The 72,089-nt window shown below is 39.4% G+C and overlaps 1 pseudogene; it reads right to left on the bottom strand.

Annotated features, from left to right (window-relative positions):
- Positions 1-12,892: 12,892 nt before the first annotated feature.
- On the bottom strand, positions 12,893-14,821 carry LOC148010442 (uncharacterized; annotated as a pseudogene).
- Positions 14,822-72,089: the final 57,268 nt, after the last annotated feature.

A 72,089-nucleotide genomic window follows, 5' to 3' on the forward strand; every position in this document is an offset into this window, starting at 1 on the left:
AATAAAGGGCCCACAAGGGCATGGTGAGTGCTTGTAGGTCACTATGGACCTGTGGAGCTCCGTGGCCCTTGTGATGCCCGTCAACCATGGTTGGGGGGCTGCATAGCACCCTACCTCGCTAGGTTGCTATGATAGGGGTAGGGCACCCTCCCCCCCTCCAATGAAATCCCCCAAATCCATGGGTAGAACTTGGGGTGGGGGTTGTAAAAATTCCCTTCATCTTTCTTTTCATCCCCTTGCTTGGGAGAGAATGAGAGGTGGGGATGGAGTGAAGGAAGCTTCACTTCATCTTCTTTTTCTTACTTTTCCTCTTCACATGTCTTACAAATTCCATGAAGAAAGGGACTGCAAGGTACAAAAAGTTCAAGGGTTGTTGAGCACAAGTAAAGGCCCTCATTTAGTTCAACGACTCTCCCACATGAGTATAATGGAGATCTATTTTTTATTTTGCTTTAGTATATATCTTGAATGTATTTCTCATATAAGTCATTGTTTAGGCTTCCTTCAATGTCATACAGTGAACCATCCATATTAAGTTACTAATAACAAGTACAATGCTATGTATTTTCATGAGCATTTGAATGGTGCTATTAGCAAGGGTTATGCCTCATGTGAGGAGAGAAACTAGCATTACATGTCATTATTGTAAGAATGTGGTGTATTGTATTGAAACTTGTGATTGCAAAGCATACTACATACTACACAAGTATATTTTCATGGAGCATTTGATATTATATGTGGGTACTCATAGTCACATTGTGTAATCCAATACTTCAATGACTGCCATAGACAAGGTTTAAAGTCTTGTTAAATTCATGTTGGATGTGAATCACCATAGTAGGCCAAGGAAGATTCAAATGATTGTAGCCAAACAATTGAGACATCATGGAGATCAATAGCTAAATAATTTTTTGGACTGATTGATACCATTGGCCTACGATCAACATTATATCTTAAAATAAATTTTGCAAATCTATTTACTTGATGTTATCAACCATCATTTCTTATGTGTGATTCCAATGTATGTTCAATAGAATTCTTACAACTGAGAAGAAAAAGGATGTTTTCACTATAGGAGAAGGCTTTGATAACATTATGGATTTAAAAATAAAGTACATGTTCCCCTTTTTCCAGGGAAGTCGATTCCTTGGGCAAGGTCACAGAAAAATGTTTCATCTTTAAAATGTCCACCAAGGGTCGTGGTTCAAGGGTTGATTTAGTAAATCAAATTCACCACTATGAAGGAAGGGATCTTTCCAAAGCTTGGGTCCACTTTGACTTTACATAGAGGATTGAAGGATGGGCTACAATTTTGTGCTTCATGTTTGACCCAAGGTATTCCAATTTGGAGTTCATGAATTATATTCCAATGCCCTATTTCCTTATGATGATTTTGGTGTCATTTCAACTTGAAGGGCTTGATGGTTATCGCTATTTGTGATATAAAGGAGGAATATTCCGATACCCAAATCCTTTTTTGGGAGTTCTTGAATAATTTTATAAAGAAATGGTGGCATTCTCATAAAATACCAATTAAGAATATCAAAGCTTTGGAGCAATGGTTGAAGTGGTTGGAGAGTAAAGCACACACATGTGCATTTTTGCTTTGATTTTCCATAAAATATATAATATTTTTTTTCTTGGCTTCTAAAATCTCGGTGGCAATGGTGGTAGCACATCTAACCTCCTAGGAGCATGCTCAAATCTCGATGACTTATTTTTACCGAGAGCGTACATGCAGATCGAGAGGATGGATTTAGAAATGAACTTTGTGTAATGGCTATGTGACAGACCTAATCAACTCATACATTCAATGTTCTCATCAATTAGTGTTGAGGCTCAAGTTAGACTTTAAACCTTGGTATGCATGCACGTGCTTAAATTATCATATATGAAATAACCATTGAGTTTCATGTGAAGGGTGGCTATTCTTATGTAACTTCTTGATTGCATCTTTTCAAATATATCTTTCTTCAATGGAAATCCTTTAGGATGGTGCCCTATTGGGTTTTTTCATGCCTGAATCTCAACTTCTATTTATGGTTACTAAAAAATAGATGTTGTTCTCTATTGTCTTTTGTATTCAAGAAATACGAAGTCTGTGATGTTTAAGGTTGTGTGTTTCTTATATTGATTATAATGTAGGCTGAATGTTTATGTGGTATCCTTGAAAATTATATGCTTTCTATTATGGTTCTCTAATTTAAGAAGTCATGGGTTGCATTAAGGATATTCTAGATATATTCTTGTTCTTTATGAATATGAAGGGCCATTACACGTTGGCAAAGGGATTCCTTGATTATATGACTACTCATCTTCTCAGTCTCAAGCTCTTCCTTAGGTGTATCTTAGATAGCAACCGAGCAAGCCCTCATAGAACATAGAGATGTGGCAGAGTGCTTGACCGAGTGGGATATTAAACTGAAATTATTCGCACGTGTCTATGTATATGCAGACATGGGCACATTCCCTAGGGAGCAGCTTGTGGAATATTTACCTTATCCGCTATCGTGGGAAGAGCAAGAATATCTTGACGGACATTATGACAAGCTCTTACATGAACACATGCGACTCATCTCTGACGAGGAGGCTGCCGAACTATGCTTAACCGTGACATTTAATGAAATGCTCTGCCAGCCAAATCTCTTAGAGATAGAGCAACTAAAGCAACAATCAGAGGGTAGAATCCAGTTTGAAAAATGTTGATTTGAAAACCGCGCTACAATGGCCGAACTTGGAGCCCAAATCATGACAGTCTCAAAGGAGCGACTGGCCAAATGGTAGTCCCAAAGAGACCCGACCTATGTGGCACCAACTTCATTTCGAGTTCTAGCTATAGTTCGAGGTATGGACCTAGCCGGAACTAGCCTAGAGAGCTCTTTGATTGATAAAGTTCTCACTGAGGAGGAGCTACATGTTTCCAGTAGACTCGGACAAGGCACCATGCTACTCAATGTTGCCAAATATTTATTATTGCTAAGTAGGCTACCACAAAAGCTAGATATGTGTGCCACACTTGAGTACACACCTGAGTTCTACAATTGGTTTTTATCCTCACGGAGTGACATGGTTTCATGAACATGTACATAAATAAACAACGTGTTTTGTGACTGTGTAAATAATACCAAAAGAAGGAAAGGCCAACACACCCCATGAGCAATGATGACCAAGTGCAGGTGATACGCATCAAGTCAAAACTAAGGGATTCAGGTTGGTGATGTCTTGTTTAGCTGGACATTTTCATTATGGTTGAAGCATGTGACTTGCATGTACTCTCACGCCTTTCCAAGTGAATGTAGAATGACACATGCCAATGCCTAGAAGCATTTAATATCCAAGTCACCACAAGACCACCAACCCCACAAAGAACCATTATGGAGGAAGTGACAGGAATACCAAGAAACAAAAGCCATGACGGAAGTGCCACTGGATGAGAACCCAATGACACCTCTGCAGAAAGCACATATTGCAACTGAGCATGGCCAAAGCATAATCATCAATTACCTCCTCCTTCTTGGCCAAACTCTATGTTTGGGCAGGAGCCATGCTCTCAATAAGGGCGAAGTCTCTTCATCATCCAGGATTCAATTCGCAAGATGCTCTGCCCTTGTCCATGCATAGCTCACTCCAAGTGCTACCTCAATTGTTCGATATCTCACATGTTACAAAGAGGTTTGCAAACTCTCAAGTGTATCTCTTCATCTCAACAACAGTTCCTCTAACATCAAGGCTGGTGACACAATCATCTCTGTAATATCCATTCTTCATAGCCTTTGGATCCCAACATTTCTCAATCCAAATGAAAGGCTAACAGCCTCAATGTATGGCATTGATTGTATTCATTTTTTCCATCGAAAAAAAAAAAGAAAGAAAGAAAAAAAAAAGAAAAAAAAAGCACACACGATCTCAGCACCGCACCTAGGGGTCCTCAAATTAGGTATGTCCAGTGACCTTAGTTGGTTGGCTCCGTCCCTAATCTCTTAGCCCTTTGTACATCCCCTACAATTGTTCAGGGCACATCAAGGGCAGGACATACCTATGGAGCTCGCCTCGCCTATGGTTAGACCTGTCACCCTGAACCACTTGCACAATTCTTTTGCACTCCATCTCAATGCCATTACAATCAACAGTGGTAAGCAAGGCATGAAAGACAATGGAAAAGTACACTATACTTTTCAAGCACTACAAGTAGCCACTAGCTACCAAAAGCTAAGACATCAAGGAGCTCAATTATGCTACATTGCCTTGACAAGACCATAATGATGTCTCAAGCAATCTTCAAGTGTACTCCCTGCCTTCATCGACAAATTTTTCCATCAACTTAGCCCCTTGCTTCACTGACCCATTGCTATACAAGGAATCAGGCCGATAGTCTTCTAACTAAGTAATACCTAAATACACATGTGTACTCACTTAATATTCACACTATAACCTATACACGGTTTGGGTCCTCAAGTGCAGGACAATACTCCAGGCTTGCTTAGAGTTCGACCTGTCTCCCAAACTAATTAAACTATGTCTTGTGCACGATAAAGAAGACTAGCACTACCCCTTAGGGAGAGACCACCTATGAGAGGTTTTCAATTGCAGGTATTGAAAACTCCAATGAAAGTGTCATTCGCTCTTCATCGACACCCAACTCTGAACTCTTATCCTTTATCATCCTGCAAGCCCGCCAAGAATCGTCATGTGCAGAATCCCCAGCAAACCAACACTTGTGGTGGCCATCAATGCAATCCCCAACAGCCCTACCACCAACTCCAACAACCCTACAACCAGCCACCTAGGCTACCAACATGCCCCCAACGAACTTTCTCCCCACCACTACCAACACTCTGCCATGGCAACCACAGACGTCCTTGCCACCCATGTCTTCGGTGCATGCTAATGCCTGCTACCTACAATGGTGAGTGGCATGGAATTGGCACTCGTCTAGGAGGAGGGTAATGTTAACCCCAACACGAAGAAAGCAAAATGAAATAAAAAAGACGCAGGGCAAAGGCGGAAAAAATGTGGCCCGACTGAAGAAAGAAGAGGAGAAAATGCCAAAAGCGCAAGGGCAACCTTAAAAAATCCAAGGCAAATGCAAAAGGGGAAAGGTGCATTTTAAAATACAAAGGTGCACCCTGAAATCTTGTAAAAGAGTGCCAGGCGGTGGAAAATCCGAAAAGCTATTATAGAAGACAAAGATAAAGGCCAAGGCAAAGAGAAACGGAAGACAAAGTCACACAAGGAAAAGCGCAAGTTAAAACTTTTGTAAAAGAGCCCAAGCGCATCATGGTTTAATTCAAGGAGCATCGGGCTCTCACCCGTGCAATTTGTAAATATAGACGGGCGGTGGAAAGGAAGCTAGGAAGATAGAAGGACAATGGGAAAAAGGGCCTAGGCTACTGCCGGCCATGTAAAAAAGGGGAAAAGGGGATGACTGCCCAAAAGGGATTTAGGGTTTTGTATATAAAGTTGAAAAGTGAATGATAAGCTCATTCTTGTGTGTGGCAAAAAGTAGCTCTCCTCCTCTTCTTCTTCTTCTTCTTGTTCTTTCTCGCTTGAGCTTGTGCTTGAGAGAGGGAGTGTGAGAGTGTGAGGGTGAGGGACCGTGGGGTGGAGAAGCTCTCCATGTTCTCCTCTCTTCTTCTCTTCTCTTCTCTTCTCTTGCTCGTAGTGATGGAGCTTGGAGCGCGGAGCTTGAGGATGGAGCTTGTTTGAAGCTTGCACTTGGATCCTGGAGCTACTGGAGTGTGCGGAAGAGAAGGTAACTCGAATGGCATGGAGGTAAGCTCACTACACCTGTAGATATGGATGGTGCGTCGGCTATGTGAGAGGTAGCCATTAATGCTCGCCTTGGAACGCTTGAAACAATAAGCGGTCCGTGGGTCTTGGCGGTTGAGCGAAAGCTCCCACATCTCCAAACCGTGTTTAGGCTTCAATTAAGTCCATGATCCTTCAAAATGGCCCAAAATTGACCACGTACCACCAAAATGACCATGAATCCGCCATTGTTTCTTCAAAAATTCTTCAAGACCATCAAATTTAGTCATGATTTACGGGAGAGACCTTAACTAGTCACGATTTTAACTGAATCAAATCCTGTGACTAATTCTTGTCCTCCAGTTACTCTGTGCCTAAACTATAACCAGATTCACCATGAAAATGACTCTTCCCATGGATCAAAGTCCATGCTCTAATATCAATGTAAAGAAGCTAATTCCCACAGCAGGCCATTAACTAAAAAATACAAGAAATAGACATAAAATGCCAAGAAACCATAGCCAAGGTGGCTAGGCATGAAATGATATTACCAATGTTGGCTGAGAATCAAATGATGAGTGGCTGCAGCAAGGCATGCACCCCAAGTTATGGTGGCCAAGAGTATTCACCCTCTTAGATGGTGGGAGGTTGAGACCTCAAACATGTAATGTTTGTAAAATGGCAAAAGATGATTCACATGTTACATCTCCACCTTTTATACTTAACCCTAGCCTACTCTAGACTAAGGCATTTATGCTTTATTACACAGTCGCTCCTCTCAGCCTCTCAGCATCGCCCCTTGGCCTCCTATCAAGCCACCTCTGTCATGTCATCCTTGTCATATTGCGCTTGCATTAGTTAGTGAAATCAAATAAGAATATATTACAATTAACATGAAAATAAACTACAAACAAAACAATGGTACTCACAAGTGGATCTTGCCTGTCAATAAGTGTCCCCTACAAAGCCCGGTAGTTGTAGTATGTGGCATACTCCATCTCCTGCACCATAGGTGCACGACCATAGTCTTTGGTCTGCATCAAGATAGAACCAAATACTTATTGATTCCACTTGAAAGTTAAAATTTGAATGGCCTATACTCACAAATGTGGCCACAAATCCATCCCATCCCATCCATCCCAGTCTAAATGTGTGACCAGCTATCACTCTCTTTCGTGATGCCTTCTATGTAAATTTGATTAAACAAAATAACATAGATTAGAGAATAGTTAGAGTCAATCCAACCTAGTCTAGATGTATAACTAGCTTGTACTCTCTTTCGTGCTGCCTCCTATGTAAATTTGATTAAACAAAATAACATATATTAGAGAATAGTTAGAATCGATCTAGCAAAGTCCATATTAATTCTAATATATGTTAGCAAAGGCACACACCTTCTATTGAGGAAAAATGATGCATAGGCATCTCTCCTTGCATAAGTATTGCCATGTCTCCATGCACATATCAACCCTCCTCTTGTTTGTCTCCACCATACAATAGCATATGTTTATTTTTCATATTACAATAAGCATTAGAATATACCAAAGAACTCATTAGATTTCAACGTTTTGTTACTGTTATTGATTTTTTAACTTTGATCATTTGATAAATGTCTCATGTTTTTATGGTACTTGAAAATTAGATTTGGACCGATCAAAGGGTACACCGCCACCTCCTACTGGTGGTGGTTGGGGTGCATAGAGTTCCAATACTACACATGAGCCCGTTTACAATGATTTCTACTATGATGAGTCTATTATATGCGGGTGCACTCATTGTCATGGCACATATCGGAGGCCAAAACAGAAGTGCTTTTCACATTAGATGAGTCATGCTACTTTTGAGCAAGCACCACCAATTGAGGAGCGACATCGATCTATGGTACATGACTATTCTCCCTTAGTTTTATTATTGGTTATTTTATAAATCAAAGGCTCATATATAATGCAACCATATTATATATGTAGGTATATTCACTTGATGATAAGGATGACTTCACTATTAGTGGTGCACATGTCCCTCGCACATGACATGGATAGGTCATTTGTCAGTTGTAGCTCAAGGTTTCTCGACATCCTCTACCTCCTACTTTGGAGGCTGAGATGGGTGGAGATCATTTGTTGCCTAATTGTTTTCATTATCTAGTATAGACATATGATTGAAGACGATATAGAGGATGGTAGAGAGGATCACTTGTTTTAAATGGAGTGGTTTTTAGCTTTTGGGGCAATTATACATAATTGCTCCATCTACCATCAATGGAGCAGGACGAGGCCTCTTTATTGCATAGGATTTGCATGTTCCCCCTCATTCAGAGATCACCCTTATGTCTTTTGTGGACCTATATATAGATGGGATCCATGGCATCAGCTTACTCACTACATTCAGAGCATGAGTACTTATGGGTTATGTCTCAAAGAAGCCTCTCTTTCTGATAGAGGGATTACACATGCAAAAGAACAAAGACTCTATGTTGACAGAAGATCTTACTCTCAAGGAAACATAGCAAGTTTAATCAATAGTAGTTGAGGGATGAGTGTGAGAACTGATTGCACATTTGTGGAGTGTGAGAATAGTCATGAACTAGGACATATGAGTAGGGATGTACAAAGATACATAGTTGTCAATGCTATTAGATGATTACATGATGTGATGAATTGCTAGTCAATTATGGATGGCATAGACCTCCACGAGCACCCTTAATAGATGAGGGTTGGGAGCTTCATTGTATACAATTCCTAATGTTATTTTGGCTTCTTGTACCCTAATTCTACACTTTAATTTGCACCACATTCTCTACTATCTCTAATTTAATTTGATAATCATATTTTATTGTCTCTAAATGTTTTATATATGTGATAATTATTCAATTCCATGCATATCTGTCTTTCCTTTTATATAGAAGCATGCTATTGATACAATCTTCTTTGCCTTCAAATATGTAGATTCCGGATTATGACATCGATAATGTCACAAATCAACGTTCACATGACGTATCTCACAAGTCAATAGAGTGCATGAGGATCCTATGCAAGAGTGATCCTAATGCGTATGCAAGACTAAATAAACAATATTCTAAGGACTTTAATGGGCGTGATGATATCTTTGATAACGACAATGGCATGTCTGATTTTATTGACGATTAGTAGCAAATGATAGTGCGAGGGATATTCCTAACAATGAGAAGTATCTTCGAGAAGCTCTAAAGCGTATCTATGGAAGAAGCCAACTAACACGACTAAGTGCAAGCTTACTTATTCTTAATCTTCAAAACCATTTTGGATGGAGCAATCTATCCATTTCAGCACTTTTGAAGTATGTAATAATCTAACATATTTTTTGTCACATTCTAAACATGTTTGCTTGTTATTGATCATATTTTGAATGAACTTGCAAGCTACTCTCTCAGAAGTTCTTGCCAACAAGCAATTCCCTTCCTGCATCACATGATGAGGTGAAGAAGATGATAAGTAGTCTTGGACTTGACTATTCTTCTATACATGAATGTCCCAATGATTGTATTTTATATAGAGGTCAGTATGATGACAGTGTGACGTGTCCAAAATGTCAAATGCCTCGTTATAAAAAGAGGAGAAAGGTAAGGTCCCTAGAGAGGTATTGAGACATTTTCCCCTGGCTCTGCATATAAAACATATGTTCCAAAGTCCTGAATCAGCTAAGCTTATGACATGGGGAGAGGAGCACAAGAGCAAAGATGGAGTAATACAAATTTTGTCAGATAATCGTGCATTTGAGCATATTGATTTGTGATGGCCAGATTTTGCAAAAGAACCACACAATTTAAAGATGGGCGTAGCATTAGATGGTGTGGATCCATTTTCAACGGACATGCCAGTGGTAGTTATTAACTATAATCTACCCCCATATCTCAGCATTAAGAAAGAGCATTTAATGCTCTCACTCTTAATTCCCAAAAAATGACAAGTTAAAAACCTGAATGTTTATTTGGCCCCTCTCATCGATGATCTTCAAGATTTGTGGAGAGGGATTGATGTCATGGATATGTTAGCAGTTCATTGTTCGTGGAATTTTAGCATGGACTATCCACGACTTTCTAGGATATGGTTTTTGCTCAAGTAAATGGTTTAAATATATATATTGTCTCATACATTTGTACGATGTTCATTGTGCTAATCACCTTTGTTATGTTTTCCATGAAGGGATATGTACCAAGGGTTATAAAGCTTATTTGTGGTGATTGGTTGAGATCGACTTATAGCAAGAAGCTCAACAAAGATATATATCTTCACTAAAGTATTGGTATCTAAAGTGGACTATTGGACCCGCTATTGATTTAGAGTCAGAGATCATAAGCAGCAATGATGAGGACACTGTGAAGAAGCAAGTGAGAGGAAAACGTGCTCTACCTCAATATGGTGTTTTTGGAATATTGGAAGAATTTGAAGATATGCCAACTTCTTGATCCTATGCATATATTCAAGAACATTTGTCATTCGTTATGGCACGACCTCATTGGCTTGAAAGACACAGTGGCAGTAAGAAATGACCTAAAGGATCAAAACTCAAAGCCTAATCTATGGTCACTTTATGATGAAACTCAACGCGAGACAACCTATGAGCCTGCCCCATGGGTGCTCACGATAGAAGAGCTGGAGACTATCAACAAGAAGATTCAGTCGATTCGTACACCTACAAGATATGGAGCATCTTGTCAAAACATGTTCACTCTAGATGACAAGAGCTTGTCTGGTTTAAAAAAACATGATTGACACAATTTTATGAAGGTAGATCTATCTAGATCTTTGTAAGCATTTATTTTCTTGCATGTTTTGTTGATTGGATTAATCATGTATGTAGCTTTTTCTACCCCTCGTTATTGATGGATGTACTACAAGAGGAGTCTAAGATGTAATATATCACCTTGGATCGCTTGCAAAGTATTTATCGCTCATTAATTTTTAGTATAAAATTTTATTTGATATCTTCTTAATTCAAAAATGTCTCTAATATCTTCTTTCTTTTACTGATAGATGGATTACATCTAAAGATATTGCCAAAGGGCCAATTCTACAAAAGAAGCGTGAATGTATAGAGCTTCTTTGTTTAATGGAAAATGAACTTCCAACCTCCTTTTTTGATATCCAGGTTCATATTCTAATCCATCTAGTGGACGAGATAGAGCTCTCTGGTGTTGTGAGCACTCGATGGATGTTTTGGGCCGAGAGATTTATGGGAATATTGCAAGGTCATGTTGTATGTCAAAAAGCAAGACCAGAGGGTTCTATGGCGGAGGGATGGATGCTTGAAGAATGCATGTATTAAATTTGTGAATACCTTGAGAAAACTGATTTCGAAGCTCCACACGTATGGACAAATGAGTCGTCTTCTATCATGTCAAATGAGGTAGTTTCCTATAAGGGAGTCCCTTCTTGACTTAAGGTCCAAGATAAATTGGATATTTCTACTTTCATTGTCTATAATAGTGAATGCATGCAACAATTTGTTGATGAGTATGAGGAGGAACTTGCAAGCAAATGCATTGGTAGACATAAAAAGAGGAGATCCAAACATCAAACCAATGTAAATAATGACGGGGACATACCTACTTTCATGGATTGGTTATACACTCGTATGCAACAGGCGGTTAGTGATCATGAGCCAATCTCACTAGAATAGAGAGAGTTTATGATCGCATGTGAAAGACAGGTAACTTGTTGGGTTTTGAAAACTGTAAACTAAACAAGTGAATTTCCTTTTTTAAAAAATAATTTATTTATTGGTCTAGGCTCAATGTATACCAACATGTTAGCTTATGGACAACATCTTCGGATAAAAGCTATTGATGACTTATGTCTAACTCAAGATTATTTTGTTGTTGCCTCTTTCAAGCAATTATCACCTACAAGTTTAAGAGACACAAATCTTGTCGACAGCGAACTTGGTTATGCAGAAACCATAGTTGGAATTTATGAAGTATCGTATCGTACCTTCAAGCAGGTAAATGAAATCTCTCTTTATGCAACAATGACATGTAGATTTCTTGAAGCTATACATAATTCTAAAGTTTTGATTCGTGTATTTTGACAGGTGGTTTTGAAGGTGGATTGGTTTCGTGCTGAGTATAAAGGCAATAATGCCACAATGAAAAGAGAATTCTCCCGTCGACTCCTCAAAGTTATTGCATGCAACAAAAGAGCTTTACATTCTGCCAACTCATGTTGAATAAGAGTTCTTTTACAAGAATACAAATGCTCATCCATGGTGGCAAGTTGTGCATGTCCAACCTAGAGGTCAACATTTGTTTGATAGCATTGACCCTAAGGAAGCAGATCATGATGAATTGATTACATCCTTGAACCTAGACACATCAACATTAGAGAGGTGTAGAATTCTTCTTTCCAATCATGATGACATTGTAGATTATGACAATGATAACGGTCCAGACTCTGACACTATACACACTGAAGCGGAAGAAATAATGGATGTCGAGCCTATGGAGGAAATAAGTGTCAACAAAAATTTAACGATGAAGGAGTTCAAAGAAGTCAACAAGGATAATGAAGATGAAATTTTATTGACGGTTAATCTCAGAGACGACAATGAGGACTATTAGTCTTACGTGTCAACTCAGGGATCAACCTATGTTGTTGGTAAGATTTAATCTCAAAATAATTCATTGTGAAGTCATGATTTTAATTCTTTTGAAAACTTACTAACAAGGGTGGGTGGTGGGGAGTCTCATGGTGATAGCCTCATATGGTTAGTGTTGGGACTCGATTCCCCTCAGACTCATTTTTCTTTCTCTAGTTGTGTATAGGGTAATCTTAGCTTCAAGTTTACTGAAAGAAAGTTTGTATCAGGGTTTGATTTCCCTCCTCTACCAAGGTTTCTATCTCGTGTTTTAACCCCAGTATCAACATCTCAACCTTCAGTACCCACAATCAAGCATTGTTTCTTGGATCAACTTGGCCTAGCAGTAGACCATCGAAGCTAGTAGTCTTCTATCGTTTCCAGGCAGTAGTTCCAGCAGCACCCTCAGTGAGTACCCGCAATACCCTTAGCTGCAGTACCCCCCCCCCCCCCCCCCCCCACAGTGCCCATTTGCTGCTCTAATCTTGTTCTCTCTCTCTCTCTCTCTCTCTCTCTCTCTATGACACTATGGTCACCCCAGCTTTGATGTATGTGGCAGCAGTATGGCCCCATGCTTGTCAACCACCTTATGGACGTAGATTGAGAGACCATAGATATGTATGATCTTATGCTTGTTCCTACAGCAAACCATCAGTACTGCTATTCTACCTGACATTGGTATCAGACCTCTCTGGTCGTAACTTTTTGGTCTCATAGATCATTTTGGCCTTTGAATATGTAAATATAGCATTTCATTTTGTTTCATTTCTCTCTCTCTAGTTATTGTGCATTGTCACGCAATGACTCATGAGTTTGCACATTTGCTTGAACAACCACTTCCAACTCCATCCTGTCCCAAACTCTGTCTCCAGTGTGTTGATGACATATTTCTTATCATCCTCAAGCTGATCCCTGCATTGCAAAATAAATTCAATTAGTAATTCAAATAAAAATTTATAATTTATATTCTCAATGTTAAATAATACTTATTCCCATGGTACATGAACTCGTTGTAGATAAGACATGTAGAGGTCTCTCATTCGACATCTGAAGGCGATGCCATCTCTCAACCGGTTACCCCGTCACGCATGATGTCACATGTGACACCCAAAGTGCCAGTGCATGTGCGCATCGGTACTAGTGGGGACACCGGTGGTGTCTCGCCAATCAATCGGGCTGGTGGTGTGCTACTCTGACACTGACGCCTACATGCAATACAAACATACGATACATTGAGATGTGAGTTCTTAAAAACTACTTGATATTTAATCCGTAATCACCATAAAAGATATACCTACGAACTGTGGGCCACTAGCCTGTGAATCATGTGTCACCTAACTAGGAGGTACATTAGGACTAAGCCACCGACTCTCGTGATGTGATGTATCTAGGATAGGAGTCCTAAGAAAACAAAGACATCAAAATGATATATATATTAGGAATTCTATATGTAAAAAAAAGGATGACATTAATATTTTATCAATTGAGAAGCTTACCGATGTGATGTAGTGTGTGCATGAGAAAAAGTCTCCACTCATGCATGTGATTGGGAGGATGCACCCTCTCTAGGACGTACGGGCATACTAAATCTCCCAAGAATCTCAATGGCATTGTCTAAACCAGCACCATCCATCTCCACATAATCTACCATGGCCTTTGACAATGTATCTCCAAAAATTCCAATTCCTTGTAGCAAAGTCTTGATGATCGCCAACTTCACTTTACAAGTGTGGTCACTATATGTCAAACTAGAGATACATTGTTAGAGGAGAGCTCCATCTATCTAATTAGAAACATTGACTAAATAATTCCAAGCAAGATGCGTCCACATCTCCCAACTGCTTTTAGCAAACATAAAGCTTTGTGCTTCGTCTGAGTTTTCCATAACAATTCCATTGCTTGCAACGTGAAGGTAGAGATGGCCACTTTAGTCTAGGATATCAATGGAAAATAAAACTGTATGTAGGCCATAACAATGGATTGGACAATTCTCAATCTAAGACATGTGGACAGTTTCCAATAGCACATTTTAGATCGAAGCTTATCCATGACCCAGTGATTTTTTTCCCTCATGGACACATGCCAATAGATCAGGTATCCCAAATGTCTAACAACCTCATCTGGCATCACAATTTGCCCCAGTCATAAAAGAGAATGCCAATCACAAGTTTTCAGAGGCAGTAATTTAGATTTAGCAAAGGCAACATGTAACCCAGGTGCTTGTCCAAACTAAGAGAGTATCCATTAATGTATGAAGAACCATGAGATCATTTTCAGGCATAAAGAAAGAGTCATCAGCATATGCCTGCGCCAAGAAGGAATGAGAACCTGGAATTTTCAGCCCGTGTAAGGTTCCATCATGCAAACTTTATCCAAGTATAGCAATAACGGATGGGTCTCAAGAGCATAAAATAATGCACTCAAAGGGAAACCTTGGCAAAAAGAACATCCCAAAGTCCATGCCGATGTAATCTCACTATCAAGAAGACATCGTCTCTATCATCTCACATACTCTCTGTCTCTATTGTCTCGCGGGCTCTTCGTCCATGCTTTTTGAAATGCTCTTATACAAACAAGGCAATGATTTCCCACGGTTGGGGAGATAAATTTGTAGCGTTGCTTAAGCGACACAAAGCAGTGTATAAACGTCGCTCTTTGTGTTGTTTTCAAAATTCGCTTAAGTGACGACGAACGTCGCTCTCTTTGAGTCGTTTTCAAAATTTTCTTAAGCAACACCATCGCATAAGTGACGTTTGCCGTCGCTTATGTGATGGCAAGTTTTTTTTAAAAAAATTATAGCACTTATACGACGACAAAGTCACCTATGCGATGGCCCCATCATCGTATAAGCAACGCTTGAATATTTTAACCCCCTCGCATAGTCCCCCCAATGGCTAGTAGTGCCATGCCTCTTATTTATAGCTAAATTAGAGAAGAAGGGTTGTGACTAAGAAGAAGAGCTCTTTACGGAGGGCATCTTGGCGAAATCAGCTAATCTAAAGCTTCCAAGATGCAATCTGCTGCTCAAATAGCAAAATTGATGGTTCTGTTGGCTCCAAAATGGGGTAAAACCCCAAGGCACTTGATTAGAAATCTTCCAGATCACTCCTTCTTCTTCTCCCCATTCGGAGTACTGTTTGATGCGCGTGATTTTGCCAATCCTTCTTTTTGCATTAAAACTCCAAAATTGGCTGAAAAAACCACTTGTTTTTTTTACATGACACCGTGTTCTAGAATTTTCCATAGCTTTTTAGGATATTTACAATAAATAATATCCAAAATATAAAAAATATGCTAGTTTTGTTTTAAAAACTAGTGTTTTTGGACCATCCACACTATAGACACTGACACTAATGACTAATATGGCTCATAACTCTCGTTCATGTGGTAACTTCTGTGACGAGTGGCTATAGTCCTTGTCAATCCAGAAAAAATATCAGGTTATGATCCTCGGGTTTTTTTTCCTTGAGATCTTCTCTATTTTATGATTTTAGAGTTCTTCAAGTCCATTTTGCAAGAATTTGAGAAGATTTTAAATCAAAGTCGGGATATCACATCCTCTCCCCCTTAGAGGAATCAAGATGTCCTCATCTCAATTGAAACTGGGAATATTGGTTACATAGTGACTCATGGTCAATCCAAGTTGCATTCTCTTCAAGGCAGTCTTTCCACTAGATGAGATATTCTCTAAGGGTTCTACTCCTCAATTTTCTCTCCCTTACAGATTCAATTACTCTATCAGGTTGTAGCGGTTAGGTATTATAACTTATTGATCGTCAAGGATATGATTAGGGTTAGCTAAGTATGCTTTCAATAAGCTAACATGAAATACATTATGGATTTTTATATTCTCAGGGAGTTGTATCTTGTAAGGGCTTGGTCCTAAGCACTTGAGAACCTTGTAGGTCCACAATATCTTGGACTTAGCTTCTTAAATTCTCCTAAAGATAAAAAACTCTTCTTTGGATGGACACAGAAAAAGACCATGTCTCCTTTGAAGATTCATTCTTGCCTTTTAAGATTAGCATACGCCTTTTGTCAGTCCTTGTTGGCTGCTTGAATATTTTGTCTCATAATCTTGATTTGATCATCCATTTCTTCTAATATTTTTCTCGAAGCTTCTACCCTTAGAGTAGGATCGCAAAATTAAGTGGCATACGGCAACCTTGTCCATATAATGCCTGAAATGGAGTCATCTAAATACTTCGATGATAGGAGGCATTATAAGCAAATTCCACTAAGGGTAGATAGTGAATCCACTTTTAGGTTCCTTGCTCTGCAATATGTGCACAGAATATCCTTAATCACTTGATTAACTTTTTCTGTCTGCCCATCAGTTTGTGGATGATAAGCAGTGCTGAAACAAAGTTGGGTCCTAAAGGCTTCAAATAAAATCTTCCAAAAATGTGATGTGAAAAGAGAATCATGATCACTGATGGTCCTTTTAGGTAACCCATGTAACCTAAAAATCTCTTTTACAAAAATTCTTGCAATATCTAAAGCTTTGTAATTGGTTTTTGTTGGAATAAGATGAGCAACCTTTGTTAGCATGTCTACTATTACCATTATTGAGTTATATCCTCCTTGCACAGAAGGTAACCTAACTACAAAGTCTATGCTAATAAACTCCCATTTCATCTGGGGAATGTCAAGTGGCTAGAGTTTTCCTGGTAACTTGACACATTCAGATTTTACCCTTTGGCAATTTAAACATTCAATGACATACTTAAGTACATCACCCTTGAGTCTTTGCTAGTAACAGCTTTTCCTGACAGCATTAAGAGTTTTTGCATATCCCGGGTGTTCTGAAAAAGGAGAGTCATGTGCTTCCCAAAGTATCCTTCTCTTGAGAGTCTAACTTGAAGGAATGCATAGTCTCATTATGAAATAAACAAATCCTTCGTCTTCATCTATAGAGAATTATTGATACTTAGTCTTGAATTTGGGATCTTGTTCCTTATTCTGAACTTCCCAAAAAAATTGTTAATAGTCTTGGTCCTTATTTGCTTTATCCTTAGTCAACTCGATGATAGGATTAGTTGTCATTGATACCATTATAGCCAAAGTTTCTGGCCTAGATAGTTCTTTAGCGATAAGAGCATTAAGGAAGGCTTTACGACTAAGGGCATATGCTAGTACATTTTCTTTACCAGGTCTGAACTTAATTTCAAAGTCATACTCTAGCAGAATTTTGATCCACCATTGTTGCCTCATATTAAGATTTGGCTGAGTAAAAATCCACTTAAGATTTTTATGATCTGTGACTAAGGAAAACTTATTTTCAGGCAAGAAATGTCTCCATAATTTGAGAGCATGAATCACAGCTAACAACTCCTGTTCGTGAGTAGCATATCTCTTTTCATGGGCTTTCAATTTTCTTGAAGAGTAAGCTACAAGATAACCTTCCTACATTAGTACACATCCCAATGCAAGAGAGCTGGCATCTATGACAACTTCAAATTCCTTGCTTAAGTCAGGTAGCTTTAAGATAGGAGCAATTATCAAACTATGATTTAGTTGCTCAAAGCTAGATTGTTCAATTGGCATCTAGATAATGGCAACTTACTTTTTGAGTAGGTCTGTAAGAGGTGTTGCAGTTTGGGTATAATTTCTGATGAATATCCTATATCATCATGTTAGACCTAGAAAACTTCTCACCTCCTTGATAGTGGTTGGGGGTGGCCAATCTTGAACATCTTTGACCTTGGCATGAACTACTAATATACCTTCAGTAGACACTATGAATCCCAAGTACTCAATCTTCCTTTTGAAGAAGGCACACTTCTTCTTCTTGGCATACAATTTGTGTGTTCTCATCCTCTCCAAGACAATGCAAAGATGTGGTTCATGTTCTTATTCCTCCTTAGAATGAGTTAGGATATCATCAAAGAATACAAGAACAAAATCATCGAGATGAGGCCTAAAAATGTCTTGCATTAACCTGTTAAAGGTACCTAGGTCATTTGTCAACCCAAATGACATCACGATGAATTCTAAATGATCGTATCTTGTGTTGAAGGCAGTTTTAGAAATATCTTCATCCTTGATTCTAATATGATAATATCGTGACCAAAGATCGATCTTAGAAAAGATCCTTGCTCCTTGTAAATGATCAAGAAGCTTGTCTATCCTCGGGATTGGGTACTTATTCTTCACAGTTACTTGGTTTAGCCCTCGGTAGTCGATGCAAAGATGAAGAGTTCTATCTTTCTTCTTTTGGAATAATACCCTTGTTCTAGTAAGTGTTTGAGTTTCTCTTTTAATTCGATGGCTTCAGGAATAGACATTTTGTAAGGTTTTTTTGCCACCACTAGAGTGGCTCCTGGCAAGTGTGATCTCATGATCAACTTCTCTTTCCGAAGGTAACTCAGTTAGCTCTTTAAGAAATACGTCGATGTATTCTTTTAACTAGGATTTTTCTTCTTCTATCTGACCACCTTGATTTACCTTGTTAAGCTTGATCAAGTAAACTGGTAATCCTTTCTTTAGGCCTTTCACAATTCGAGAAGCTTTTGCTAATTGAACTTTAGGTTTCCCTATTTCACCTTGTGTAGTTGCTATTTCACCGTTCAAATCCTGAAATGTGACTTGACCTTTTCGACAATGGATATGAGCATCATTGGGAATCAACCAATCCATTCCTAGTAAACATTCATAAGCTCCTAGTTCATTACTCTGAATCTCATACTTGAAAGGTTTCCTCCTAGGTTAAACTCTACCTTGGTAGTTTGCTATGTAGAAAGTACTTCCTTTCTATTTGCTAATTCCACAAGTAGTTTATGCATTTACTATATCTATTCCTAACTTCTTAGCACACTTGGGAGAAATAAATGAATATGTACTTCCAAAGTCAATCAAAACTTTAAATGATTTACCTCATGACTAGCTAGTGTCTTATTATCGAATATTGACAATTTGGACTCTTCTTGTGGAATGTAGCATGAATAGTTGTTTTTTCAATATCTTCTTCCATAGTAGAGTCCTCCTTCTTATTAATCTATTTAAGAGTAACATTTGACGTTCTTCCTCTTGCCATTATAATATCTCAGATACACTCTCGACTTTCTTATATACTTAAAATATATATAGTGAATATTATGCCGACGCTGAGAGAGAACATATGAGAGAAATGAAAGATGTAGAGGTAGACAGAGAGAGAGAGAAATTAACGACACACTAGGGACTAGAAGATGGGCTAGTCCCCCCCCCCCCTTGTGGAGTTATATTATCGACAAGGAGCAAGGTCCTCCGTTACACATAAAGCAGTTCTTACTTGTAGAACTTGGAGACAAGATCACGGTTCCTTGCACGGTATACAACTGGCTAACACTTGCGCAACTTGGAAGTTGGCACCTTTTTATCCTTCTTGAGTCTCTAGAGCTTCCGCAGCACTTGCATCTTCTCTTCTCCTAGTAGAGCTTCCGTAGCACTTGCACCTTCTCTTCTCCTCTTGGAACTTGATTTCAATGGAACTTCTGCAACACTTGATTTCACCAGATCTTCCACATCACTTGATTTCAGCAGAGCTTCCGCAGCACTTGCACCTTCTCTTGTCCTCTTGGATGCATGCAAAGTGAAGCTTCCTTCACCTCTCTCACACCCAAAGAGAGCCTCCTCTTTTATAGGCTTTCAAGTCCTTCTCTTCTTGAGTTGATCTTCATGCAAGATGTGGTTGTTCCAGGACCTACTCTGTAGCACCAATTTCAAGATATCTCTCTATGTGTTGCTCGGATGAAAAAACGTCAAACACAAAAGTTGTAGATCTCGTTGTTTACAATAACCCACGTGGTCCATTTTTAAAGATCATCTTTCTATTGCAAGATATTTTAAAAATTAATTCACCATGTCTTTTTTTAAAAAACAACTTCTCAAACTTGTACTCTTAACTTGTGGTCCATGCAACCACCTTAATGAGAATTCATTAAATTGCCTTGGGCCTCTACCTTAAGATTGACTTCCACACAAAAGCTTGTGTCATTTTAGACCTTAGAAAGACAAAATCACTTCTGTCCTTACTTTCAAAGGATCATGTCTCTCGTCTTTCTTAGTGAGAGAATTACCGCTCTCATCTTTCTTAATGAAAGAAAAGACCTTAAAACTTGACTTGTAAGGGAGAGGATGACCCCAAATGAATGCAATGCTCATTACACACAAGTAAACATTCCCAGGCGTCCCTGGATGGACATATAAATACATATACACAATGATAATGCACTTCCTCTTCTTAGAACTTAATCCATCTTCATTTATGTGTAACTCCTTGGTTCTTGTGTACACTCTTACACTTGGCAGACACTTTTTTCTCCTTCATAACTTGTACTGCCTGTACTAGATATCCCCGTCACAGTGCTCTGGTCACCCCATTAAGTGATGCACTAGGAATACTGGTCTCTAAATGGTCTCATGGCCATGCTAGATCATCATCAACACTTAAAGAAAAGCGAGTCATTAATTTATTGGCATAGATTTATTAAATAGACTATGCGTAACAAGCAATCAATTTAGTGACATCCCTCTGGCTTCTAAACAGTTGACCTCAACTGTAGAGGGGATATATAGTCCTTAAGAAGATCTAGAAAGTCTTGTAGTTCTCTCTTAGTCAACTAAGCGTCCAATGGGGGATAATTCTTAAACTTAACTAGATACTTCCGTAATACCTTACCTGACCTTAGAGTATTGTCCTGATGGTGTAAAATTCTTTCAAGCACAAGGAACTCTTCAGTTTCTTTAATGTCAGGTAAATCTTCCTTGATTGGTTCCATTGGAGGTTCTTCAATATAGGGATGTAGCAAACTTATATGGAAAGCATTATGAATGTTCCAATGACTTGGTAGATCCAAACAAAAAGTCACATCATTTATCTTATCTGTGATCTTGAAAGGGCCATAATACCGATTAGAAAGCTTAACCACTTTACCCTTTTGACCTTTCTACTTCTTCAAGCGAGCCTTCTCAAACTTAAGAAGAACATATTGTCCCAACTTGAGATCTAACTTACAACGATGCTTATCAGCTTCACGTTTATGCTTCTCTTATGTCCTTTGGATAGCAGCTTTTACTTGAGTGAAAGTTGTATCAATGTCTCTAACAAACTCATCTGCTACAAAGATCTTATCCTTAATAAGAAGAATGGGTGGTAAATGAGGCTTACCATAGATGATCTCAAAGGGTGCCTTACCAGTACTAGAGTGCATCGTATTATTGTATGCAAACTCTACTAAAGACAAATACTTTTCCCATTCTCTTTGATTATCAGAGACATAGAATTTTAAAAGGTCCAAAATAGTAGAATTAGCACTTTTGCTCTACCCATCCGTTTGAGGATAATAAGATGATGAAAATTTTAACTTTGTCCCGAGGTTCTCGAAGAGAGCTTGCCAAAAGAGGCCAGTCATGCAGGGATCTCGATCACTTATAATGGACTTAGGCATGCCATGATGCTTGAAAATATGAGCAATGAATAGCTTAGCCATATAATCGGCTTTGATTGTCTTTCGCACAGGTGTAAAGTGAGCTTGCTTACTGAATCTATCAATGATAGTCCAGATTGCATTGTTGCTTGTTTGTGTGTGAAGAAGCTCCATGATAAAGTCCATGGCTATACTTTCCCAAGGCTTATTGGGAATAGGTAATGGCTTCAATAGACTAGGTGGTTTATGCCTTTCATACTTTACTTTTTGGCATATCTTGCACTCGCGGACATATCTTTCAATGTCAGCTCTAAGAGTGGGCCAAAAGAAATATCTTTCCAATGCTTGAGTAGTGGGTAGAATACCCTATGTCCAGCATATGGGGATGCATGTGCTTCATCCATTACCTTGTGTCGCATTGGTAATGCTACACAAATTTCTTGATAATGATACAAATAACCATCTTGAATTGAGTAAGGTGTAATCGACTGACCTGAGTTAAGTTGATCTCATATGGTTGAGAAGTCAGAATTAGTTGCATACATTTTTTATAAATACATGAACTCGTTATGGTAAACAGTTGTGATTGCATTCACTCGAGGACGCCCTGATAGAGCATTTGCTACCACATTCTTAGTTCTAGATGTATGAAGGATTTGAAAATGAAACATAGATAAGAAATTTTCCCAACGCATCTGTTTCTCTAAGAGCTTCTTATGAGTGAGGAAGTATCTTAGACTTTAGTGATCTATTTTAATATCAAAATCTGCACCAAGTAAATATTTTTTCCATACTTGAAGAGCATGTACCACTTCCATAAGCTCTTTCTCATATACTGGAGCATGTAGCTCATGATCCTTGAGGTGTCCACTCTCAAATGCTACTGCATGATGCTCTTGGTTAAGCACAGCTCCAATGCAATCCCCACAAGCATCACAATGAACTTCAAAATTTTTTTGAAGATCTGGAACTATGAGAACTAGTTTTTGAGTCACAAAACTCAATTCTTTCAAAGGCTTGTAGTTGCCTTGATCCCCAGCGAAAAGGCATTCGCTTCTTAGTAAGGTCATGTAGAGGAGATGCAACATATGCAAAACCCCATATGAACCTCCTATAGTATGAACATAGGCCCAAGAAACTTCTAACTTCATGTACAGAAGTATGTGTAGGCCAATCAACAATGGCTCGAATCTTCTCAAGATCCATTCTCACCAAATTGTGAGAAAAAATATGGCCCAAGTAATGAATTTCCAAAAGGAAGAATTCACTCTTCTTAGCATTGACATGTAGCCTATGCTTGCGAAGCTCTTGAAAAACAATAGATAGATGTTTTCTATGCTATTCCTCAGACCGTGAAAATATTAGAATGTCATCAAAGAAGACACCTATGAAATTTAAGTGAGGTCTGAAAATTCTCTCCATCATTCGGTTGAATGTGGCAGGTGCATTAGTCAAACCAAATGGCATGACTAAAAACTCGTATAGTCCAAATGTTATACGAAAAGCTATCTTATGAACATCTTCAGGTGTTATCCATATCTGGTGATAGCCGCTCTTGAGATGACTAAAGATACTAGCCCCTTGCAACTTATCCAAGATATCATCTATCCTTGGAATTGGAAAACAATTCTTGATTGTGATCTTGTTCAAAGATCTGTAGTCTATGCACATACAGAAAGAACCATCTTTCTTTTGAACAAGTAAGATTGGAGAGCAGTATGGAGAAGAGCTAGGTTGAACTAACCCTGTTTCCAACAATTCCTTTACTTGTTTTAGGATCTCCTCTTGTTGACTAGCAATTACTCGGCAAGGTGGTTGGGGTTAGGTGGTGAGCTGCCTAGGATAAGATAAGTTGTGTGATCTTCCGGGTGCTTAGGAGGTAACTCTGTTGGGAGTGAATCACTAAAACAATCTTCATATTGTTTAAAAAAATCATGTTTGGCTTGATCAATTGAAAAGAGGAGTTCTTTTAAAGTCTGAGACTTAGAAGCATTAGTTGGTATTGTGTGTTCATTAGAGACATCAAGTTCCCTTGAGTCATTAGCTTCTTTTAGCTCTCTCGCAAAAATCATGTACGCAGAAATAGCTTTCTTCATTTCTTTAGAAATGCTAACATGACTAACCATTGGCATAGCATGCCAATCTCCAGCATCAACAATGCATACTATGTTTCGACCCTTGAATTGAAATGTAAGGGTCTTCTTAACCAAATCAGGAAGAGGTCTAATCTTGTAATGCTAGGGCATGCCTAAGATAACATCATAGTTACCAATGGGTGCAAGTAGAAAAGATTATTGGTCACGGTAATCCCCAATTCTAAGATTCAACTTCCCCTGGACATGAGTAGAATTGGTTGTAAGTCCTTCAAATGCCGAACCTAATCCAATTGGTATTCCCAATTGATCCGGTGGAATTTGTAGTCTTTCAGCAGTATCTACTGATACAAAATTTATATGTGGACCCTGGATCAAAAAGTATCAAAACTCATTGATTGTTGAGTGTCTCCCAACCCTTTAAGAGTTGTCTTTTCTTCTCATTTGAATGAGTGTTAGCTTGCACATCTGGAATAGAATTTGAGGATGGCAGAGGAGGAACTTTAACCACATTTGATTCCTTTCTTTTGTGAGGACAATCAAGCTTCATATGCCCTAACTCACCACCAAAAAAGCATCTTCCTTCCTCTTTGTACTTTGGTATCTCAGAGGGTGAGAGATACTTGCGCTTCTTCTTGTTACCCTCTGGCTTTGAATATTGGTCATGGGTAAAGATAGGTCTTCTTGATTAGTCCTGTCTCTTGGTTGATCATAGAGCTGCTCATGTCTAGCTCTATAAGAACTCATCTCCAACTTTCGAGATGTACGAAGTGTATGCAAACTTTCAACTATGATGGCAGACTCCATCATGCGAGATAAGGTTTCATGTGGATACACCTTCATGGTTTTGTGTAAATGAGTGAGTAGGCCAGCTTCAAACTTCCTTTTCTTCTCTTCATTGATGATCTCCATGAAAGGAGTAACCTTGAGAAGAGTAGACCAAAATTTGTCCACATAACTAGTGACCTTCTCATGCTCTTTCTAGCCTAGCCAATCCCACTCCTTATTGACATCATTCTCAAAATCAGGAGGCAAGAACTGAGCATAAAACTTCTTCTTGAACTTTTCCCAAGTCATAGATTTCCTTCCCTCCAAAATGAGAGTCAACCACCAATTGCTAGTGGTGTCTTTCAAGTGCATGCCTACATGCCTGAGCTTGGACTTTTCTGAGAAATTACCATTAAAAAAAGCAACTTCAAATTGCTTGACAAAGGCTAACGCCTTAGTAGGATCTCTCTTACTGAAGTAAGAGTCAAACTTTATGTCCTTATCCCCAGACTTAGTCTTAGTCTTCTTAAGCTTGCTCTTCTTATGGTCCCTCTTTGTCCGTTTGGGGATTGCACGAGACTTAGAACTAAGAGAGTAGAAACTAGAAGACGATGAGGAGGAGGAGGAGCTTAAGTAATCAGGGGAGTAGCTAGTTGCTGAGGGAGATGACTCCCTCCTTATCCGCCTCACTTGAGGTGAGATCTTTTTACTCTTCTTGACCCAAGAGTCCTTCTTTCTTCCAGGAAGCTTCTCTGCAATTGGATGCTTTGCACCTTCACCATCAATTGGTACAATTGTGTTTTCTCCAATATCACCATCTTTTGGAGGATTCGGTCCTTCATAAGCAGCTTCTTCCCTTGCCCTTAAGCTGTCAATCAATAATTGATGTACTTCGGGAATTTCCAACAAGCTACGGTACTCTATCAATTGAGCATGTAATTGCTCACTTGTAGGTGCTTCATCAGTTGCCATCTTTACCTTCTTCTTGCAAGGATCGCCTTTACTTTGAGAAAAGCAAAGAAACCTACTCTGATACCACTGTTATAATATTCGAGATACACGCTCAACTTTCTTATATACTTAAAATATATATGGTGAATATTATGTTGGCGCAGAGAGAGAATAGATGAGAGAAACGAAAGATGTAGAGAGAGAGAGAGAGAGAGAGAGATTGACAACACACTAGGGACTGGAAGATGGGCCAGTCCCCCCCTTGTGGAGTTATATTATTAACAAGGAGCAAGCTCCTCCGTTACACATAATTCAGTTCTTACTTGTAGATCTTGGAGACAAGATCATGGTCCCTTGCACAGTATACAACCGGCCAACACTTGCACAACTTGGAATTTGGCACCTTTTGATCCTTCTTGAGTCTCCTTCTCTCCTACACAATATGTGTAGGGCTCTCCTCTTAGCACTTGATTTTAGCAAAGCTTCTGCAACACTTGCACCTTCTCTTCTCCTCTTGGAACTTGATTTCAGCAGAGCTTCTGCAGCACTTGCACCTTCTCTTCTCCTCTTGGAACTTGATTTTAGCGGAGCTTCCGCAACACTTGATTTCACTAGAGCTTCCACAACACTTGATTTCAACAGAGCTTCTGCAACACTTGCACCTTCTCTTCTCCCCTTAGAACTTGATTTCAGCAAAGCTTCTACAACACTTGCACCTTCTCTTCTCCTCTTGGAACTTGATTTCAACGGAGCTTCTGCAACACTTGATTTCACTAGAGCTTCCACAACACTTGATTTGAGCAGAGCTTCTGCAACACTTGCACCTTCTCTTCTCCTCTTGGATGCATGCAAAGTGATGCTTCCTTCACCTCTCTCACACCCAAAGAGAGCCTCCTCTTTTATAGGCTTTCAAGACCTTCTCTGCTTGGAGAGAGACTTGTGTTGATCTTCATGCAAGATGTGGTTGTTGTAGGACCTACTCTACAACACCAATTTCAACATATATTTCTATGTGTTGCTTGGATGAAAGAACATCCAACACAAAAGTTGTAGATCTCGTTGTTTCCGATAATCCTCCCGGGCCATTTTTAGAGATCGTCTTTCTATCATGAGATATTTTAAAAATGAATTCACCATGTCTTTTAAAAAAAAATAGCTTCACAAACTTGTACTCTTAACTTGTGGTCCATGCAACCACCTTAAGGAGAGTTCATTAAATTGGCTTGGGTCTCAACCTTAAGATTGGCCTCCACACAAAAGCTTGTGTCATTTTAGACCTTAGAAAGAGAAAATAACTTCTCTCCTCACTTTCGGAGGATCATGTCTCTTGTCTTTCTTAGTGAGAAAATTACCGCTCTCATCTTTCTTAATGAAAGAAAAGACCTTAAACCTTGACTTATAAGGGAGAGGATGACCCCAAATGAATGCAATGCTCATTACACACAAGTAAACGTTCCCAAGTGTCCTCGGATGCACACATAAGTACATATACACAATGCTTATGCACTTCCTCTTCTTAGAACTTAATCCATCTTCATTTATGTGTAACTCCTTGGTTCTTGTGTACACTCTTACACTTGGTAGACACTTCTTTCCCCCTTTTCATAACTTGCACTTTCTGTACCAGATATCCCCGTCACAGTGCTCTGATCACCTCATTAAGTGATGCACTAGGAATATTGGTCTCTAAATGGTCTCATGGCCATGCTAGATCATCATCAACACTTAAAGAAAAGTGAGTCATTAATTTATTGGCATAAATTTATTAAATAGATAATGCTTAATAAGCAATCAATTTAGTGACACTTGCCATAGCCACTTGACCACGGCCTGGGCAGCTCTGCCTTGACCTTGAAATTGGCCTTGGCGATGGTTTCCACCAAGCTTTGGACAATCTCTCCTAAAATGTCATGGCTCATAGCACCTAAGACCATCCTTGTTTCCATGGGTAGGAATAAAATTTACAACTGCATTGGATTTTGCCTTTTTCTTCTGACCTTGGTGAAATTGGCCTTTGGTTCTTTTTGCATGACATTTGAATCCTCCTTTGTTCCAGTTATTGTAGCTCTAGAACTTATTATTTTTAGCTTTGATTGTACTTTCCACACAATAGGAGCAGCTCTAATCAAAGCATCTTGGAGGTCTATTGGGCACATTGATTCCAAACAAGTGTTTAGAGGAGATTTTAGCCTATTGTAGAACTTGGACACTTGTTGAGTAGTATCTATGGAGGGTGCATATTTAAGAAGTGAAACAAACTTGGAATAAAAGGCCTTCAGGGTCAATCCCATTTGCTTAAAATTGAAGAACTCATTCATCTTCTGGGTGCGATAAGCTAGAGGTAAATATCTTTCTATTACAGCTTCTTTCAGCAAATCCCAAGTAATGGTATTTTCACAGACACGTTGATCTCGGCACCACTGCTTCCACCAGAGTCGAGCTTTGCCAATTAAATTTAGCTTAATTGTCATGGCTTGGTTGGCTAGGACAGTTCCAACAATAGTAAAATAATATTCTATGGATTCAATCCAAATTTCTGCATTGGCTTCCATATTCTTGCCTTTCCTGGGAGGTTTGACTTGCTTCAACAGATTCCTTTTTTCTTAGGCTTTGTTAGAAATTATTGTGGTGCAAAATTCTAAACCACACCTTTTTAGGATATTTACAACAAATGATATCCAAAATATCAAAAATATGCTAGTTTTGTCCAAAAATCTAGTATTTTTAGACCATCCATACTATAGGCACTGAGACTAATGACTAATATATCTCATAACTCTCGTTCATGTGGTAACTTTTGTGACGCATGGCTACAGTCCTTGTCAATCCAAAAAAATGCCGGGTTACGATCCTCGGGTTTTTTTTTACTTGAGATCTTCTCCATTTAATGATTTAAAACAAGTTCATTTTGCAAGAAGTCGAGAAGATTTTAAATCAAAGTCGGGATATCACAACTACTATACCAAACACACACCATACATATAAAAGGAAGCTCACTCAAGAACATGAGAAGGGAGATGGAGGCCAAAACATTTTCTTGCTATTTTTTTCTACTTCTTCCACACATACAATACAATGTACACAAAGTATAGATAATATACAACATAAAGGAAAGTGGCCTACTAAGTCAAACAGTGCATAACTTACTATACTAATTTATTGTTGCTATAACTATGCTAGTTGTAGGTTGATGCAACAAACTAAATATAATAAGTTATAAGTCAATGGCTATGTGAAGATCACAATGACCACTGACAGGCTAAGTGTAGACATGTGGATCGATCTAGCTAGGTGTTCCATCATCAATGTCCGCATGTGTTGAGATTGCTATCTCAACACTTCCCCTTAAGCTCAACTATATATTTGCAACTCCACTTTCAAAGCTTCTCTCTGCACCCAATGCCTTTATGAATATGTCAGCTATTTGATCCTATGTGCTGACATATACTAAGTCAATCTCTCCTACAAGTATCTTCTCTCTCACAAAGTAATAGTGCATGTCAATGTATTTTGTCTTAGCATGGAACATTGGGTTCCTAACTAGCTATATATTGCTCATGTCATCACACTGAATGACAACTAGACCATCTCCTCGCACATCCAAATCACCCAGTAACTTATATAGCCATACCACCTTACATGCTACCATAGCAACGCCTCTATACTTGATAAAGCAACTTTAGGTTGCTTTTTACTACTCTATGTAATTGTTGCCCTACCAAGGGAAAACATGAATACACTGGTAGATCTTCTGCCTAGCATACTACCATCCTAATCTGCATCTGTGTATCCAAATACATGTACATTCTTACATGCCTCATAAAAAATTCCATAATGTAAAGTGACCTTCACATACCTCAATATGCATCTAACTACATCCAAATGAGGCTTTTTAGGCATCTGCATAAACTGATTGATAATGCCAACAACATAGCTCAAGTCTAGCCTTGTGATAGTCATGTAAATAAGACTCCCTACTATCCTCCTAAACATAGTAGGGTCTCCTATCTCATCCCCAACATCAACACTCAACTTCAAATTTTCTCCAATGGTATTGAAAGAGGCTTACATGCTATCATACCATACTTGGATAACATATCCAAGCCATACTATCCTTGGGATAGCCATATATCATCATTGTTAGAATATCAAACTCCCATTACTCTTCAGTCAGTCTATATTTATATGAGTGACTGACATTAGCTGGATACAATGCTACATATGCGTGACATTCAATAAGTTAGTGTAGTTAGTGACTTAACCGTAGTTAGTCTTGGTTAGTCATACTTATGTGTGTAAGTCTCTTTCAGTAAGTATGATAGAAAAATGATGGAAGAAGAACAACAATGAGTTGAGGCTCATCTTCCGCTCCACTCTGTCTCTCTCCCTCTCCTCCAACATGGTATCAGAGCTCGAATGCCTAAAGCTTGAAGGCTTGGTAGTGGCCATTTGACATCAAGACATCAAATCTGAAGAAAACGTCATCAAAGGAGACTATGTCTGCAGCTCGTTTTTTTTGTAGAAGCTACATATTGCTACAAAAATGGTTTTTGGAGAAGTGCCCTCTATTTCATGACCTTTTCAACGTGGTCTACAACTTTGCAGAAGAAAGATTTTTCAAATTCCTCAGATTTTGAGATATTCGACACAAACCTGTGCAGACTGGCTGTTTACTGTAATAAACAGCAAGTGATTCCAGGGCATTGGTGGCTTTCATCCTAACAATGTATATGCCCTTATTATCATGCATTTGAGCATGATATTGGAGTGTTAAATGCTCAATTTTGGAACTTATTTGTAGGCTGGAAACAGTGAATTGGTTGCTATCCTGAATTTGAAAACAATATACCTACATGGTTGAAGTATATGTGATGCTTATTTGCTAGTGACAAATGCTTGGATCATACCACTTGAGTGGTAGATGATTTTTGGGATATTGTGAGTGCTGAAAGTCCAAAGTTTAGACTAATTTTTTGCTGGTTATACCAGGGTATTGATTGGTTATTGTCTGCAGGAAGGATACCTATCATCTTCACTTGACATACATGTAATATATTGTGAGTGTTGAAAGTCCAAAGTTTGGACTAATTTGTTGCTGGTTATACCAGGGTATTGACTGGTTATTGTCTGCAGGAAGGATACCTATCATCTTCACTTGACATACATGTAATATAATGTGAGTGCTGAAAGTCCAAAGTTTGGACTAATTTGTTGCTGGTTATACCAGGGTATTGATTGGTTATTGTATGCAGGAAGGATACCTGTCATCTTCACTTGACATACATGTAATATATTTTGACTGGTTGGACATGTATCAACTTCTGGCAACTAAATGAGATGTTTTGGGGATCTTTTGAGGTCTAAATACTCTTTTTTTAACAGAGAAAATACTATTGGTTATAGCAATGGGGGGTTGGTTGTATTTGGTACTGCTACTTGCATACAATACAAACATTGATACTTGTATGGACATAGCTTGTTGCTGGGATGTTTTGCCACTACCATAGAATTTTTTGAATTGATTTGAGCTTGGTTTATGCTCAGTTGACTGTGTTTTTTTACTATTGGAATATAGTTTACAGCAAGCAAGTTGTCAGGAAAAGTGTCCTGAATTGCAAAAAACTGTCCTAAATAGCAGGAAACTGGTCCTGAATTGTGGGAAAAGGAGTCAGATACTTACAGGCCGTATACATCACTGAATACCTAAGCTACAACTATGGCAAATGCTCAAGGCACAGACAATGTCACTCAAATTTTGGGAGAAAAGCTCGACAACAAAAATTTTGCTTTATGAAAGTTCCATATGAAGAATTTTTGGGTTGGTAGAGGTTATTGGGACTTATGTACAGGTGATGAGGTTGAACCTGAAATGCATGAAAGGAATCCGAAAAATGATTAAAAAAAGGGCTCATAAGCTATGGAATGAGAGAGCATGTAAGGTGTTACATTGGTTTTCCTTATGTATATCAGATACTATGGTTATATAAATTATTGGATGCAGTTCTCCAAAGGTTGCATGGGACATACTCATGAAGAATTATGGAAATGTAACACATGCAAGTAAGATTCAGCTAAAGCAACAGTTCAATAACATGTCTAGAAATGGCAGAAGCATTCAGGCCTACACTACAGAGATCAAGAACATAGCGTATCAACTTGCCACCATTGGATCTTTAGTGTTTGAGGATGATATGATTGTAGTGACATTGAATGGACTTGGCAAAGATTTTAAAGCATTTGATACGTCTATTTCTGTGAGAGCTGAATCCCCTAATTGGGATGAGCTAATTGCTTTGCTGCTGCATGAGGAAGTCAAGCTTGGGCTGAATACAGGTTCTAGTATGTCTCAAAGCAGATACATTGTTCTTTACTCTAGCCAGTGTGGCGGTAGAGGTGACAGCTCTTTTCGAGGTCGAGAAGACACTCGAAACACTTATGGATAGCATCAATAGAATGCCTGGCACCATGGCACAAATACACAGGGCCAACATGGATCTGGCGGCTTTAGAGGTAGGGGGAGATCACCCCATAGTAGAGATGGTGGATCTGGTTCAGTCAAACAGAGACAAGGACTATCATTATTGTGATTGATATGGGCATATAGCCAAAGATTGTCATAAGAAGTAGGCTGACATGAAAGCCAAGGGTAGATAGGATGTAAATTATGCTTCATCTAGCGGAGTTCCTGGTGATCAGGATGACAGGTTGTTTGCCATGCAGCATATGTCTAAGAATGCATCTAGCCAGAATAGAGATGAGAGATGGTACATTGATTCGGGGGCTTCAAATCATATGACACCCCATGGAGAATGGTTTGATGAGATGGTTGCATGTTCACATGGTTATGTGTGTACTGGGGATGGCACCCAACATTACATTCAGCACATAGTAATTATTATGTTGTTGATTCCCGATGGCAAGAATAAGAGCATGCATGATGTACTACATGTACCTATAATAACCAAGAATCTTTTGTCAGTTGGACAGATGGCAAAAAAAAAATGCAAGTGCAATTTAATAGAGATGGATGCTTTGTTGAAAAATATGATAATGGCTGCAAATTGATTGCTAGAGGCTAAAGAGATAGCAGAATGTTTACTCTTGATGCATCAATTCCAGAATTGAAAGCAGCCATGTTTGCACATGATGATGGTGCTATACGGGATGTTGAGATGTGGCATAAGCGGATTGGCCATGTGAATGTACAAAAGCTGAAATCTATGCAGCAAAAGGATATTGTGCTTGGACTACCTAAGTTCAAGTATCATGACTTTGAACATGCATGTGATGCATGTCAATTTGGAAAGCAAGCACAGTTTCCATTTATGAGACATGTACAAAATAGCTCATGACCCTTGCAGTTGGTACATTTAGATGTATGGGGTCCGTCTCATATTGCTTCGTTTGGTGGTGCTCGTTAGTATGTATCTTTCATTGATGATTTCAGCAGGTACACTTGGCTTTACATACTGAAACATAAGGATGATGTGTTTGATGCATCCAAGGACTTCAAGAAGCATGCTGAAAATGAGTTGAGCTGTAAAATTTCATGTCTTAGATTAGATGGAGGTGGAGAATATGTCTCTAATTACTTTGGCAAGTACCTTGCTAAACATGGGATCAGAAGACAATTAACTTGCAGCTATACATCGCAACAAAATGGTGTAGTAGAAAGGAAAAATAGGGTAGTACTGATGGAATCAACAAGAGCTATGTTGAATGAGAAGAGTTTGCCAAATGGTTATTGGGTTGAAGTAGTAGTGATTGATGTCTATGTGCTGAATAGAACCCCTATAGTAGGGATTCATGATGTAACTCCTTATGAGAGGTTGTATGGTCATAAACCTGACATTTCACACTTGAAGGTATTTTGTAGCATTGCACATGTGCATGTTCCTGATGAAAAGAGAAAGAATTTGGATCCTAAAGCTATCAAGAGTGTGTTCCTTGGTTATGCACAAGACTGGAAAGCTTACAAGTGTTATGTACCATCTATACATGAGACATTGATTAGCAGAGATGTTGTTTTTTATGAGTTGGCATCGTGGTATGGTAATCTGGTTGCAGTGGCTACTAATGAATCAGTCAGCACTTGTAATGCTAAAAATACACCTACAGTGAGTACATCTATGAGTGGTCCTATAGGTGATGGGTCACCTACAGTAAGTCCTTTGTCAGGGCGCTTGCGGAGTCATACTTCTACGTCCACTGACACGGGTATGTCAGTGAGGGGGAGATTGGATAAGCGAAAAGAAAAGATGCTTGAGGATGTGATAGGTCCACTTACAGCAGGTTATGAGTCATCCAACAATGACAATTTGGATAGTGAGTTGGGCATTCCATCTATTATGACACCTAAAGCAAGGTAGAGTCGTTATCTACAGCCTCATGAGAGGCAAGCTCAGAGTGAGCCACAATTACGAAGATCTGAGAGAGTCAAAAAACCAATTGACAGGCTTACATACATTGGTTATTCAGCCCGTCACTATGCATATATGGCTAGCGTGACAGGTTACAAAGAACCTACAAAGTTTGATGATGCAGTTACAAATGATGCAGCCCGTCACTATGCATATATGGCTAGCATGATAGGTTACAAAGAACCTACAAAGTTTGATGATGCAGTACAGATGATAACTGGTGTGCTGCCATGGATGAGGAGTATGCAGCCCTGGATGAAAATGAGACATGGAAATTGGTGCTGAAGGCAAAGTCCCCATTGACTGCAAATGGGTTTACAAGGTTAAATGCAAGTCAAATGGTTCGTTAGAATGCTATAAGGCCAGACTGATTGCAAAAGGGTATGCACAGCAATATGGCCTTGAATATGAGGAGACTTTCAGTCCGGTAGCTAAAATGGAAACAGTCAAAACTGTCATTGCTTTGGCCGCATGCAAGACTAGAAATTATGGCAAATGGATGTCAAGAAGGCTTTCTTGAATGGTGATTTGGTTGAGGAAGTATATATGGAGCAGCCTGAAGGCTATGTTCACCCGGACTTTCCTACACATGTATGTAAGCTGAAAAAGGCTTTATATGGATTGAAACAGGTACCTAGAGCATGGAATGCTCAGATCAATAGTTATTTACAGCAACATGGTTTTAGATTGGGTGATGCAGATCATAGTCTGTTCACGAAGAAGAGAGATCATGGATATGTGTTTCTAGTGGTTTATGTATATGATCTTATCATCATTAGAGATGATGAAGAGAGCATTGTTGAAATTAAATCATGTTTACAGGTTGAATTCAAAGTCAAAGACGTTGGCGAACTAAAGTATTTTCTTAGGCTACACCTCAAGGTATATGGTTGCTACTAAAGCAATATGCTCATGACATGTTACAAAAGTATGGTATGGCCAAATGCAAGCCTATGGAGACACCTCTTGATCAGAATGTCAAGTTGCATATTGATGTTGGGAATGACATAGAGAATGTGACCATGTATCGACAGATGGTGGGTAGCTTGATATACTTGACTATTACCCATCGTGACTTATGTTATGCAGTGGGGCTGATTAGTCAGTTCATGCAGAAGCCTCACAAACCACATTTAGATGCAGTCACGAGGATCATGAGATATGTAAAGGGTACTACAGATTATGGGTTGTTTTATGCATATGGAAAATCCCTTGACTTGATAGGGTTTATTGATGTTAATTGGGCTGGTTGTGCGTATAACAAGAGGTCAACCAATGGTTATGCATTTGGATTGGACAATAGTATGATTAGTTGGCAGAGTAAGAAACAACCTACTGTTGCATTGTCTAGTACAAAAGTTGAGTACAGAGGAGCTGCTTAGCAGCTTGTAAAGCAGTTTGGTTGATGAAAATACTGAAAGACTTGGAAATACAGCTGGAAAGCAAAGTGAGATTGCATTGTGATAACCTTAGCAGTGTTATCTTGGCTAGCAAACCTGTCTACCATGCTAGGTCCAAACATATTGAGGTTCACTAACATTTCATTAGAGAAATGGTTCTTACATGGCAAATTGACTTGATTCATGTGAAGACTGAAGACCAGGTTAGCACACATATTTACCAAGTCTCTTGGTAAAGAAAAGTTCATATATTTCAGACAGCTACTTGGAGTTTATCAGATGGTTTGAGCTTGAGGGGGAGTGTTAGAATATCAAGCTCCTGTTACTCTTCAATCAGTCTATCTTTATATGTGTGACCAACATTAGCTGGATACAGCTCTACACGTGTGTGACATTCAATAAGTTGATATAGTTAGTGACTTAACCACAGTTAGTCTTGGTTAGTCATACCTATGTGTGTAAGTCTCTTTCAGTTAGTATGATGGAAAAATAATGGAAGAAGAACAACAATGAGCCGAGGCTCATCTTCCACTCCACTCTATCTCTCTCCCTCTCTTCCAACAATCATCACATCTAATCACCTCAATACCAAGAAAGTATCTTAGCTCACCCAAATCCTTCATCTCAAACTTCTTCAAAAAATCCTTAATTTCAGCGATCCCATTGTCACTGTCACCTATAACAATCAAGTCATCCACATAGATAACTACAATGGCCAAACCTACATCTCCCCTTCTCACATAAAGTGAGTGATCAACATCGAAAATATAAAAGCCAATATTGACCAAAATCCTCTTCGATCTTGTCAAACCATGCTCTAGGTGCTTGCTTTAGCCCATAGAGCACCTTCTATAACTTATATATATATATATATATATATATATATATATATATATATATATGGATGCTCTAACTCCTCATAACCTACCAATTGCTCCATATACACCTCTTCTTCCAATTCACCATGCAAGAAGGAATTCCTAACATCCTTTTTTTGCAAACTCCAACCTTTGCCTGCTACCAAGGCAATCATGCATTTAACAATTTCCATCCTAGCAACTAGACTTAATGTCTCTTCATAATCTATGGCATATATTTGAGCATAGCCTTTTGCAAAAACCCTAGCCTTATATCTACTAACCAAACCATCTGTATTATACATGATTTCGTAAATCCACTTACAATCAATATCTTTCTTGCCCTTAGGCAAGGGTACCAAATCCCAAGTCTTATTGGCTTCTAATGCTGCCATCTCCTCATCCGTTGTTGTCGTATCCTAATGAGAATGACCCACAACATCCTCAAAAAAAGTGGGTGAACATCCTCAACTACCTTCACCATATAAGTATAATGGTGAGTTGCATAACTTTTAAAATAAAATCTTTTAAAAACGTACCCGATCCTACTAGACCTACGTACCACTTGATCACTTAGTGCAGCCTTCACATTACTATGTGCTCTTTGTATACACTTGGTGTCCTGACTGAAGGAATACCAAGATCATCATCCAAACTCTTTGAACCACTAGAATCTCCATCAAATCCCAAATGACTAGTAGATGCATCATTACAATCCAACACTTTCTTCTTTCCTTTATCCTTACCTGTAACACTTATAGATCCACTTGAAGATGTAGGGCTACTCCTTAGTCTCCTAGACCAAGGGTTAACTGTACGTGTAGTACTAGATTATGTTTCTAGTCCACCAAAACTCCATGATTCTTGCTTTTCTTTCTACACGTAGCTATTATGGTCATTATTATCATCTACGATATCACCAATAGATGCATAACAACTCCTCATCTCATAAAAAATAGCATCCCTACTCACTCTGAACTCACCTATGAGATGAGGTTATAACAACGATACCCTTTCTACTCTAAAGAGTATCCAATAAAAATACATTTTTCAACCTTTAGATCAAGCTTCTTTCTCATCTCATCTGGCACATGAACATATTCAATACAACCAAACATTTTCAACTATGACACATCGGGCTTCTTGCTTGTAAATCATTCTTCGAGGATCATCCCATAAACTGCAACAGTTGTGGGACTTATATTCATAATATAGATAGCAATATGAATAGATTTAGGCCAAAAATATTTTGGCATATTCTTTCCATCCATCAATGCCCATGCAACTTCTACAATATGCCTATTTTTTCTTTCTACAACCCCATTTTGCTATAGGATATACCTGCAAGCAAACTGTCTATTTTTTCCATGAGACCTCAAAAAGCTACTAAACTCATTAGAGAGGTACTCTCCCTCTCCATATGATCTCAAGCACTTAACTTTCAAGCCCGTTTTTGTTTCAACAATTGCCTTGAAAGATTTGAAGTGCCCAAATACATCACTCTTTTTCTTCATGAAGGATACCCATAGATTCCTTGAACAATCATCAATATACGTAACAAAGTATTTTCTACCACCAAGAGATACATTCTGTGTAGGCCCCCAAACTGTCAAGATTGTGGGAGAGAAGGAAGGAGTCTCACTTGTAGCTTTCTTGCTTGCACAATGGGGGAATACACACAAGGGTGGAGGCTGAAAACAGTTTTCCTCTTCTTAGTTTGTGTAAGCCAAAAAGAACTCACATACAAAGAAATAGAAGAACCCTATATATGGGTCTCAAACCAAACTCAACTAACTAAGGTGGCATACTAACTGAGCCACGAACTAGAGTAGATAAGGATAGATGTCATCTAGCTATTATTCATGGGCGGTGTACTAACCGCATCTACAACTGACAAGTCGGTGACATGAATGCACAACGGTCACCCTGGCATATCACGAGTGGAGCTCGATATCTCAACACTCCCCCTCAAGCTCAATCCCAATTCCTGCACACCAAGCAGGTCTCTGAACTTGCGCAGCTTCTCTGCGCCCAATGCCTTCGTAAATATGTCAGCTACCTGATCCTTTGTGCTGACATAAACTAGATCACTAAGACCTAGTAAAACCCTCTCTCGCACATAGTGATAATGCACCTCAATGTGCTTTGTTCTAGCATGATAGACTGGGTTATTTGCCAAGTGTATACTACTCATGTTGTCACAATAAATGACAACTGGCCCATCTGTAGGCTGATGCATATCATAAAGTAGCTTATGCAACCAAGCTACCTCACATGCAGCCATTGCTGCGCCCCTGTACTCAGCCTCTGTGCTGGATAAGGCAACTGTAGGCTGTTTCTTGCTGCTCCAAGTGACTGCAGCACTCCCAAAAGAGAACACATATCCACTGGTAGATCGTCTATCAAAAATGCTACCAGCCCAATCAGCATCAGTGTATCCATGCAACTATATCTGAACCCCAGTCTCATAAAATAGTTCATACTGCAATGTGGACTTCACATACCTGAGTATGCGTCTAGCCGCATCCAAATGCGGTTTCCTTGGAGCCTGCATAAACTGACTTACCAATCCAACAGCATAGCTCAAATCTGGCCTGGTAATAGTCATATAAATCAAGCTTCCTACTATGTGTCTGTACATAGTAGGGTCTTCCAGAAGCTCACCTGCATCTGCGCTTAGCTTCACATTCTGCTCCAAAGGAACTGAAATAGGCTTACATCCTGTCATCCCATATTTGGACAGCATGTCCAATCCATACTGCCTCTGTAAGAGCTGTATCCCACTTGGTGATCTAATCACCTCAATGCCCAAGAAATAACGCAGCTCTCCCAAATCCTTCATCTCAAACTTTTGCTTCAATAGCATTTTCACATGAAGTATATCTTCATCACTGTCACCTGTCATAATCAAATCATTAACATAAATGACAAGCAGCATAATACCTTTCTCTTTCTTTCTCACATAAAGTGAAAAATCTGCCTTGGAAATTTGAAAGCCAATAGTGACAAGATACTGCCCTATCTTGTCAGACCATGCTCTAGGTGCTTGCTTCAAGCCATACAAGGCTTTCTTCAACCTGCAAACAAACTCAGGATGAACATCATGCACATAACCTGGTGGCTGCTCCATATAGACCTCTTCTTGCAAATCACCATGCAAGAAGGCATTCTTTACATCCATCTGATGTAAAGACCATCCCTTTGATGCAGCCATAGCAATGACTGCTCTTACGGTTGCCATCCTTGCAACCGGACTGAATGTTTCTTCATAGTCAATGCCATATGTTTGTGCATACCCCTTGACTACTAATCTTGCATTGTATCTGTTCACAGAACCATCTGCATTGTGCTTCACCTTATAAACCCACTTACAGCCAATTGCATTCTTACCTTTAGACAAAGGTACCAATTCCCATGTAGCATTTGCTTCCAAGGCATCCATTTCTTCATCCATGGCTTTCTCCCATTTTTCTTTTCCCATGGCTTGCTCAAAAGAAGTGGGTTCTGGTTCCTGTATCACTTTGACCATATATGCATAGTGAATGGCTGTAAATCCATCATATTTCAGCCTATCCACAGGATACCTAACTCTGGTTGACCTGCGTAAAGTAGGTTCACTCCCAGGTGCTCTCAAAACATCCCTGGTCTTCCTTACTCCAGGTGTAACAATAGAAGGAATACCCAACTCATCATCAATGCTCTGTTCTGAGCCACTGGATTCACCATCCACATAAGAGTGACCTGCATTCACATCAACCATGGGCTAATCTACCTTCTCTTTTCCTTTTCGTGACACCTGCATACCACTATTTGCACTGCCTTGAGAAGATTCTCCTGATCTCAATCTGCCTGTCCATGGCGAAGAATGTGAACCACTGCTAGAGGACGCTCCAGGTCCACTAATATCTTGTGACTGCTATTGAGAATTCTTTGCAGCATTACCATTTTGTGCATCTACATCATCTATCACATTTACTGGTTTATACCAGCTACTCATCTCATCAAAAACAACATCTCTGCTCACTGTAAACTTACGAGTAGAAGGGTTATAGCATCTATACCCTTTTTGTTGCAGAGAGTAACCAATAAAGATGAACTTCTCAGCTTTTGGATCCAACTTGGATCACAACTCATCTGGCACATGTACATAGGCAATGCAACAAAAAATTTTCAAATGAGAAATATCTGGTTTCCTACCAGTATACCTCTCCTCTGGAGTCATCCCATGTATTGCTGCAGTGGGAGTCCTGTTCATTATATAGACTGTTGTAGCAACTGCTTCAGCCCAATAAAAATCTGGCAGGTCTTTTTCATTGAGCATGGCATGAGATACCTCTCCAATATGCCTATTTTTCCTTTCTGCAATTCCATTTTGTTGTGGGGTATGACTGCATGAATATTACTGCTTTATGCCATGCTCCTGCAGGAATCTTGCAAACTCATTTGAGAGGTACTCTCCCCCTCCATCTGACCTTAGGCATTTTATTTGCAGGCCTGTTTCTTTTTCAACCATAGCTTTAAGAGTTTTGAAATGCCCAAAAACTTCACTTTTCTTTTTCATAAAATACACCCAAATTTTTCTGCTATAGTCATCAATAAAACTGACAAAATAATGACAGCCTCCAAGAGATGCAGCTTTAGTAGTCCACACATCAGAGTGTATTAATTCCAATGGCTTCTTACTCTCTTAAACATGTCTAGGAAATGGTTTCCTTGCCTGTTTTCCAAACTGACAGGCTTCACATACCTTATGCATTTCTGCAACCTTGAATTTAGGCAATCCTGCAACAATGTTTTGGGCCTTCATTGATTTAAGTCGCTGTACATTAACATGACCAATGCGTTTATGCCAGATATCAATATCTGCAACTACACCGGTCCCATGTGCAAACATTGTTGCACTCAATTCAGGCATGTCTGCATCCAATGTGAACATTCTGCCCTTCTTCTTTCCTTTTGCTATCAAGCGACCTTTATTTTTCATATCCTCAACAAAGCATCCGTGAGGATTAAATCTGACCTGCAAGCCCTGCTCAACCATTTGACCAACAGAAACCAGATTCTTGGTGATATTCGGAACATGAAATACATCGCACAGGTATTTCTTTTTCCCATCCTGCATAGACAAGGGAATTTTTCCAATCTGCACAATATGATGTGCAGTATCATCACCAGTCTCCACAAATCCTGGTTTTTCCATTTTCCTTGCATCCTCCATCCATTCTGCATGACCTGTCATGTGGTTTGATGCACCTGAGTCAACATACCATACATCGTTGCTTTCTTCTGCACTTGTCACAGAATTGTTCATGTGCTGCACCATAAACAAATGCTCATTTCTGTCATCACCATGTCTACTAGAAGATGCATAATTTCCTTGTTGCAGTTTTCCATTCATGATGTCATTCTGCTTTTTATAGCAGTCTTTAGCCATATGACCCATTTTACCACAGTAGTAGCATTCAACATTGCTATTTGCATTTTGGCCTCTTTGCCATCCACCACGACCTCTTTGGCTCCCCCTGCCTCTAGAGTTACCACGTCCTCCTCCATACCTCTTCCAGCATTTGAGTAGAAGACAGCTTCTTTTGAAGTTCCTCCTGAAGAAGATGCACCACCATTTCTCTGCTCCTCAGAAATTAGAAGAGCAATCAACTCCTCAAAATCAGGAAATCTTTCACGGACGGAGATGGATGTTCGGAACTATGCATAATCCTTTCCTAGACCATTCAAGGTCACAGAAACTAAATCATCATCTTCCACTGGCGACCCAATGGAAGCAAGTGCATCTGCAATCTTCTTCACCTTCATGTGGTAGTCATTGATGCTCATATTTTCTCTTTGCACATTATGCAACTCTTGCTTGAGCTGCATTTTCCTAGCTTGAGTATTTGTGCTATACATTTTTGACAAAGTATCCCATGCCTCCTTTGGCGTACTTGCATCCTGAATATGCACAATCATAGAGTCTGAAATACTGATAGACAGCCAATACATAACTTTCCTGGCTCTCTCATGCCATGCTTTAAATGCCTGCATTTGCTGTTGATTGGGAACATCAGGAAGAACTGGTTCTTCTTCATTTCCTGCAACAAATTCCCAATATCCTTTTCCCATAAGGAAATTCACCATTCTAAACTTCCATGCTTGGAAGTTGTTCTTGTCAAGCTTTTCAGTGACAATCTGTGAAAGAGAATCAGACGCCATTACAGAACACTGCAAAAAATTCTGTCACTGCAAAGAAAGCTTCAACCTCACAAGGGCAAATCTGCAAAACTGACGAAAGTGGTATTTGACCACACAGTCACTTCCTAGTGACGATTTTGCATCAACAGGCAACAAGGATGATTCCGTAACTCCCAATGTCTCTGCGCACAAGCATACGATACAATTTCTACAGTAACTTTTCACCGACCTGTAGAACAGTGGTCGCACAGCATAAAACTGGGCCTTTTCCTGAGTGCGTGCAGAAAACTTCCGCCCCCAAAACAGGCCCCGAAATGGCCTCAAATCAAAAAAAAGGGTCGCCAAGAGCTAAAGCTCTTACCCGTAGCATATACTGCCCTCTTGCTTCACCGCGAAGGGCGTCTCAACCTGAGACAATGCACTCTTGCAATTTCCAGCTGTGCTACCTGCAGAGATTTGCTCCCAAAACAAAAAATGAAAGCAATACTGCTCCTCTTACCAGACCACTGCGAGCTTGGCTTGCTTTCTTGAGCTCCTTACCATGAACAAGGCTCTGATACCATATCAAGATTGTGGGAGAGAAGGAAGGAGTCTCACTTGTAGCTTTTTTGCTTGCACAATGGGGGAATACACACAATGGTGGAGGCTGAAAACAGTTTTCCTCTTCTTAGTTTGTGTAAGCCAAAAAGAACTCACATACAAAGAAATAGAAGAACCCTATATATGGGTCTCAAACCAAACTCAACTAACTAAGGTGGCATACTAACTGAGCCACGAACTAGAGTAGATAAGGATAGCTGTCATCTAGCTATTATTCATAGGCGGTGTACCAACCGCATCTACAACTGACAAGTCGGTGACATAAATGCACAACGGTCACCCTGGCATATCACGAGTGGAGCTCGATATCTCAACACGAACATCTATATACACAATATCAAGTAAATTTTTACTCACATCTTTGTCATGCGAAAAGGGTTGCCTTGTCTACTTACCAAATTGGTATGCTTCACACACTCTATGAAATTCTGCAACTCTAAAAGCAAGCAACCCTATAACCAATCCTTTGAATTGTATTAATTTCAGTCTTTGCACATTTTCATATCCAATACATTTATGCCATATTTCAATGTCTGCAACTACTCTTTTCCTTTAGCATACATAATAGCATTCATTGCAAGAATTCCAACATCTAAAGTGAACATGCGATCAACTTTACTTCCTTTTGTGACCAACCTACACTTATCATTAAAGTCTTCTATTAAAAAAATTTAATATTAAATCAAACATGCAGCCCTTTCTCTACTATTTGGCCAATGATCACTAAATTCTGTCTAATTGATGGAACATGTAATATATTTGATAGACTATTTATCTAACCATCATGCAAGGACAAGGGAGCCTCTCTAATGTGTGAAATTGGGTGGCATGAATCATCATCCACATATAGCATAAATGCAAAGAACTCATAAAGGAAGGATATCACCTACACTTGGCCACAAGAAGCTTCTATGCAGCAAGAGGCTCCCTCCAAGTGCTCCACCAAATCTCTTTAGTACAATAGTAAAACAAAACATGGTAACTACACCCGAACCAAAAAAACAAATAGTCCTCTTGGCCTAACAAAATATAACCATGAAGCGCACAATTTAGCAACCTACTACTAAAAGCAAACCCTTCGTATCCACATAAACCTTATTAAAGCACAAAACTAGACCAAGGGGATGGCCACTTAGGTCCTATACTAAATGGATCAAATTATTAGCCAACTCACCTGCATAAATGGTAAGGTGTGTGCGATGAATATGTCATTGAATGATTTGATGCATCCATGACAGAATAGAAAGATATTCAATCGCTACCTAGCTCATAACCGATACTAACCATTGACGACCAAAGTAGGATATATCAGCAATCAGTTCCCATAGTAGCCTTGGACTAACATTAGGAGATAATTGTAAAAGCCCCTCATGACCACAATTAAGAAAGACATCTTTAACAAAGGCATAATTAGCTAGGGAGTCTGCAAAGTGATCCCATTGTCATCGCTGGCAAGTCGCTACCTCAAAAATCTCAAGGGTGTCCAAGGTTGCAATTAGAGCGGAGTTTTGCTGCCGAGAAGTGCTTAAAAATAGCTAAAAATTATGAATATCAAGGGAAAAATATTCAACGTCGAAGGCGGCGGCTCGACCTAGGACGATTTTAAGCGTCAAAGTGCTTTAAAGGCGCCCGAGCGACACTTGTTGATTTTTGATAATTTTTCAGACTGCCATGCGGGTTGTCAGGAGTTACCGGCCAATGCGGGATGTCAAGCCGAACGCCCAGGATTTTTCAGAGCTCGATTCGGAGTCCGGACGGGAAAATGGCCAAGGAAACGGTCAAGATGCGAAGGGGTGGACAAAATTTGGCCAAAATGGGCAAGTGACCTTTGGAAGCCCAACTTTTAATGTGGCATGAAAGTTTCATGCAAATAAGAGGCATGAAATCGTGGGAAGAAGGCGTGGGCAGATCAGCGCCGATTTTTGCGCTCCATCCTTGGGGATGGAGATGGCAGCCTACAAGCAACCTACCTAACCGACATTACTCCCAAACTACTCCTTCCCTGCTGACTCTATCGCCTGTCTTCACTCCTCAAATGGTGGCCTCAATGGAGATCTCTGATTTCAGTCTTTCTCTCTTCTCCCTCTCTCTCCCTTGAGGGGCTGTTCTTGTGTGGAAGAAGACAATGAAGAATGATGGAGGAAAGCTTGTCTGGATGAGACCAGATTGCTTCCGGGTGGATGAAGACATGAAGAATGCTGATTTTGAAGATGCTGGACATTGAATGAGGGCTGACACTCAGTCTCATAGCAAAACCGAGATCCCGAGACACAAAGCCTAAGCGGTAATTCAATTTTTATGAAAAAAAAATGAGTTTTTATGCTATTTGGTTGATGAAATATTGTTCCCATGGGCTGATTATGCGTTATGATGTTGTTTTCTATGAGTTTGATCAGTTTATGCTTAGAAAATCAGAAAATCAGAAGTGTTATGACTGAAATTAATGGTATAAAACCCGTAAAATACGCGTTTAAGAGGCAAAATGGAGTCTTTTTGCAAAATAAAGGGGAAACATGAGATATAACATCAATAAAACCTGAAATTTTGCTATCAAGAAACCTAAGGCCACAGCCCACAACCAATCTCAATTTTTAGTCATTTTTTATTGAAGAAAATAGAGGGAAAATACTAAAAAATGGTGAAAATTGGGTTTTAAATGGGGAAAAATTAGGAAACGATAAAAAGAAAATTTCAAAAAATTACATAAGTGTTTGTGCAATGTATAATGAAGGTAGAGCATGAGGTTAGCCTCGGTTTACCCTCATTTCTATGTTTTTTTTTTGTATTTATCGTTTTCTCTACAAAGAAATACACATAAAACGACTCTTACACCTATCAACGATTGCAAAACATTAAACGGTAGGGTGAGAGGGGAGTTTGAGCGTTAAAGTACAATCTTAAATCTGATTTATGTGTTGCATCATGGCTATAGGACATTGTTTTAAGATAAAGGAAAAGGCAGCATGAGCGTAAGGCTCGGTGTCTCTCCTCGTTTCAATACATAAATGTTAGCATGGAAATCATGAGAAGATTGGTTGCGCACGATGCACAATGCTGATTTTCTATTGTTTGTGCACTAAACCATTCACATTATGCACTATGCATGGTTCACGGTATCGAAGGAAAATCTCCTGGACTGCATAGCAATTGTTTTCTTAGGGCTTTGACCCACGATTGAAAGTGTGAGGTTATCCCTTGCTGTAGGGTAGAGGGTTAGTTTCCTAAGGGACTGTGAAGTGAGGAAGCATGGTATATCTCTTGGAAATACGAGAAATATAAAAGAGAGCTCGTTTGTGTTATATGTTTAGCAGCGCATCAAAGGGCCAATCCCTGAGATATAGGAGAGCTGCAGTGGGGCTCCGACTATTAGTCGGTGGAGTGCCTCCTATGTGTGTGTAATCGAGGCGTTATGCCTAAGTACTTTGGGATCTCCCTTTGAGGAGTTTTAGGAAAATATTGGGCTATAAACTATAAACGCAATGAATTAAGCTTTAGGGCGTTCAGCCTTATATTGACGCTCCTGGTCCGCGAGGCCGTGAGGGTGTTTGTGTGTCATGAGCATGAGGTTCGACTAGTGCGATAGCCAGTGCCGGCCCATTTTAGGTCCCATCATGCACAATGTTACATCCTTAGAATAGAATCTCTCATATTATAAGTCCCATTCAATTGGTTTGTCATAACTATGAGTCATCTTTTACCAATAACTAGCGAATATCACTACGTCTTGCTAGATTCATTCCCATAAGCAAGGCCTTGTATTCCACCATGTTATTCATAAAATTAATGCCCAAATACATTCCCATTTTTAAAACCACTCAACAATTTGGGTCCTTATAACAACCCCTGCACTCTCATGCTAAGCAGGTCCTCGAGAAGCTCCATCAAAATATAATGTATAAACTAAGGCTTCATTGATGTAACCTATCATAGCAATCAATCTAATCATACTTATGATAATCAAAGTCCAATTGAGAGGGGGTGTAAGATAGGTACAATCCCTCCTTTCTCATTAAACTCAATAGGGGCACTAGTAAGAACCCTATGATAGTGGTGACAATAGACCTTAATATCCTACGTGTGAAAGATCCACCTTACTACTTAGTGATCTGATAACCCTTACTCCACCAGATTACTTGACTTTGGTGGTAATGTTGCTCTAAATATGGATTCTTAAGATAAGGAATGACTTTCCTTATCCAATTGTCTTGGCACCCTCGACAAGTTTAAGCTGAATTTTGAAGGAGTTGCAAAGGCATAGAGTCAAACATCAAACCCTATACATAATAGGGTTTCAATTTTCTGCAGTTTAGTTTAGTTTAGAACTCTATCCCTTAAAAATTTGCTAAAAGGGATGTAGAGCAAGCCATTCTTTCCTATAACCATCCCATTTGGGTTTCATTTTGCATGGAAAGAGCTCATCATGGGCATCACAATATAGGAACAATTGACCCTTAGCAAATTTATACTACTTAGCGCGAAGGTCTAAAGCTCTTTCATTCGCTTCTTCCCTACTTCCTAATGTAACAAGGCTTGTAATCTAATCTTGTCAAGATGTGCAAAGGAAGTTAGCCTTTCTTGGAATGTTTTCTCTTCACCCAAAAAATGCTTTCTCATCAAGATTGAGCTACCTACCTTAGTATAGGTAGCTCAATCTCCAAAGGTAAAATGCACACTTTTCCATATACTAATTTAAAGGGGTTATGGCCTATAACTCTTTTGAATGTCATATTATAAGCCCAAACAGTCACATAGAACTTTTTATCCTAATCATACTTACCTTTAAATACAGTCTTGGATAAAATTTTCACAAGCTACCTATTAGTACTCTTAACTTTTCCATTAGCTTGGGGGTTATAAGGTGTGGTCTTATTATGTTTAATCTTCAGAGCTCGGGAAGACCTAGATCGCAAACCCTGTGACATTCCTTGTGAGTGCCAGGTGGCGCTTTCTAGATTCTCCTCCCGATGGGTTGCTAAGACGTATCCCATAAGTGGACAAGCAGACACGTTACACTTGATATCAGAGCGAACCAACGAGATCTAAAGATTATAAGGGAACTTAATGGAGGAAAATAAAGGGAATAAGGGGGTAAACAGGGGAGGGTGAGTGGAACAGAGCAGTGTTTTCTATTGAAAACATTTCTTTACTCACTTATGGGTGCTGGGTTTCAGAGTCACGAAGCATGGAGCAAGTTCTTAGTGTTTCAGGTCATGTTCATGACTGCAATGCATGCTTCGAATTATCGTCAGAGGCTTGGCATGATGAATATTCTGGACCGCATCTATAATCCTTCGCCCCTGTATGTGGAGCGGAGATGGACGGGAGACTCAGGAACTACATAGCAGCCCACCGACTCGCATACCTTCAGACCAACTTGAAGAGAATCAAGTGGATGGAGGATCCAAAGATCGTGAAGCTGTTCATCTTTGTCGAAGCTCGCGTAAACGCAACTTTACATGTTAGCGGTCGGCAAGTCAAGGAGATAAAGTATGTCTATGAAGAAGTAACCCAGGTGATCTCTGCTGACAGAATCAAAGTGTTAGGGCGCTATGAGAAGAACGGGTATCAAAGGAAGGGATACCCCAAGCTTCCTATGACGTACCGTTTCCTAAAAATCCATGACCCCACTCCATATTATTATTCCATCCCTGCAGCTGATTGTAACACAATCCTATTTTCCCCAAACTGATGTATCAATCAGCCAGTCCTACTTATCCAAAATAAATGCACTCAAAGGGATATGCCCTCATGAATAAATAAGACTTTTTACAATTGTCTATCTTGATCATAAATGTTAACTAAGGTGTTAAGTGATTAAATCACTTAGCTAAAAAGATATGCTAGTCATATTAACATAATATGGGAACGTATGATAAGATGTTAACATAAAGAATCTTATTGTTCAGATGCAACCCCAAGCGCAGGTTCCAAATCCGACTCCTGCACTAAGTCCAGCACTCAGGTGGCTCAAGAGAAGAAATTCCTTCTCAAACAAATTAAGCCACCTGAGTTTGATGGCAAGGGAAGGACTGTTCAAGTCAATGCCGAGATCTGGATTGAGTCCATGGAGGACTATTTTGAGGTAGCAGGAACTGCACCTGCTAACCAAGCCATGCTCGCCAAACTTAAGCTTACAGGCGAAGCGAGACTTTGGTGGAAACAGTGGTGCAGAGACTAAGCGATCTCGGAGGGGATAGTCACTTGGGATAAGCTTAAGGAAGCTGTGTGAGGGAGGTATCTACCACCTGTCTACCGCACACAAAAGATGAATGAATTCTATGACTTGAAGCAGCTAGGATTATCCCTTGAAGCATATTATTTGAAGCTCATTTTACTCCTAAAGTATGCACCCCCAATGGATATGACACAGCAGGTGTCAAAATTCTGTATTGGGTTGAATCCAACCATAAATACTCGATTGGAATCAATGCGCCCATCGGACCTACAAGACACACTCATTCAAGCTGCTCCAATAATATAGGAGGTGCAGACCAAACCAAGGAACAACAAGATTTGGCCTTACAAAGATCAGAATATGGGCATGTCTAAGGCTCTGACTAAGAGAGCACAGGGTCAGAATCAGGGCCAAAGAAAGAAAGCTAGGGTCAATGCTGTCAACAACTTTGTTCCAACACAAAGCAATGATCGCAATCCATGTTGCTTCCATTGCAACGAGCCCGGACACTTCAAGAGAGAGTGCCCCAAGCTTGGCAGAGGGCATCGCCAGGGGCAATTCCAAGGTCAAAATAGAGCCGCTCATGGCCAAGGAACCACCGTTATGGCTAGAGGGAGAACCTCCAGTGTTTCAACCAAGGAGTTGGACAATGAAGAAGATCCATCCATGGATGCTGACATTGACAGGGCAACTGTTCACGCCACTCTTCATAAGAAGGGTCCAAATTGCCAATTCTCGGTGATTCAAACTCCATCAGAATATCAAGGTAAAAGCTTCAAAACCTTGATTGACTTCTGTGACATTCAGGGTATGAACCTATTGGGTGAAACTGCTAAGGTGAAATTCCTACTGGATGGGAAGCCAACTTCTGTGAGATTCAAGGTAATGAACCTAGGTGTCCACAAATGTTTACTCGGAATGGATTGGCTAATACCTAATGATGCCCACATCCACTGTGGGAAGGGTCAAGTCTCCTTCCACAATTCTGAAGGGGAACTAGTCACGACTCAAGGTGAGGCTGGTAAGCCAAAAATACAGTTGGCAAAAGCAACACGGATAATAAAAGGTGTTCAAAAGGGTCTACCTGTCTATCTGATTAAACTAAATAAGCTAGATCAGAGTCAGGAATCTAGAGAATAACCTTCATGGTTAAAGTCCTCCCCAAAGGGAAGTCGACCACGAAATCAAACTTGTGCCAGGTGGCGCTTTTTAGACTCCCCTCCCGATGGGCTGCCAAGATGTGTCCCACGAGTGGACAAGCGGACACGTTACATAGATAGATAATGCATGATGGCAACATATGAGGATGGAATGGAGACCGTATCGATTTTCAATAGACCCGCGAGGTCTATACTTCCAACCAAGACTTCCTTCGTCAGCTCCTCGAGATCCAAAAGGCATTCAACGATACCCTGCAACTTTGGTGGCTTACTCCTAATTTCATAGTCAAACTCCTACAAAGTGATCAGCCACTTCACTAGCCAGTCAGGTGGCTACAACTTATTCATCAATGGCCTCAACCCCTCTATCTTTATATAAAATACTACCTTTTCAAGCGTGATGTAGTGCCTAAATTTCTTCGTTGCAAAGACTATCCTAAGGCGCAATTTCTCCATGTAGGTATAGTTAATCTCAAACACCTCAATTTACGATTGGCAAACGTAATCAGATGGTACCAATTCTTCTTCCAAATCTAGGCTAAGCAATAGCTAATACTATACATCATAGCCACTAAAAATATATAAAATATCTCACCCCTTTTAGGTGCTTTTAGGACTGGCGCTTTTACCAATTCCTACTTCACATCCTAGAAGGATACTTAACACAGATTACTCTAAACAAACAAACAATTAAAGGACAATAGAGTTATCAATGACAATGTCCTCTCAGCCATGCATTAATAAATCATTGATAATATCCTATTAACAATGGAAAACTATGCACTCCTTTAAGAGTACATGGTGGACTCATAGTGACAATAACCTTTATCTTTTTAGGATCGGCCGCAATACTAGCCGAGCTAATCATAGCAATCCATAGGGCACTCCAAGGACATGCTTTCTTGGATTGAGAGCAATGCAAAATTGCCAACACCACTCAAAATTTTTTCTCAAAATAATTGGCTTTCTCTCCCTTATGGTGGTTTCCCCCAAGTCATCAATAAAGACTTTCAACTTCTCTAAGGAAATATCACTAAATGTTTTATCATCCATATGTTATCAAGACCCTAACACATTGCATAATCCAAAAGTCATAACATGATATGCAAAGATGCCAAATACAATTATAAATGTCATTTTCAACTTATCTTCCTCTATGATAGCCATTTAGTTATAACGAGCGAAGCAGTCCATAAACGAATAGATATCCCTATCTATTAAATAATTGATCTAGAACCCGATCAATGTATGACAGTAGATAGTAATCTTTGACTGTCTATTTATTAAGCTTTCTAAAATCTATGCAAAGTTAGATTTGATTATTATTTTTTCCTAATAACTACTAGCAAACACCACTCTGTGTGTTATACAAGAAATGTCAAGTTAGTCTTATGCAATTTTTGTAGCTCCTTAAATAGTCATTCCCTTACCTTAAAAGACATATGCCTCACTTTTTATTGAACAAGATGGATATCTTCTTTCATGGGAATAGTATGCACATCTAGACTAGGAGGAATACCCCTCAGTTTATTATAGCTCTAGGAAAAAATATCACAAAATTCTTGGATCAAGGACATATAGTCTTTCCTCTCTTCCAAACTAAGCATAGATCCTAATTTAATTGGTCGTGGCTCATTCAACATACTGAGATCTAGATCAATCATATCTAGGTCTCTGATTCTAACTTGAGCTTCTATTGGCTCATTCAAAGTTACCTAGTAGACATCTTTTGTAGTGGACCCCTCTCTTGATTCATCACTTGATGAAGTCTCACTACTAGAAGGATCCTCTATTGCATCTAATTTTGTCAAGGATAAGGCTACTCTCTTGCTTTGAGGAGATTCAAGATATGTATCTACTATCATGCATTTGGCACCTTTGCAAAAAATCAGATAACCAATGGGTATATCAACTTGACTATCGGATTGCAAGATCTTAAAAAAATCAATTAACCAGTGGGTATATCAACTTGATTGTCGAATTGCAAGATCTATGACCTTCCTAATAATACTTGATAGCTTGGCCACCCTACAAACCTAGTAACCCTAAAGTGCAAAATGCATTTCACATGAGCAAAAGTCACATGGACTTTGGTAATGTATCCTTTTGGTCACCTTAAACTGTCATCAGCCATCCACAGAATTGTGGAGACATCCTTTTGGATTTTCAAACCCAACTTTTTCATCAATTTTGAACTCATAATGTTAATGGATGATTTCATATCCACAATGGCATGATTTACTAATATGTTGTCAACATATGCTATCAACCTTGGACAATGCTTCTCAACATGTTCAAACTAGTCATCTCCCACATGGCTATTTCCAAGGATTTGATAATATACCCAGTGCAAAGGATCTTCTTAAACTCTTTACACACTCTTGAAGATAACTTAATCAACTACAAGAGATTCACATTGAGCTTTACCTTGCAAAGATAATTGGCTAGGTCAAATTCATGATAATTAGCAATGGTTCTCTTCTCCCACCATGCCATGCTTTCGCTTGGTCACACTAACATGCTTAGGTGCCTCTCTCTCAACTTTCATCTTCTTCTTTAGTAGCTCCTTATTGGAGTCAACTTTGCCATCGGCATCTTTTAGAGGATAGGCTTCCACATCAGAGTTAAGGACTCACATCCCATTATCATCATGTTTAGGGTTTTCCTCAATGGGTTTTACATTATCCATATTACCTTTTTTAACCTTCCATCCTCTTATAGTGGCTCGTAAATTGGAAGCCTCAATGATGTTGACATGTGCATCTTTGATAAGGCTGATAACACTACCACTAAATAGCTCTTCTACAATAGCTTTTCCTCTGTGGTCCCTCATCTTGTTTAAGGTTATTCCCTTATGCTTGATGATGAATCGGACTTGGCTGCTTACTCCCTCACTGAAGAGAGTTGATCTTACTCCAACAAGTACTAGCTACATGGACGAACTTCTCACATATGTCACATGTGACATTAGGATAGTTTCTCGAACAATATTGACCACTATACAATTATACCTAAATATTGATGGACTATCCTCTTCATTACATTGATTTTCTATCAAGTTTTGCTATTTCTTTAGGAAATTAATATCTAGGACTATTTGTCGATACTATTCTGTTATCATATCAGTATAATGCTTAATCATGTCCTTGACTTTGCCAAGAATAATTGACACACTAGACTTATAATTATGATCATCTACTTGTCATTTAGCTGGCCTAACTGCTTGATTAGGGATCAATCTCGCTGATTAGTTGGCATGACACTAGAGTTTGTCATTTGGCTTCCATTATTTAGTGGAACCATTTGGCTAGCCATTGGCATAGCACCATTAGGAGCAAGCAGCAACATGGGTACATTCTGCATTGTGCTTCCTCTTCCATTTGATTAGGTCATAGGTGTACTCATCGCACTTTGACTTCCATTGATCAATGCCAATTTTTTTTCTACGACCTAGACTCGAATTCAAGTTAGCCCTAGATACATAGGCTGCTTGTAAGCACAACTCTACCTCCTCTATTTGTGTAATAGCAGTGTCGATATTAGTAAGAGCAATACTACTCAACTACACTTGGATATTGAAGTCTAATCCATGTAAAAAGTACTACAATTGGTTAGTAGGTGGAATAAGAATAGAGGTTTTCAATTTGTGAAACACCTCTTTTAGTTTGTTGGCTTACACTCGAGCATTCTCATGGGGCTCTTGACATGTCACATTCAAAACACAGGAAGCCAATAATTGGCCACCTCTCTCATGTGCAAAATTTCTTCAGAAGGTCATAAATAATAAGTTGATCGTGGTTATGGTCCCAGCTTCCAAGCCATGATACCACATTGCAGCTCTTCCTTTTAAAGTCATATTGAAAAACCTCATGAGATGTCCTGCATCTTGAATTCAACAATTGAACATTAATTTTTGGAACTCACTGATGTGGAGCTCCATATCTTTCTCTCCTAACCCATTAAAAATGGGTAGAGGAAAACCTAGGTCTGGAAAATCTAGCATTCTTGCAAGTGTTGCAATGGGTTGCACCATAACGATGATCGGATTTTCTACAAGGGTTTGTATTGGTGGGACTATATTCCCACTCAAAGTTGGGTGACTTTTTGGTGTAGGAGGCACGTTGGAGCTTCCCCCTTCCCACAATAGGATGGCTAGAATAATAGGGTCAACAAGACATCTCTTTCTTAAGGATATCGATCTACTACTCTTAGGAGAATATCTCCTAAGGATGTCAATTTCCTGTCTAGTCCTTTCATCTCTTTCTTGACATTGGACCCCAGCTTGACGGTGCCTATTAGGAAATAACGGATCTATTTCAATGCTCTTTGGCAAACACTAAACAACTAGTCTCTATTGACCAAGATTCAAACTACCACTTATTAGTAGCTCTCGAAAAATGCACCACCTTTTGAGACCAAAAATAGGCCCCACATTGGCTCTAAGGCTCTAACTCGGATCCTATGCTCACCAAACCATCCTCATGGCCTTGCAACCAGGACTATCTGGAGGCTACACACTACACTACTCTAAATAAATCATGCATTTGTATTGATTTGCAATCCAATGATTTTGCACCTTTCCAACTCCAACAGAACGAGTATCCCACACATACATGTGAATAACACCTCGTTGCATACACATACAAAGCACACCTTTAATTGTGAGATGGGATTCCTACCTTGGCCAACATCATGAGGACCACTATTTTTTTGAGTGTTTGTGACATTTGGGTGGGTGGAGTGGAGTTCAACATTTTTTTCTTTCAATGAGTGTTGCGAGGTGAGGCTCAAGATTGTAGTTTGATAAAGGAACTATGTTTGCATCTTGCATGATGCATGGGTACTTGTAGATAGGCTAGACACTAATCCTTCAATGCATCCATAGGCAAGGAATGAGAAGTAAGACTAGTAGAAGAAAGATGATTTAACTCCAAAAAAAGGAGAGAGAGCTAGGTAGTTGCAGCTAGATCTAAGTGTGTGGTGCCATTGTTGGGCTTTGCCATTCAAGACATCAGGACTCGTGGTGACTTAGGTGATTTCTAGGAGGCAGCTTGTGGATATAGAGATGGTGACAGTGCTGATATTGGAAGAGGCATGGTGGATGTTAGAGATTTCTTTATTAGTTATTTTGGTCAATAGAGAAAGCAATAGTGAGTCTTAACTAGGTAACATGCATATGACATTAATAGTTGTAGTTACAGCCATCATTATAATGGCAAGACAAAATGTAGAGGCTCCAAGAACGGAAGGATGGCGATGATTTGCATAAAACAAACAAGCTTAAAGATATCCTAAAAGAAAGTCGCTTTTTTTTAAAGGGCTATATATTTGAGGTGGTGGACTGATGCCGAGAGGGAGGAGTCCTTCTCTCAGAGTTTATGTAACATGACTAGATTGCTCGGGGTTTTTCATCATAAAAGGAGGAGTGGCAATGTTATTGCCAGCATTATCAAGACTGTTGACCAATCAATAAAATTTGAGGAGCTACTCATTATGAGGAAAGAAGGTGGCAATAGCATGTGTAATGTCCCCAAAAAACCCGCATGTGAAGGGGGCTTAAGAGGATAAGGTAAATAAAAGCTCAATTGATCTACACAATCATTAGTCACTCATCAATGGAATCAAAGCTATCATGCCATCACCCATCTACTCAGAGAAATCCCCCTAGTTAAGTGTCTCATACTAATACTATTATTAGCCTTGTCTTAGGCTATAAAGTCTTAGCCAAAGGCTTAAGAAAAGGCTATCTTTCTTTTCAATTGTCCTCCTACCGCTAGTTGTTGCAATTAAGTTCATAGAGAGAGAGGGGGGACAAGGAGAAGGAGAAGGAGTGAGAGGAAGAGAAGAAGAAGAAGGACGAGAAGATAAGGGGAGTGTGAGGAAGAGAAGAAGAAGAAGAAGAAAGTAGGAGGAAAGGACACAAGGAACTTTAGACACTAAACTAGATAGGAAAATGACTCATATTTAGAAAAAGCATAAATATTTCTCATTATCATATATAGGGATTGTTAGATTTAAACTAGTTTTTTTATTTTACTAGATATACATGAAGCTATAAGTAGTAAAAATAGTGTCATTCTAGTAAAGCAACATGGATTCATATTATCGCGCGCGCGCGCGCGCGCGCGCGCGTGTGTGTGTGTGTGTGTGTGTGTGTGTGTGTGTGTGTGTGTGTGTGTGTGTGTGTGTGTGTGTGTGTGTGTGTGTGTGTGTGTGTGTGTGTGTGTGTGTGTGTGTGTGTGTGTGTGTGTGTGTGTGTGTGTGTGTGTGTGTGTGTGTGTGTGTGTGTGTGTGTGTGTGTGTGTGTGTGTGTGTGTGTGTGTGTGTGTGTGCCCACGGCATGGGCATGGGCGTGGGCATAGGCATGGGGGCGTGCGCGTGCGCGTGCGCGTGCATGCACATGCGTGCGTGCGTGCGTGCGTGCGTGCATGCGTGCGTGCGTGCGTGCGTGCGTGCGTGCGTGCGTGCGTGTGTGTGTGTGTGTGTGTGTGTGTGTGTGTGTGTGTGTGTGTGTGTGTGTGTGTTTAAAAACACTATAAATAGCCACCTTAAGTAACACTTAAAAAGCCATACAATAAAATGGATACACAATCACTTGGATGAACATGTATGTGCACCCACCATAAACATGTACTCCTTAGTGCAGTTCACATATCCAAATATTGTACCACTCTTATCCAAGACAACCCAATGGCTTTGTAGGTTCAATGTTTAAGTGTATGGAATGCCTAACAAGGATAACAATGCACACGGATACTAATGGACATGCATTTGTATCCAAATTTATTTGGACCCCTACTAATTACATGCACACCCCATCCATGAAACACAGGTTCTATCATGCTGTAGCAAAGAATTCCAATTTTATATTCTAGATGAAGTCTACTTTGGGTTGCAAATTTTACTAGACAATATCCACTTGCTGCATAAGGGGCCTCCCACTACACAATCAGCACAAACTATAAAAGATAATGTTTAATACACACGACATCTAAATCATAAAAATATTTATATCAACATTTAAGTTTAAAATTGTAAGTTTAATGAATAAAAAGTGCTGGAAAATACCCCCAAAGGAAGAGCTTAGTGGTGAAGCTTATGCTTCGCAATCTAGAGATTGTGGGTTCAAGCCCCATAAAGTGCATCATGGATAGGGACACCTATGTTCATATGGAGTGTTTGTGTGGTTAAGACTCATGTCCCTTGTTTCAAAGCCCAATATAAGTAGGGATACCCATGTTCACATAGATTGTTTGTGAGGCTCAAACTCTTATCCCTTGAATATTCGAGTGGGTGGCTCAATGGAGAATCCCAATTGTGATCAACCTTCATTGTTTGCTTGTGCCATAAGATACATCTAAGGGGCATTATGAAAACTTGGAAAAAGAGCTTGAAGAAGTCGTAGAGAGCTACACCCTCTCACAAAATGAATGTTTTGCTTTGGAGGTTAGCTGCAAATAAGATGGTAACTAGAGATGGGTTATGTAAGTTTAGAGTCTCTCCTACACATGTGCTCTTTGTAAAAGAGATCACGAAAGCATAAATCACTCTTTTTGGGACTGTAAGGAGGTACAATGCCTCTACAAAAAATTTAAGAAAGTCATGGAGAAGGCCGAATTGCATCATGTGGTCAATTGCCAAGTTAATGATTCTTGGACATAAAGCTAATTTGAACGAGCTCTTTGAGAAGGTATGGAACATAATTTGAAAATTGATCATCCATGTACATTTATAAATGAATTAGTTTCTTGATGGGCTTGAAACCCACATAAAATTCTTGCCAATAGAAGCTTTAGCATCTCTAATGAATATACAATCTCACAGCACATTAAGGGAAGGACCCATTAGGCATGCCAAGATGACTTTCTACTCTAGTGCTACACATAGAACCACATATCAATCAAGTCCTCAAATATGTGTGACAACACTATGGCATTGATTAGGGTTCCATCCATCTCTCAATTACATTGGCATAAGCACATTCCACTACACATATATGTGGTCACACCAACTAGGGCACACATTGAACTACATGTACCCTATGGATCTTCATGAAGAACCATCAATATTGGTAGCCTATATAACCCACCTTCTTATTTGAGTTGACACAATGAAATCCAAACTCTTGGCTCAACATAGAGACCCTTGCTCTCTATTTGGCTATAATGACTATCATTCCTCTTACAAAGTGCTATCACTTGCAATCATTCTGACCTTCACTTAAGTGCCAAGGGATTGGCACTCATCTAGAAGTAGGGTAATGTTGATCCTCAACCAAAAGAAGCAACCTCCAAGTTTTGGCATCTTATTTTCTCCCAACTTTATGGATTTCATGCATAGAAATATCATTAATTTAGTCATATACTCAATTTTATGAGAGTCCTACTCACTCGCATGAAAGTTGTAGTTTCTTTTGATAGAATTCTAAATGCTTCCATCATTGGGTAAATCAAAGGAATTACATAAGTAAATGCTATGTGTAAAAGGTTCAATTGAGATGGTTCAAAAAGGATATGGCACATGACTTCAAGGACGAAATCCTAAATATCAAGTTCATGTAGAAAATGTGAAAAAGTGAATGGAAGCTCGTTTTAGCGTGTATCAACTCATGTTCAGACTTTCTCTTGCTCTTGCTTCTTGCATATGTCCACACAGAGAGAGAGAGAGAGAGAGAGAGAGAGAGAGAGAGAGAGAGAGAGAGAGAGAGAGAGAGAGAGAGAGAGAGAGAGAGAGAGAGAGAGAGAGTGTGTGTGTGTGTGTGTGTGTGTGTGTGTGTGTGTGTGTGTGTGTGGAGGGGGGGCTGATGAAAAGAGGAGACATTTGGAGTTTGAAGGAGGAGATTGGGTATTTCTCAAAGTGCCTAAATCTAAGTATGCTTCTCTCAAAGGTGGTCATAATAAGTTGGCTCATCGTTACGATGGGCCTTATCAAATCCTCAACTGAGTTGGTGAGCTTGCATACAAGCTTGATTTTTCTTCTTCAACAAGGATTCATTCTACCTTCCATGTTTCCCAACTTAAGAAATATGTGGGTCCAGCCATAAAGGTTGTATATGTGAGGATTGATCACCACACACTCTAGACACATGTACATATATTTACTGATGATATATATTTACGTATGTTCATTGCATCATTGAATTTGTCTATTGTCAAACAATTAATTATTTGTCAATTGTCTATTGTCTCTTGGAAAGCTAGATAGAGACAAATCATAATTTTTATCATAGTTTAGTGTTTTTCAATGTTAGAATCTAATATAAACAAGCTTTTGATTTCCATAGTTTCTGCAGAGGTCCCACATTCTATGCTACGTATCAACTCAAGCTAACTTTCAAGCTCAAAGATCCAAACTATGAAGTTTCAAAGAACTTGATTTCAAAGTATCAAGCTCACCATAAGCTATTATAGTTACAATACCCAATTTTCTGTACCATGTACCATGTATCATGGTACTTGATTTGATATTCAGGTTCCATAATGAAACTTTGTTTTTCTGCAATTGGTACATGGTACATGTTACTTGGTACTAGATGCAGTGTTTCCACGTTTATTGTTTAAGGTACCGCAAAGTTAGACCGATCAATCAAGTACCAAGTATTGAATCTAGTATCAAGTACCAAGTTATACCAAATCAAGTACGAAGCACTGCATCTAGTACCAAGTAACATGTACCATGTACCAATTGCAAAAACAAAGTTTCATTATGGAACCTGATATCAAATCAAGTACCAAGTACCAAGTTTTCTTCGTTTTCATATTTATTGGTTAAAGTGCCGCAAAGTTACACCGATGAGTCGTACAAAATAGGGACAAAAAGGTTGAACCTAGGTACGATACTTGATGTCTTATAATTTTCAATATTTATATTTTTCTTATTTTTTGGCTCATAATTTAGCAAGCTAATGTATTGGATGGTAAGTCGGCAATAATCTCTCTCTCTCTTTCTTTCTTCTATCTGTATGTACATACTTCTATCTCTATGTACATACAAGAGTTGTCGGGGGCAGCCATGACAAAATATGATGTTATGGAGAAGAGCTAACGCAACTGTAGATGCCTTTGTATCTGGGGGTGCTTGAGCTTTACACCACCTAGTTAGATAATCTATCATGACAAGGACATATTTATTACCTGCCACACAAAAGTAGGAAATGGACCTATGAGGTCCTAGCTAACCATCTCAAATGGTTCATTCACCTGTATCGGTGAGAGATAGCCAGGTTTCTGATTGGGCGATTTAAGCTCTTGGCAAGTGTGGCAAGTGCAGTTTCTTAATCAACGATGTAGTTGGTCAATCCTTTTCTGTATTTGATTGTAAATTGGTATTCTTGAAGCGCCAAAGCCCATCTAAGAAGCCATCTTGGTGGGTGGGATTTTTGCAAAAGAGGGATGATGGGTTGATGGAAAGTTTCGATAGTGACAGTTGTTCAATGAAGATATGGGTGAAATTTGGTAAAATCCCAGACCACTGCAAATGAAAGTTGTGCACTCTCTTTAGTACTTCCTCCAAGACCTATAGATGTCTGTGTCCCAAGTTGGGGTATGGATGAGGATATCATCCAAATAGGCGAGGAGAACACCCTTGAGGATGAGGTCATGGAAAATTAAGTTAGCAGTTCGTTGAAATTAACTGGCAGCATATGAGAGGCCAAAAGCTATGCGTGTGTATTCATACAAGCCCGTAGGGGTTTTGAAGGCTGTTTTGTGAGCGTCCTGAGGATTAAGGGGAATCTGCCAATACCCAGAGGCTAAATTAAGGGAGGTGAAATATCTAGATTTGCCTAACTAGTCAAGAAGATCATCGATACAAGGTAATGGGTAGAAGTCACGGACGATTACCTTATTTAAGAGGAAAAAATCAATGCAAAACTTATATGTGCCATCTTCTTTCATCACTAAATGAGGCTCAAAAACCCAATCACTACATGAAGGCTGAATGATTCCCTTTTTGAGCATGTCTTGAACAACGTCATCATTCCTTTGCTATTCCAATGGAGATTGTCGCCAAGATGCCATGCGGACTGGGGAAGCATTGCATGTATTAATGGAGTGATGGATTGGAAGATTGATTATGGTGGTCTTTTCATGTTTGAGAAAGAGCCTAGGGAACTTGTGTAATAGAGAACGAGAACCATTCATGCATACAGCTATATCAATTAATGTGCTTTGTGTCTTGACAAAGTTGGTGGGGGCCTCATGAAGAACACATCATGGGTATGGGAAGAGCTTAGGGCAAGACTAAGTGCTGGCTATCAAAGTGCAAAATAGGCTCGAGTTTTTACAAACTAGCCACAACCCAAAGTTAAAGGAAATAATTGACGTGGCAATACATAAAAATCATGTGTGAATGTCTTGTGTGATACATGAAAGGTGCAATGGACTATAGTGTGGGAGTGATATAGTTCTTTATTATCTCCAAATAATACAAAGACAGGAGTGGTTGTGCTTGTGGAAATACCTAAGTGCTCTACTAAATTCTGGCTGATAGAGGATATGGTGCTATTTGAATCTAAAAGTGCTTCATGGGGTGTGACCAAGATCTAGACCAACATTGAACACACCATGCATTTGAAAGTTGCTGAACCATGAATCTGCGGGGGATGCCCTTCCATCAACCACCCGCTTAGATGTCTTTTGAAAGTGCTACTAACGTTGCCACATCAGCTAATTGGACTCGAGCATTTTGTACTTGATGATTTTCTCGTAGTCGTCAACATTGCTTGCAAATATGTTCATATTGGTTGCAGTAGAAACATTTTGGGCGGCCTTGTACATCCTGAGCTGGCAGGTCATGATGATTACTGACTTGAGTGTTTTGGATGTCGATGTCCATGGAGGTAGGCTGATGATCAAACAGTTGTCATGTAGGAACCAAATGTGTTACCAAGATGTTATTTTCTGCACTGTGTGTTGTGCTTTCAATTCGTTGTGCAATCTGGATTGTTGCATGAAAGGAAATCGAGCCTTGGTCGGCAGGACAGATCATGGTGAAGGCAAGGCCAAAGGAAGAACAACTTCATTTCTTTAGACATGGTGTCATCAGCACGCAGTAATAGCTGATTTAGCTTAACTACAAACTGTGCTACTAGTTTGAATTGCTGTTGCATCAATGTTTTTAATTACTGGAGAGTAGTCTGCATGACATTGTGATGAGCAAAATTTTGAATTAACAAAGATCTTTGATTTGCTCAATCTATTTTGATAGCATCCTCTTGCTATTGGACAAACCACATGGGGGCTATGCCTTTGAGCAGAGTGCGGACCTCCGTTGCTTTGCAGGTATCAGGCCATTGTTGATAGCTAACAACGTTCTCAAAATGATCCAACCATGTCAAAATATCTTCTATGTGAAGGCCATAAAATGCTTTGGGATGCACCTTAGGGTCAGGCTTATGTGTGTGGGAGCCTTTCGTGGATAGATAACTGAGAAGGGCTTGATTAGTATTGTTGATCTGAACCACCATACTAGACATAGCTTGGAACATTTGTTCCATTGGAGTTGCATGGGAAAACTATAGATTCAACGAGACATCCTTATAAGGAGGGCTCTGGGGTGAAATTGGGTGACTCATGGGCAGAGTAGTGGTGAAAGATGACCCAATTTAGTCTGTGTAAAGCAGCGGCGAATGGCATGATGAATAGAGAACTGCTACGTGAGTTAGGGGAGAACTGCTTGCCACCTCCACCAATCTGGTGTGCACAGGTTTAGTCCAAAATTGGCCCTTATTCTAGGCATCCTCTTCTCTCTTTATTCCCATTTGGTCATACATCAAGAATGTCTCCACAACTGAACTGTTGAGGATGCTTTGGGAGTTATATCTACGTGGCAAGGTCTAGTCTTATAGCTTAGTTGGCATTACATCATGGGCTTGGGCTAGGCTTATATATATATATAAACTTGGGATTCTTCCAATTCTTAATTTTGTATATACTAGAAAAGTGGCAACCGATAAATATGTATCAAAACCCTATTATGTAACCTATAATTAAAAAGCACACTAAAAATGGAATCTAATGAGCCATCGAGCTCATGCATTCAAGTGCATGCGTTTTGCCAATTCGATGTCCTACTACAATACTCTATGTATATATTTTTATTTTTATTTTTTCAATAAACAAACACAAGAGTTTAATATTCATTTAATTTAAAATTTTTAATTTCAAAAATTAACAATAAAATAGAGATAGTACTATTTACCATAATTCATGTTCAGGCCAAAACTATAAATTTCTATTGCTTACGCAGCGGTCCTGACCAACCTCTACAATACTATGTGGAATAGAAACAATGAGAGCATCGAGAGCAATCACAAGTGCAAGGAAGTGAGTGCCAAGTTAAAGAGAGATGTGTGTGTGTGTGTGTGTGTGTGTGTGTGTGTGTGTGTGTGTGTGTGTGTGTGTGTGTGTGTGTGTGTGTGTGTGTGTGTGTGTGTGTGTGTGTGTGTGTGTGTGTGTGTGTGTGTGTGTGTGTGTGTGTGTGTGTGTGTGTGTGTGTGTGTGTGTGTGTGTGTGTGATTTTGAGTATGTAAATATAAATCTCGTCAGCCAAAAATGGATCAATTTCTAGTCATTGCGTGTAGGCATTGCTTAAGCGACGTTCGTCGTCGCTTATGAGACGCTCATTGTCGCTTAAGCAACACAAAGTTTTTATAAGCAATTTTATACCAATAGCAACGCTAAAGGGTTGCTAGGTGCCTCGCTAAAGTTCTCGCATATGAAATGGACACTAGCGATGCTACCTGCGATGCAATGTGGCATCGCTTTTTATGATGCGTAAGCGTCGCTAGAGGTGTCATTGTACACCCAATGTCTAGTAGTGTGGGGAGCAGTTGAGAGAGGTTTGAGCAAGAGGGAAGAGGCCCTTCCCAGGAGTATAGAGCAAGAGGGAGGAAAAGAGAGGGAGGTAGAAGAATACCCTCCCCCCTGTCCCAAGAGGTTACAAGAGAGGGAATTGGGGAGGGGGTTAGAGAGGAAACAAATTAAAACCTCCCCCTGTCTCGGTCTTCAACTCAGCAAGCTGCTCTCACGCTCTCCCATCCCGAATTCATTCCACCTTCTTTATCTCTCGAACCAACTTGCGAACGATGGATTAATAAGAAGGCTTGGAAATTTATTATCACTTCTATACATGTATGGAAGCCATTTTTAGATTTTAATGAGTTGGTCTCTCTCATGATTACTGAAGAGATCAATATGCAAGGTGACTCATTTTAAAAAAATGGTGAACATGTCCAAGAATTTTACTCAAGTTTAAGAAGGTCCAAGCATTTTACTCAAGTTCAAGAAGGTGATGTGGCAAATCCTCTTCAAGAGGCCGTGTTATGGGATGTTGTGGTGATAACTAGCAAAATAGGTTAAATCATTAATTCAATGAAATGCAGGTTTCAAGAGGCTGTGTAAACTTTAGAGACAAGGGGAGCTCTAAAGAAAGAGTTGGATGTTAGTAGAGGTTCTAGAAATTGTACTATTGTTTGCCATTATTGTGGCAAAATAGGTCGTATTGCATTCCATTGTTATGTTAAGAAGGATAATATCTACAATGGTAAATTGCAACAAAAAAACTATGCATAATCTTCATGATAGAATGAAAACAAAAATGAGTGTCTATTTGTTATATAGCATATGATGAATGCTATTACAAGAAATGGAACTCATGATAATGCATGATATATTGATTTAGGTGCATGTAACCATATGACCAATCATGTTGAATGGTTTGGAGATATGCAAGACTTACACAATCTAGGTTATATGTAGACGAGTGATGATTCATGCCACCCAATTTCACACATTGGAAAGGTTCCCTTGTCCTTGCATGATGGCTAGACAAAGAGTCTATCAAGTATATTACATGCTCCATCAATCATAAAGAATTTAGTTTTTGTTGGCCAAATGATAGAGCAAGGGTTGCAGGTTTGATTTAATGGAAAGTATTATTTTGTAGAAGACTTTAATGATAAGTGCAAGTTGGTCACAAAAGGAAGTAGAGTTTGCCACAAGTTCACTTTAGATGTTGGAATTCTTTCAATGAATACTACTATGTATGCTAAAGGAAAAGAAGTGGTTGCAAACATTGAAATATGCATAAACGTATTGGACATGCAAATATGCAAAGACTGAAATTAATGCAGGCCAAAGGATTGGTTACAGGATTGCTTGCTTTTAGAGTTGCAAAATTTTATAAAGTGTGTGAAGCATGCCAGTTTTGTAAGGAGGTAAGGCAACCATTTTCGCATGATAGAGATGTGAGCAGAAATATACTTGATGTTGTGCATACAAATGTTTGGGGGCCTACACAAAATGTATCTCTTGGTGGCAGAAAGTACTTTTTCATGTTTATTGATGATTATTCAAGGAAGCTATGGGTATACTTCATGAAGGAAAAGAGTGATGTATTTGGAAACTTCAAATCTTTCAAGGCGGTTGTTGAAATAGAAATGGGCTTGAAAGTGAAGTGCTTGAGATTAGATGGAGAGGGAGAGTACCTCTCTGATGAGTTTAGTAGCTTCTTGAGGTCTCATGGGATAAAGAGACAGTTTACTTGCAGGTATATCCTACAGCAAAATGGTGTTGCAAAAAGAAAAAATAGGCATATTACAGAAGTTACACAAGCAATGCTGAAAATAATATGCCAAAACACTTTTGGTCCAAAGCTATTCGTACTACTATCTATATTATGAACAGATATTATGAGTAGAACTCCCACAACTCTATTTGAATTTATGGGATGCCCCCAAAGAATGTTTTATAAGCAAGAAGCTCGATATGCCACACTTGAAAATGTTTAGTAGTATTGCATATGTTCATGTGCTAAATGAGCTACAAAAGAAGCTTGATCTAAAGGTTGAAAAATGTATTTTTATTGGATACTCTTTAGAGAAGAAAGGGTATTGTTGTTAAAACCCTGTCTCACATGTGAGTTTAGAGTGAGTAGAGATATTATTTTTTATGAGATGAGAAGTTATTATACATCTATTGGTAGTGTATTAGATGATGATAATGATCATGATAGCTATGTGTAGAAAGAAAAGCAAGAATCACAAAGCCTTAGTGGACCAAAAACATCATCTGGTACTACCCTACAATTAGCCCTTGGGAGACTAAGGAGTAGCTCCATATCTTTAGGTGAATCTACAAGTATTACAGGTAAAGACAAAGGAAAGAAGAAAGTGTTGGATGGTAATGATGCATCTACTAGTAATTTGGGATTTGATGGAGATTCTAGTGGTTCAAAGAGTTTGGATGATGAGCTTGGTATTCCTTCAGTCAGGACACTAAGTGTATACAAAGAGCACATAGTAATGTAAAGGTTGCACTAACTGATCCAATGGTATGGAGGTCTAGTAGGGTTAGATACCCTATTAAAAGATTTGGTTTTGAAGGTTATGTAGCTCTCCATTATGCTTATATGGTGAAGGCAATTAAGGATGTTGAGCCCACTTGTTTTGAGGATGCTATTGGTCATTTTTATTAGGATGCGGAAATGAGGAGATGGGTGCATTAGAAGCCAATAAGACTTGGGATTTGGTACCCTTGCCTAAGGGCAAGAAAGCTATTGGCTATAAGTGGATTCACAAAATCAAGCATAATGTAGATGGTTTGGTTAGTAGGTATAAGGCTAGGTTGGTTGCAAAAGGCTATGCTCAAACATATGGCATAGATTATGAAGAGATATTCAGTCCAATCGCTAGGATGGCAATTGTTAGATGCATGATTGCCTTGATAATAGCCCAAGGTTGGAGTTTGCGGTGAATGGATGTTAAGAATGCCTTCTTGCATGGTGAATTATGTGAAAAGTTAGAGTGAAGCAACATTGAGATGTGCAGAAGAGGTAGAGAAGAGCTTAAAAGTAAAAGAACAAGTCTTGCTTATTAAGTTGCTCATGAAAGTACAACTTGGGTCACTCTCACTCATCAATTGATGTAGACCCATGGGCTATTTATATAGCCCCAGATGGCTAGGGTTAGGTTTTCTCCTTTCCCTCGGGACCATTCATACTCAACTACCCTTATTCCCTCCAGCATAAGGAGAATTCACATGCTTACACTCTCAACACCCCCCTCAATGTGAAGTGGCATAGGATTACAAAGCATGATAGGATGCCCCCCCTTAATACACAATGAGATGCTTTTATAAATCAGGCTACAAAGATAGTTATAGGTAAAGACTTGATCTTTAATTGATTGGGAGGCAAAGTTAGCCTCCAATTCCTTAGGTGGTTCTGGAACACTGGGGCACTTATGGATAATATGCCCAATCTTTTTACATTTATTGCATTTCTTTTTTTTTTGTACTTCTTCTAGCAATTACTTACGATATGCCCTTTTTTATGATAGAAAGAACACTTTGTGGAAACTTTATGAACTAACACTTACTCACGGGAAGTAGATGTTGAAGTTCCTCTTCTCTTCATCTAGGCATGACTTGATGATACCTTCCAAGCTAGGATTTGGGATGTTTATGTTATTACAAGAGTAGGAAAAACCTTTTTGACGGCCTTCAAAAGGATAGCAATAGCATCAAGTTCTACTACTAGTGCTTGTATGGAAGCTAGTTGGGCCATAAGCCCCTTCATATGGGAGATGAATTTTCCAAGATCCTTCCCTTCATTATATTCTAGTTGAAATTTTCAATTTTAAGAAAATTTTGTGAATTTTTTCCACATGCACCATAGAGTTTTCCCAACTCATCCCATTTGGCCTTGGTAGTAGAGTGCTGATCTACATGGTGTATTAAGGATTCATCAAGGTTGAGCATGATGATAGCCTGAGCTCATTGATCGTCTTCCACATCATTTGGGTTGGAAGGAATAATAGGTCTAGTCTCCATGATGAGAGGCCAACAACCCCTTTCCATCATCTTGTATTTGATAAGCAATTGCCATGGATGGAAGTCATTTCCATTAGATTTTTGGATTTGTGGACAAATGTTTGCATAGGCTGAGGCCATATGAAGGTCTTACTCCTTGCTAAGTGCAATTAAAAGTGTATAATCCTTTAAAATAGGCCAGAAATAGCTCAATGCAGGTAAATTTAGTGCAAGATGTTTTAGAAAAAGTCGGAAAGTATTTGTGTGCTTATAAGTGGACACACAAATATTACAAAAAATGGAAGAAGATTAATAGGAAGTGGTTTACTGATTTAAGATTGCTAATTTAGAGAATCAGACAAGAGAATATACACAATTAAAAATATAACAAAATACTTTAGTGTGAGTGTTAATAAACACCTGTTGCAAGCTTAGTGCAATGCTTGACCATAACCAGAATAGTCACAATGCACTCAACCTCATCAATGAAGCTTAGTCGAGGATTAAAATCATTATTAATGATGACAATGCAGAGAAAAAAGTAAGAAAGTCTAGCTTTCAATCTTGTGGCTATGGCTGCCATAGGGTACATAGTTAGGGTTTGCCTTACTGTGGCCAGCATGGAAGGAATCATGCCAAACCCTCTTAGATGGAGGTAGCCCACTTTGGGGGGTAACAAAGCCCTATGTTGGCTCAAGGGATTGTGCCCTTTACTGCCCATGTTGCAACATGAAATCTCATGTTGTCCAAATTGCACAAGTTTTGCATTTTTTAGCAATGCCTCCTTTCTCGTTGCCCAATGTTGGTGTTTTTTGTGACGTCTTGAAGTGCCCAAGTTGGGGAACAACTCTCTAGAAGAAAGTGAGAGCTAATATGGCCTCCTTTTCTCACATCAGCTCCTCCAAGGTTAGGGGGCAACTTGTAGCTATGGAGGTCAAGGGATAAGATGAAGAAGATGAAGGCTCATGTGCACTTAGTGATAGATGATGCTAAAGGAAGCTGAGGAGATTAGAGATGGCTTTAATACCATGTGGAAAATTAGAGTAAAGCAGCATTGAGATGTGAACAAGATGGAGAGAAGTGCTCAAAAGTACAAGAACAAGTCTTGTTTATTAAGTTGCTCATGAAAGTACAACTTGGGTCACTCTCACTCATCAGTTGATGTAGACCCATGGGCAGCTTATATAGCCCTAGATGGCTAGGGTTAGGGTTTTTCCTTCCCCTCAGGACCATTCACATTCAGCTACCCTTATCCCCTTTGGCATAATGAGGATTCACATGCTTGCACTCTCAACAAATTGCAATAAGAGGTGTATATGGAGCAACCAGGAGGTCATGCAGATTTAGAGCATCCCACACATACACACACACACACGCGCGCGCGCTAGTTAAAGAAGGTGCTCTATGGTCTAAAGCAAGAACCTAGAGCATGGTTTGACAAGATCAAAGAGTATCTTGTCAATATTGACTTTTATATTTCCGATGTTGGTCACTCACTTTAAGTGAGAAGGGGAGATGTAGGTTTACTCGTCATAGTTATCTACGTGGATTTTGATTATTACAGGTGATAGTGATAATGGGATTACTGAAGTTAAGGAATTTTTGAAGAAGAAGTTTGAGATGAAGGATTTGGGTGAGCTAAGATACTTTCTTGTTATTGAGGTGATTAGATGTGATGATGGAATATGGCTATCTCAAAGGCAGTATGTCTTAGATAAGTTATCCAAGTATAGTATGATAGCCTATAAGCCTCTTTTAGTATCATTTTCACAAAGGCATTGGGTATAGAGAAGCTTCAAAAGTTTCAAAGCTTACTTGGAGTTGCAAAGGTACAGTCGATTAGTATAACAGCTGGCATAATTATAACACCAGTCGATTAGTATAGTAAGTTATGCATTGTTTGACTTAGTAGACCACTTTCCTTTATGTTGTATCTTACCTATACTTTGTGTACATTGTGTTGTGTGTGAAAGAAGAAGAAAAAACTAGTAAGAAAATGTTTTGGCCTCCATCTATCTTATTGTATTGGTAAGTGAGCTTCCGCTTATGCGTATGGTTCTCCTACATGCATCGCAATCGATTGCTAAAACTATGACCAACAATGAGAGTGTGAGAATCCCTAAGCTGTAGCATAATATAATTTTCTTTGGGGATTGATTAAGTGAGGAAACAAAAATTTCTCCTAGAACATGTAGCTTGGAAAATGAGTAGACAATGTTATGATTGTGTTTTCTATTTGAGATAGCACATCTTGGGGCCAATCCTTGGGGTGTATGAGAGCCATTGGAGCCTCAACGTGGATAGTCGATTGGGGGGTGCTTTGTATATGTGTGCAACGAGGTGTTAGTAACTTGTATGTGTGGGATACTATCTTTGTTAGAGTTGGAAAGGGAAAAAATCTTCAACACTCGGGTGAAAACAACAGTCAATGCGATCTTCATGACCAACCCCTTGAGTGATGCGAGCTTTCATCCTAACAGAATGGGGATGTAAGTATGGGCTGCCCTCTATATCTATCAAAAGAGTGTGAGACAAAGGGTGGGGTGAGTGACCAGTCTTTCCCTCAAATCAAATGAGAGGCGAGATGTGTGAATGGAGTGTTGCATGCACGGGTTGGATCGCTCAATGCACAATGCACGATCTGTTTCTGTGCACTGTACCATAAGGCTCCCTAGTCTTCCTTCTTGCATTGTATGCAGACACAGGGCGGGATGCACTGTTGCACTATCAAATGCGCATAAGGCATATAACCTCTGCACAAGTGAATGTGAGGATCTTTCAATAGAGTGTGAGACAAAGGGTGGGCTGAGTGTGACTGGTGTTTCTCCTCAATCAATTCCGAGAGGTGAGATTGAGGGACGTTATGACAATTGGAGTCAGATAGCTTTCATTTCCCTCTGCACACACGGGACGGCTCTCTACCACTATCACAAGCCATGCCACCCTATTCTATACACTGCATGATAAGGCTCCCTAGCCTTCCTGCTTGCACCTATGCCAGATGGGTGAAACGCAAGAATGCACCATTAATTCTGCACACTGGCATACTCCCTCCCAATCACTTTTCCCTTGTTCAGTTCTACACCGGCTGTGAGTTATGGGATTTCATGCTTATTCATTGAGCGATGTGTGTCATGGGGTGAGCGACTGTTCTATCATCCTCTTGAGTGCCCGTGAGCTAAGAGTTCTATTCTTCGTCATTGACACTTGACTCGATGGACTTTATCGACAAAACTACCTCCCTGAGTGCTGTTGCATGGTCCCTGCCATGCTGGACGTGCTCTGTGGCACGCCTTGGACCCTCCTACTGTCCGACGACAACTTCAATCTTCTTGCATCAACAACGATGGTTCCCTTTAATCCTCTACAAAATGGGCCAAGTGTTCCTAACCTTACATATCTATTTGCAAGTGCATGTTATGTCTTAAGTGTGGGGACGCCAGCATCCAGTTGGTTGACAAGTCTGCGGCTGTGTCAATCAATCTATCCTAACTAGTAAGGTCTGAAGTGTGGAGACGCGTCCTTGCGCGTCTGCTGAGCATACCCCCTGCATATGTCATTACCCAATCATGCATGTCTACCACGTACTAGTTCTGCCTTGATGGGGTCCCTTCCTTTGTGGTTGCTTTTATTGCGCATTTTTTTCCTTTTCTATGTGAACATACCCTACGTTCACCAAACTCTCAATCCAACCTTATAGCTCTGTTTTTCCTTTTGAATGACACACTTTTCCTTTTTACATCCCCCTGCTTCGGCTTACCGTTTTTGCGTTATTAATTTTTGAAGCTTTCCCTACACAATTGGATGTATTTCCATGCGAACACACCCTTGTCATTTCAAAACCATGATCTGACATACGAGCCCTCTCCTACGCCTTCCTTTGGACATTTTTCCTTTTA

Source organism: Lygodium microphyllum, chromosome 29 (assembly GCF_053477565.2).
Source record: "Lygodium microphyllum isolate KBCC chromosome 29, Lygodium_microphyllum_v1.1.10, whole genome shotgun sequence".
NCBI classification, from domain to species: Eukaryota; Viridiplantae; Streptophyta; class Polypodiopsida; order Schizaeales; family Lygodiaceae; genus Lygodium; species Lygodium microphyllum.